This window comes from Arachis hypogaea, chromosome 18, assembly GCF_003086295.3.
Source record: "Arachis hypogaea cultivar Tifrunner chromosome 18, arahy.Tifrunner.gnm2.J5K5, whole genome shotgun sequence".
NCBI classification, from domain to species: domain Eukaryota; kingdom Viridiplantae; phylum Streptophyta; class Magnoliopsida; order Fabales; family Fabaceae; genus Arachis; species Arachis hypogaea.
Window position 1 is genome coordinate 14,810,364 of NC_092053.1, and position 72,089 is coordinate 14,882,452.

General features: G+C 35.0%; 4 protein-coding genes across 10 annotated transcripts in view; all 4 read left to right on the plus strand.

The window, feature by feature from the left end:
- The first annotated feature begins 20,043 nt into the window (after window positions 1-20,043).
- LOC112769623 (TMV resistance protein N-like) lies at window positions 20,044-27,354 on the plus strand. 2 transcript variants are annotated; one of them, XM_029294879.2, is made up of 6 exons: window positions 20,044-20,592; window positions 20,778-21,876; window positions 22,433-22,816; window positions 25,146-26,063; window positions 26,244-26,985; window positions 27,095-27,354. In XM_029294879.2, exons 1-5 carry the CDS (start codon window positions 20,114-20,116, stop codon window positions 26,940-26,942), a joined length of 3,579 nt encoding a protein of 1,192 aa, XP_029150712.2. In that variant the 5' UTR covers window positions 20,044-20,113; the 3' UTR covers window positions 26,943-26,985; window positions 27,095-27,354. The 2 variants fall into 2 exon arrangements, with proteins under 2 accessions (XP_029150712.2, XP_072081710.1); XM_072225609.1 differs by having other exon boundaries at window positions 26,244-27,354.
- A 16,008-nt stretch (window positions 27,355-43,362) lies between these two features.
- Window positions 43,363-48,796, plus strand: LOC112770930 (disease resistance protein RPV1). Of its 2 annotated transcripts, XM_025815423.2 has the most exons (5): window positions 43,363-44,049; window positions 44,401-45,505; window positions 46,150-46,431; window positions 46,937-47,806; window positions 47,882-48,796. In XM_025815423.2, the coding sequence occupies exons 1-5, from the start codon at window positions 43,439-43,441 to the stop codon at window positions 48,542-48,544; spliced, it is 3,531 nt and encodes a 1,176-aa protein (XP_025671208.1). In that variant the 5' UTR covers window positions 43,363-43,438; the 3' UTR covers window positions 48,545-48,796. The 2 variants fall into 2 exon arrangements, with proteins under 2 accessions (XP_025671208.1, XP_029150902.1); XM_029295069.2 differs by having other exon boundaries at window positions 46,937-48,796.
- Window positions 48,797-61,968: 13,172 nt separating this feature from the next.
- On the plus strand, window positions 61,969-68,673 carry LOC112770931 (disease resistance protein Roq1). 4 transcript variants are annotated; one of them, XM_072225612.1, is made up of 7 exons: window positions 61,978-62,599; window positions 62,939-64,037; window positions 64,212-64,499; window positions 66,439-67,353; window positions 67,497-67,964; window positions 68,054-68,245; window positions 68,365-68,673. In XM_072225612.1, exons 1-6 carry the CDS (start codon window positions 62,082-62,084, stop codon window positions 68,063-68,065), a joined length of 3,300 nt encoding a protein of 1,099 aa, XP_072081713.1. In that variant the 5' UTR covers window positions 61,978-62,081; the 3' UTR covers window positions 68,066-68,245; window positions 68,365-68,673. The 4 variants fall into 4 exon arrangements, with proteins under 4 accessions (XP_025671209.1, XP_072081713.1, XP_072081712.1 ...); XM_072225611.1 differs by having other exon boundaries at window positions 61,979-62,599; window positions 67,497-68,245; window positions 68,365-68,434; window positions 68,577-68,673; XM_025815424.3 differs by having other exon boundaries at window positions 61,969-62,599; window positions 67,497-68,245.
- A 1,947-nt stretch (window positions 68,674-70,620) lies between these two features.
- Window positions 70,621-72,089, plus strand: part of LOC112770932 (disease resistance protein RPV1) — a 6,220-nt gene continuing 4,751 nt past the window's right edge. Inside the window, exons 1-2 of one of the 2 annotated variants that reach the window (XM_025815425.3) lie at window positions 70,621-71,507; window positions 71,823-72,089. The exon at window positions 71,823-72,089 is cut by the window's right edge and continues 838 nt beyond it. In XM_025815425.3, coding sequence (XP_025671210.1) covers window positions 70,897-71,507; window positions 71,823-72,089 — 878 coding nt within the window. In that variant the 5' untranslated portion in view covers window positions 70,621-70,896. The remainder of the gene's footprint in view (window positions 71,508-71,822) is intronic. The other variant, XM_072225613.1, reaches the window with a different exon arrangement.

Genomic DNA, 72,089 nt, shown 5'->3' on the forward strand with positions numbered 1-72,089 from the left:
CAGTTGGTTGTTTGACTAATTGTAGCTTGGAGGCAAAACACATGTCCATTATTAGAGGTGTTTATAACAAATCCATGTGATGAGGTGGTTACTTCAACAATTTTTTCTATACTCTATTTATTGAACTAACAATCTTTCTTCAAATGCCATTTCTTGCCATAATTGTAACAAGTAAGATTCTTCTTTTGAGACTTTGATCTACTATGACGTTGACTCTCACTAAAACTACGTTTCATTTATTTGCTTCTCATCATTGATAAAGCTTCTGCTTGCTTTGAGCTCTCTGTTCAATCAATTTTTATTTTTGCACTAGCTTTCTTCTTCAAGAATGACGACAACAACATGATTAAATCGGAATTGATAAGCAATTTTGTTATTTGTCATGTTAATGATGAGTTGATCATACAAGTCTGGTAAAATTTTTGGAGAAGAAGTTCAACATGTTTATTTTTTACAATCTTACACTCCATAGCTATCAGTTTTGAAAATACAGTATTAAAATTATTGATGTGATCCATCATCAGTGTGGATTCACTCATACAAAGATTATAAAGCCTCCTTTTTATAATATCTTGTTGTAAAGTAATTTTGCCTCGTACAACTTAGTGAGTGCCTCCCAAATCTCCTTTGCTATTTGATTCTCTAATAAGATGCTTGATAATATAGAATCTGCTATAGTCCAATGTAAATTAACGTTTCTATCCATCTCTTTCTACTTGTGATTAGAAATCCCGGTGGATATGCCTTTTATTACTTTTAAGCAATTCTCTTTTCACAAAATTGCTTTTATCTTCAGTTTTCAAAGAAAAAAATTATTCTCATTAAATTTTTCGATATTAAATTCTAATACTAACTTGTTCTTTTGCAGCAAAAGATTAAGAACCAGGCTCTGATATCATTGTTAATACGAGTATAAATAGAATAGAATAATACAACTAAAATCTATGGACAAAAAATGGATAGAAATAAACAAGAATTTAGACAATAATAAAAAAAATATGATTAAATCATGAAATTAAATTTTTTAAAAAATATAAAAAAAATCTATAATATTTTCTTATATATTAAGAAAATAATACTCGCAAAAAGGATTTTATACATTTTATAAAACCTTACCATTTTCTCTCTTAATTTTTATTGTACTATTTCTTACAAAACTTGACATACATAATATCACTACTAGGCCCTCCTATTTATCATGAGTACATGAAGGTTAACATAAAAAAAAAAATAAAAAAGTCTCTCCATAAGTTTCATCAAGTAGTTCTAGATTCCAACTTGAAGTTAGTTGGCAATCTTATCGAAATTTACTCATTTGTCAAGTTGTTTTTTGATTAATGAAATTTTGTATGTTTTTAATTTGTTTCCTTCTTCAGTTTTCTTTTAAATTTTTCTTTATCCTTGTTTTGACTTTGGTAAAAAATTATCATTAAATATTCTTGCGTGCGTGCACACAAACAGAGACGGATTTAGGGGAGACTAACATAGGCCATGGCCTCTCCTAAATTTTTAAAACTTAAAATACATTAGATATAATGTTTAAAAGTTTTAACAAATATACTTTCTAGTGGTTAAAGAGAAGCATTATATACTTTAAAGCGTGGGTTCAAGTCCCATGTCATGCATTTAAAATTTATTTTCTTTTGTTCTTTCAATTATTTTTTTATAATTTTTCTATCTATTATTATATAAAAATGTATTTAACATTTATTTTCTTTGGTTCTTTCAATTATTTTTTTTTATAATTTTTCTATCTATTATTATATAAAAATATTTTGGTTTTTATAATAATTTTTAATTGAATGTAATAAGAAAATATATACATAAAAATAAATTAGATTAAATTTTATTTTGTATAATATTAAAATCAAAATATATTAAATGAATTATTTATTAATATAAATATATCTTATATATTATATTTATTAATTTATTTTAAATACATATATTAAAAGTATTAGAAAAATAAATTTATATTATTTATGTTATATCTTTTATAATAAGAATAAAAATTCAATCTTTTTTTTTATTTTTTATCTATTATTATATAAAAATATTTTAGTTTTTATAATAATTTCTAATTGAATGTAATAAAAAAATATATACATAAAAATAAATTAGATTAAATTTTATTTTTTATAATATTAAAATCAAAATATATTAAGTGAATTATTTATTAATATGAATATATTTTATATATTATATTCATTAATTTATTTTAAATACATATATTAAAAGTATTAGAAAAACAAATTTATATTATTTATGTTATATCTTTTATAATAAGGATAAACATTAAAATTTTATGAAAAAATTTTTGATATAAATGATTTTTTAAAAATTAATTTTAGTTTAAAATAATATTAAAATATATAATTATTTTTTTATTAAAACTTTTAATTTTAATATGACATTTTTAATATTTTTATTTCCGGCCTCCTCTTTATAAGATTTATGGATCCGTCACTATACACAGAGATAGTGGCGGAGTTTGAAAAAAAATTTTAAAGGGGCCGAAAATCTTAATAAAAAATTATATAATAGTATTTATATTAAAATAAAATTTATAAATATAATTACTTTATTTTTAAATTTATTATTAATATGTAGGATTATATATGGTTAAAATTAATAAAAAAATTCTGATTTTGATTAAAAAAAATTTTGTTTAGGTTAATAAGCCAATTTGATTTTAAATAAAAAGTCAATTTAAAAAAATAAGTTTTTATATAAAAAAATTAGTTTTTGGACATAAAAGTCTATTTTTATTTAGAAAATTAATTTTTTATCTAAAAACTGATTTTTCTTTTTAAAAAATTGATTTTTTAATTAAATTATATAAAATCAATTATAACTTATAAATTATTTTTAACATTTTAAAAAATTATTTTTACTTTTGATAATATTTATCTCTCAAAAGTCTCAAGATTAATTATTTTTATTATTACTTTTATTACAAATTAAATAATATAATACAACAAAATAAAGTCTTAAATTTCTAATAAAATAAAAATATTAAAATTTATTAATGTAAACAGTGTTATACTATAATGGCATTAAATTTGTAAAGTTGATTTAAAATAAAATAATAACTTTTTATTAATAACTGATCTTACTACTAGTTATATTATAATTTTTATTATTCTAAAAATAAAATAATGCATGAAACTATATGAGAAGTTAAATATAATTTAGTGTTAATTCTATAAAGATATTTAATTTATAACGTTGATTTAAAGATATGCCTATTGTTGTTGATTTAAAGATATGCTATTTGTTATATCAAATAGGATAGGATAAAAAATTTGAAAGAATGATGAAGATAAACATAAAACTCAGATACATAAGTTAAAAGTATATCAATTTAATCAAATAAGCTAATTTTATTTTCTTTAAAGTAGAATTACTAATATTTTTACAAAAACTTTGTGGTATGTTAATATCATTTTTTCTCAATTTATAGAAAAAGTATAAAACGTTAATTAGAGAGACAATAAAATAAATCTTAGTTTATTCATAAATAATTGTATATCACACGTTGACTTTACTCTTTTTTTTTTTCTCCCTTTTAATTTCAGACGAGAGAATACCCAAATAAATGACATCACTCGAGTCTTAATTGATAAATTGGATCACGAGTTCTATCACTATATCAATGATTTAATAGGGATACAACCTCATATAGAAGAACTAGAAAGGCTTCTAAACTTGAATTCACACGAGGATAATGACCTTCGAGTTCTTGGAATTTGGGGTATGGGCGGAATAGGAAAGACAATTCATGCTATGGTATTGTACGATAAAATCTCTTATCAGTTTGATGCTTGCTGTTTCATCCAGGATGTAAGCACAATTTATAGAAATCATGGTTGGGATAAGGCTCCTACTGAAATACAAAAGGCCATTCTTTGTCAAACTGTTCAAGAAGAAAATCTGGAAACAAAAAGTCCTATGGGCATAGCTAGGATCCTACACAATAGGCTATGTAACCCAAAAATCCCTAAAAAGGTCCTTATAGTTCTTGACAATGTTGATGAACAAAGGCAATGGGATACTTTGCGCTTAAATCCAAGATCACTTGGGAGAGGAAGCAGAGTTATCATAACAACAAGGAATCAGCATGTTCTTAATGTGAGTGGAGCAGATACAATCTATGAGGTTCCACTATTGAATGATAATGAGGCTCTTGAGTTGTTCCTAAGAAAAGCCTTCAGAAATGGTCCCCCTAAGAAAATTATTAGTGACGTAATTCTTGAGATACTAGATTATGCTCAAAGTCTTCCATTGGCAATTGAGGCACTAGGTAATGACTTGTATAACATGGAAGAGAAATTATGGAAAAATGCATTGGAAGACTGGAGAGAATGTCCAAAAGAAAATGTTATGAGTGTGCTGCAGAAAAGTTATGACCAAGTAAATATAAATGAGAGAAGAATATTTTTGGACATAGCTTGTTTCTTCGCAGGAAAGAGGAAGAACTTTATAGAGCATATTCTAAGTAGCTGTTGTGGCGATGAATCATCACGTCATGACCTTGCAATTCAAAATATCAGGAGAAATTCACTCATAACTATTAGGAACCATGAAATTCATATGCATAATATGTTACAAGAATTAGGAAAGAAAATTGTTCGGGGAGAATATCCAAAAGAGCCAATGTATTGGACTAGATTGTGGCATGTCAAGGATCTCGAAGCAGTCCTAAAGTCAGATATGGTAACACTCAAGCTTCATCTTTGTAAAACATATTCTTTTTCTAACCAACCTTTTCATAAATAAATGATAAATTATCTTTTATGATTTATTGAATAATTGAAAAAATTCAATTGTGTTATCATAATTATAACAATAATAATATATTTAATTTGAATTTTGAAAACCAAATTATTTAACTATAATAAAACTATTTTTACAAATTACAAGATTTTTTAAATAAACCTTAATTTGTAATTTTTACCTTCTTCCAAATTCAAAGGAAAAACCAAACGGTGGACACAGAATAAGGGAATTAGGGATTTGTCAAAAAACTAATTGTAACTTATTCCATGTTCTATTGAAGTAGAAATTAAACAATTTCTCCACCAAATAAATTCGAAGAACATGTCATTATTTATTGTGATGTATCACAACACTACACAATATTTTCTCAGATTCTTCTCAAATGAATCCATATTAGTTTCAATTTGTTTTCCTCATTCCTCTGATGCATTCATATCTCTTTCTGGTTTCTGCCTAGTATTTGCTGGGGTCCAACTCCACTGCCAGCGTTGACGAACCTTAAACAGCAGTGCTACAATTAGTTAATAACACATGAACCGATACAAAATCTGAATAAATGTTCATCTTAAACCCTTAATCTAATATCTGTGGCTAGAATTAACTAATAAATTGGATGGATTGAGAACAAAGATAAAATTTGATAATTATAGTCCATTTAAAAAAAATTTATTTGCAAAAATAGTTGTACCATGGTTGAGTAATTTGATTTTCAAAATTAAAATTAAATAGATGGTTAATATTAATCATTATGATATAATTGAATTCTTTCAATAACCATTAAACAATTCATAGAGAATAATTTATTTTTTATTTATGAGAGAGTTACTTAAAAATTATTTTAGTTATTTTTTCACTTTTGTAATTTGTTTATCGGTATTTTTTCAGGAGTGGAACAATAATGAAGCCATAGTTTTAGATGAGGTAGACGTCACCAAATGCAGACATTTGCGGATTCAAAAATTGTTTGAAAAGAGAAATCTTACACTACTCATATTACATTTTCAGAATTTTCCAGAACTCAATTTTGTTCCTATATTTCAAACCGAAATGCGGTATCTTTTGTGGCACGGTTACCCTTTCCCTTCTTTGCAACTACTCATATGGCGTAACCTTGTTGAATTGAATCTACCGAACAGCAGAGTTCAACAACTATGGGATGAGATTCAGGTAGGCATATCAATAATGCAACTTATTAAAGAAAAAAATAAATAAGGTTTAACTGATTCCCTTTATTATGAAGTAATATTTTTAACTAAAATTATTCTAATTATCCTCACATGAATAACTATATATTTTAATAAAATATATATGCGCTAAATAGTTTTTAACCTAATGTTGATACATGATTAATTTTGAACTTTGAAACGTGCATATCATATCATAAGAAAGGTTCATAATTGCTATTTAAAAATAAAAAAGGATGATCTCTATCTCTTTTTATAAAAATATTAATCCTTACTGTGTTTGTTTTTCTTTTTTGTTTTCGAGAACTCATTCCTATTGTCTAATTGGTTTTGGCTTTGCTCAACTTATTAAAGTACCGAAACAAATGTTATGAATTTTAGTGAAAAATGTTTGGTAATTATTATAGTTTTCTTACATATGTCTTACTTTGAGTTAATATTGATCATTTTTATTTTTTAATTAAAAATTATTAGCTTATAGCATCTTCCAATTTTAATTAGTATGTATAAGAACCAGCCAACATGTTAGTAGCTAATTATCTAAAGTGTTCTACAGTTAATCCCAAATTTGAAAAGGATGGACTTGAGCAACTCAAGAAATCTTAGAACCACCCCAAACTTTGCAAGCTGTCCAGGACTTGTGCGGCTGGATCTTACAGGATGCATAAACCTAACTGAAGTCCATGATTCAATCGGACTTCTCAGAGAGCTTAATTACTTGAGTTTGCGAGAATGTAGCAGTCTATCCCTTCTTGATTTCGGCCCTAATTGCCAGTTAAGTTCCCTAAGAACTCTACTGCTCTCTGGCTGCACCAACCTCCAGAAAACACCAAATTTCAAAGCGCTTTCAAATCTTAGGTACCTTGATCTTGAGCGATGCACAAGTTTGTCCACAATGCATGAGTCTATTGGTACTCTTGTAACGCTTAAGTACTTGAGTCTGAGAGGCTGCAAAAATCTTGTTCATGCACCTTACATTCTCAATGGCAACTCATCCCTCCTAATTCTGGATTTGAGCGGTTGCATGATGATAACCAACCTTCCCCGCTGCAGACGAAAATTTGCGCCTTCCTCCTGCCTGGAATCTTTGATGGTTTTGAGTCCTGTCTTCCTTGAGCCACAAAGAATTCTTGATTTTGTTGGAGAGTTGATGTTTTTCGATGGGGAGTGGATTTGTTCTAAGCTAGCATATTTAAACTTGGCGCACTGTCATGAACTTAGAAGATTTCCCGAGGCTTCATTTCATGTTCTTCATGAGATGAAAGGTACTTTAGAACGGTATCCACAACTTTCAATCATTGGTCAAGATTATATATTTTCAGCTTCTACTGTGTGAGTGGCACTTGGTGTAAGAGGTAAAACACAATATTGTTAATGTTGCAAGTGTCAGAGTGTATGAAATTAGACACACATTGAAGAAGGAAGAAAGAGTGAGAAGTTTATAAAATGAAAAACTCATTAACTTATTATTTTAAAATTTTGAGTTAGATGCAGTGTCTTCTCATCTTATATTATCTCACTTGATTTCTCTTCGATGTATCCTGGATGGAAGAAAATAATTTACTGCTTATTAGCCGGTGACAGTTAACTTAGCTATACTTGGAAGTTAGTTACACTGATAGTTACTTTTCTATTTTTCGGTTTTGCTGAGTTGATGCAAGTTGCAACCACTCTCTTTGTATATATACGAGTTTTGTGATCAATTAAATTAATCATCATTTTCCCCTCGTTCTCTTTCACTATCATTGCTATCTCTCCAATAAGAGAATTTCTCATGAAGAAATCCAAACTTCAGAATCTTACATCAGCAACAAAGAAACATTCTCAATTTCTCATCCTGTGTTATATTTGATTTTAGTTTTAAAAAAAAATATTCACTAAAAAAATTGGTTGTTACTATACCATTTGGAGGGAGAAAAAGTGGTGTTATTGCATATCTAAGTAAGTTTAATAGAAATTGAATTCAATTTAAAGGGGTTTCATTGGATAAAAGATGAAGGAAAAGGTGTTTGGGAACTGAGGACAGAGGTAAGACCAGAACAAAAGTCATGGCCAAGGAGTGGTTCAGACTTCAGAGAGATAGATATGTCCCAAGAATCGAAGAACTGGAACAGGTATGGAATGAAGGAAGAATTATTTACTATTATTATGAACTGCCACTAAAATAGGAAAATTTGAAGAAAGAAATGAGAAGCGGAAGTGTGGAACATCTATGGGAAATGAATATAGAAGGAAAGAAATTATCAACTTGAGCTACTGAAGATTATTTGAGTTTTATGTAATTCGGGTGTACTTAAAAATTAGAATAACTATTTTGTTCTTATGATATATAGGTGCTTTGATTTGGATGGCATAATGCCTCTGGTGGGTTCTTTGAATTGTATTTATTTCGTCCAATTTGAGACTGTAGGTGAGTCTAGCCAAATCATTAAACTATTGAAACAAAAATACAATTCAATTTAAAGATAAAAAAATATCTAGATTAAAATAGAAATCATAAATTTGCTATAATTTTATTCAAGTGATGGTTCCAAAATAGATTCTAGAGCTTAAAAAAAAAACAAAGGAGGATTTCTTTTAAAAAAGTATATATAAGTATTCATATGTGAATAGAACTACAAATAAGATTATTTGGTCCAACAGTTAATAATAGAAATAAAATTTGCCAACAAAATGAATTCAAGTCAACTTTTGATATCCTAAATTTGACTTTTGAGAGAAAAACTTAAATGAAATAAAATTAATAATAGAAATACAACAAAAAGTAATAAGACTCATTTATCTATAACATAGAGAAAAAAAAACAACGATAATATGTATTTGGTACATACTCAAATAAAAATGTTAAAAATATTTTTTATAAAGATATTTATATTAAAAGTATGATTTGTTTGTTTAGTTATGTTCTGGCAAGAATATTGCGTTTGATCTATACGTCGGTTTGGTGATGCGATGAGTGCTTTTGAGCCGACGTTAGTCCTGAGCCGACGTTATCCTTGTGAACTCGAAATCCGAGCGTGGTACCTGCAAAAAGGACTCCGACGCTCAAGTCAGTGACAGAATAAAGCACAACTAAAAACGAGTATATGAGGTTAGGGATGAGAAGCATAGGGTAAGCAGAGCAATTCTATTGAGTGAGGGTATTTTCTTTGCCGTGTCCTGCTCAATTTTACCTCTTCGGATTTATAGGCTTAGCATGTAGTCTGATCGGCCAGCGTGTTCCGAGATTTTGGCGAGTGGATCAATCCAGATATGCTGGCATGCACGTTGGTTCCGTGATTCGAGTATGTAGGCAATTTTGAAAGGTGACCGTTGCATCCAGGTATATCCGGACGTGGCCGAGATTCTTGGGTGCAGTACACAGCCCCCAAGCTTGACTTGGTGTATGTAGCAAGTTGAGCTTTTTTGTTGAAGATATACCTCGACGCAGAGAGGTTGAATGGCTAAGCCCCCAAGCTCAACGAGCGCACAAGCTTGGGCTAAAAGCTCAGACGTTTTTTTTTTTTTTGAAAAAGTAAATTTTGTCGCTTTATTAACTGGGCCGTAATTAATTGTGCACATTCAGCGATGTTGGAGTGCAACCGTTTCCTTCTTGTAACTTATTGTTTTATTGTATTCCCACTAAAGTAGTGGGTTTGTAATTGAATGTGCATGTTTTCACACACGAGTCTTCAGTTATTTGCAAAAAAGGCTCTTTGTGAGTTAGGGACCATGTCTTCCAGAGGTTAGTCTTCTTGTCTTCTTTCTATGTTGTGTTTTTGTTTTCGGGCTTCGTTGTTTTTTCTGGGGAAAAAATGGTTAAAGAAAAAGAAAAAGAAAAGTTGAAGGTTGTTGAGGAGGATAAAGAGAATCCCTATCATTGGGTTCACGACGATGTGAAGACTCGGGCTTCTTCCTATTGTAATCAGGAGTCGGTTCAGGTTTTGGTGGCTGCTAGATTTGTTAGACCTGGTTCTGATGTGTGTTCCGAGTTCCTTCCTTGCTCCGGTCAAGATAGGGTTTGTGAGAAGAGGGGGATTGGGGTTACTTCTACATGTACATCCCCTGTTTATCTGAGCTACATGTGAAATTCCCGTTTTCAGATTTTGAGTGTAAAGTGTTGATTCAGTTTAACTGTGCTCCTTCACAGTTACACCCGAATTCGTGGGCATTTTTGCGTGCTTTTGAAGTTTTGATGAACTTTTTGAATGTCGCTCCTTCACTGAATGTTTTCTTTTCTCTCTTTCAGTCTAAAGGGGTTCGGAAGGGGCTTTGGGTATTTCTAAGTAGTTTCCCTGATCGCTCCCTTTTCTTACTTTACAAGTCCTCCTTTAAAAATTTCAAGTCTATGTTTGTGAAAATTTGTGCCTTGGAGGCCGTGTATCCCTTTTTCCTTGACGAAGAAATGATAGAAAAGTTCCCTTTGTATTGGTGTTCGGAGCCATTACAAATTCTCGAGGCTGATGGCATGAGTGAAGAAGAGGATTGTTTGTTGGAATTTCTGATTGAAAATTTCGCTGCTGGGGAGTGTTTGTTCATTCCTGATTTGTTGAAATATGATGCAGAAAATGATTTTGAAGGGCTGAAATTGTATATAGGTACTTTTGTTTTTGCTGGTCTTTGTATTGTGTTGCTATGTTTTTACTGACTTTGTTGATGTTTTCAGGTAGTAAGATGCCTAATCTGAATTCGGCCAAGTTTCAAGCTTATTTGAAGAAAAAAGGTGAGAGGGGTGGGAGTGTATCTGGGGTTATGAAGGAGGCTGCTGAGGATGCTGCTTTTTCTACTGCTCAGGCCCCTCCGTCTCCAAAGAAAAGGAAAACTGTCTCAGAAAATTCACTGGAGGTGATTTCCGAAGGTGATCAGAACATTGCTGTGAAATCTGTTTTTTACCGACAGCATCGGCTGCATGGTTTCCTGCCTGGTGCGAATCCTCACTCACTCTGGAGTGATCAATTCCCCCTGGCCGAGCTTGTTGATCGTGTTTCCCAGTTTTCTATGGATATGGCACTTACTCGTCGTGTGGGTTTGGAGGGGATGGGCAAATTTATCCAGGTATGTGTTTCTGTTTATGTCGTTTCTGTTTTTGTTTATTTGTAAGTGTGCTGAAAGTATTCTGCTTTGTGTAGATTGTTGCTTCTCGGCTTCTTTGTGTTGGCCGTACTACGGAGCTGTTAGGTTCGGAGCAGCAGGCTCTAATTGAAAGAGCTGCCTCCTCCGAGCGTTTGTTAAAAGAAAGGGAGAAAGCCGTAAGTGATGTCACCGCTAAGGTGAAAGAAAGGGAAGATGAAGTGGAAGACCTGAGGAAACAGATCAAGTTGTTAAAGAAAGAGAAGGAAGACGAAGTTGGACGTCTTCAGGAGCAAATCAGGATGCTCCAGGCTGATTTTAAGGAGAATGATAAAGTTAAAGGTGAGATGGCTGCTCGTCTGAACGAGCTTGAGGAGGAGAAGATGGACATGTTCTTGGGCGGATTTGATCGTGCTGTCAGCCAGGTTTTATTGTTCGCCCCCGATTTTGACGTCGGAAAGTTGAATGTTGCAAAGATTGTAGTTAATGGTCAGCTTGCCAACGATGAAGGTGTCGAAGACCAGGATGAGAGTGTTCCTCATCCTTGATGGAAGTTTATTGCTATTTATGTTAGAATATTTTGAACTTCTGCTTCCGACTTTGTTTTGTCGGTGTTTGTATGTTTTGTGAACAATTGTTTAGTTCTTATGCTGTTACTTTTGTGAATATTGAATATTTCATCGACGTTTCCGGCCCTAAGAGGTCGATTTTTTTTAATTTGATATGCATGGAAGCTTTGTATGGATTGCAAAATTGAACTGCTTGGTATATGAGATGGTCGGCCTCGTTAAAACCTGTCCGAGTAAACCCTCCTTAGAGAAAAACCTCGTGATCAGGAAAAAAGTACCTGGCCAACTCACATTTGCAAAGAGAATTTAACTGTAATACATTTTCAGGGACGAAATGTTCCAAGTGTTGGGGAGGGGTGTCCCTTCTATCGTTTCCAGGCAATACACTCCCTTGCCGATGACTTTAGAAATTCGAAAGGGACCCTCCCAATTCGCGGCTAACTTTCCATGACCTGGCGGTTTCCGTATTTCAGCCCACCGCCCTTTAGCATCTGTTAATTTCTTTTTTAATGCCTGCAAGATAACTTTGTTAGCAGCTTCTGCGAGCCCGTTGGTTTGCGGGTGCTCGACAGAGGAAAAATGATGTTTAATATGTAAATCTGTTAGATCTGATACAATTTTCCTATCAGTGAATTGCATGCCATTATCTGATATGATTTCCCTAGGTAAACCGAATCTGCATATTATCGACTTCCAAATGAAATTTTGTACCTTTTCGGCTGTGATCTTTGCAAGGGGCTGTGCTTCAACCCACTTTGTAAAGTAGTCGATGGCTACAAGTAAAAATTTTACCTGTCCCGTCGCGGTAGGGAATGAGCCGAGTATATCCTTCACCCACTTATGGAATGGCCAGCTGATGTTTGATGCATGCAGTAGCTCGGTCGGGTTGTGGATGAGTGGTGCGCACCGTTGGCATGCATCGCAGCGTTGTACTTTGTTGTTGCAATCCTTTTTCATTGTTGGCCAGTAGTAACCGGCCCGTAGGGTTCTTGTGACTAAGCTTCTACTTCCTGTGTGATTTCCGCAGATTCCGTCGTGTAGTTCGTTTAAGATAGTTTCTGCTTCTGCTGGCCCGAGACATTTCAGAAGGGGTCTGGAAATTCCTCGTTTGTATAGCTCGGCTCCCAGCAGAGTATACTGAGCTGCTTTGTGTCTGAATGACCTCGGTTCCTCACCTTCTGGTATGTCTCCGTCTTTTATGTAGTTGACGAATACATTTCTCCAGTCTTCTTCCTCCTGTGATATGCTAAGAACAGATTTTGTATCTAGGCTAGCTTCCGTTAGCATAATATGGTGGAGCTTTTCTGTTTGTTCGGTTAATCTATATGTGGCTAGTTTTGATAGAATATCGGCTCTGTAGTTTTGATCTCTAGGTATGTGCAATATTTCAAATTTTTGAAAAGACTTTATTAAGGTTTTGACCGAGGTTAAGTATCTCTCTAAGAGTGTATCTCGTACCTGAAATTGGCCACTTACCTGTTGTACCACTAGCAGTGAGTCACAGTGTACTGTTAGAAAAGAGATTCCCACTTCCTTAGCCAGTCGTAATCTGCCAGTAAAGCTTCGTATTCGGCTTGATTGTTTGTTGCTTGGAAGAGGAATTTGATTGATTGCTCGGTCTGGACTCCTTCATCGTCCTTTAAGAGGATCCCTGCTCCGCATCCGTTTTCATTTGACGCGCCGTCCACATATAATTCCCACTTTTTGTTCTGTTCGTCTTTGTATGTGAATTCGGCTACAAAATCGGCTAATGCCTGAGCTTTAGGCGATCCTCTTGACTGGTATGATATATCAAATTCAGAGAGCTCAATTGCCCATTTCGTCATCCGTCCTGCCAGGTCCGGTTTTGAATGTATTTGTCGCAGAGGGTGTCCTGTGCGTACTATGATTGGGTGTGTCTGAAAGTAATGTCTCAGACGTCGGGCCGTGACCACCAAATCGAGTGCTAGTTTCTCTATTGTTGGATATCTTAGCTCGGCGTCCTGTAGGACTCTACTCACGAAATATACTGGGTGTTGATCATTCCCTGTTTCTGTTATGAGCACAGAACTGATGGTGTTAGCTGAAATTGAAAGGAAAAGTAGTAGTGGTTTACCTTGTTCTGGCTTCTGTAATATGGGCGGCGATGCTAGTATTTGCTTGAATTCGGAAAATGCTTTCTTGCAGTCAGTCGTCCATGTGAATTTTTCCGATTTATTTATTGTTTTGAAGAAATGATAGGATCTTGTTACTGCAGCTGGTAAGAATCTTGATAAGGCGGCTAGGCGCCCTGTTAGTCGTTGCACCTCTTTGATTGTTGTTGGTGATTGCATGTTTAATATGGCTTGGCACTTATCTAGGTTAGCTTCTATACCTCGGTTTGTTAACAGAAACCCAAGGAACTTTCCTTGTTTTACTCCAAACGCGCATTTCTCGGGGTTGAGCCTCATGTTATGTGTTCGTATCTGGTGGAAAACTTCTTTTAGGTCAGCTTCGTGCTGTTCTTCAGAGCTGGATTTGACGACCATGTCATCGACATATATCTCAATATTTTTTCCGATTTGGTCTTTGAATACCTTGTCCATTAGTCTTTGATAAGTGGCACCTGCATTTTCAGTCCAAAGGGCATTACTTTATAACAGAAATTACCTTGGTTGGTTATGAATGTTGTTTTATCCTCGTCGTCCGGGTGCATTTGGATCTGATTATATCCTGAATAGGCGTCCATAAAGTTTAGTACTTTGTATCCTGAGGTATCATCTACAAGTCTGTCGATGTTCGGCAGAGGGTACGAGTCCTTTGGGCAGGCTTTGCTCAGATCTGTGAAATCCACACACATTCGCCAGCTTCGTGTATTCTTCTTCACCATAACTACATTGGCCAGCCATGAAGAGAATCGAACTTCTCTGATGAAACCTGTGGTGTGCAGAAATTGTGATTACACTTTGATTATGTAAAATTCATTGCTCTTTCTTTCCCTGGTGATGGCGCCAAAAACATGATGCCAATACCATGGTTCACAACTTCGCACAACTGACCAGCAAGTGCACTGGGTCGTCCAAGTAATACCTTACGTGAGTAAGGGTCGAATCCCACGGAGATTGTTGGTATGAAGCAAGCTATGGTCACCTTGTAAATCTCAGTCAGGCAGATATAAGATAGTAATGGGGTTTTCGAAATTAATTAATAAAAGAAGGATAGAAATACTTATGTAAATCATTGGTGAGAATTTCAGATAAGCGTATGGAGATGCAATCGTTCCTCTGAACCTCTGCTTTCCTGGTGTCTTCATCCAATCAGTCTTACTCCTCTCTATGGCTGGCTTTATGTAAGGATGTCACCGGTGCCAATGGCTACTTTCGATCTCTCTCGGGAAAATGGTCCAAATGCTCTATCACAGCACGGCTAATCGTCTGGAGGCATCACCCTTGTCGTTGGTTACATCATATTCCTCTCTGTGAAAAATGGTCCGATGCGCTGTCACTGCATGGCTAATCATCTTGGAGGTTCTCGATCATACTGGAATAGGATTTACTATCCTTTTGCGTCTGTCACTACGCCCAGCACTCGTGAATTTGGAGTTCGTCACAGTCATTCAATCCCGGAGTCCTACTCGGGATACCACGGACAAGGTTTAGACTTTCCGGACTCTCATGAATGCCGCCATCAATCTAGCTTATACCACGAAGATTCTGATTAAGAGATCTAAGAGATACTCATTCAATCTAATGTAGAACGGAAGTGGTTGTCAGGCACACGTTCATAGGGAATGATGATGATTGTCACGCTCATCACATTCAGGTTGAAGTGCGAATGAATATCTTAGAAGCGAAATAAGATGAATTGAATAGAAAACAGTAGTACTTTGCATTAATCTTTGAGGAACAGCAGAGCTCCACACCTTAATCTATGGAGTGTAGAAACTCTACCGTTGAGAATACATAAGTGATAATGGAGTTCATTGGTCTCGGCCCCAGAGGGGAACCGTGGTAACCAAGACTGTCAAATACAATGATAAAAAGTTCTATTTATAATAAACTAGTCACTAGGGTTTACAGAAGTAAGTAATTAATGCATAAATCCACTTCCGGGGCCCACTTGGTGTGTGCTTGGGCTGAGCTTGAGTGTTGCACGTGTAGAGGTCCTTCTTGGAGTTGAACGCCATCTTTTGTGCCAGTTTGGGCGTTGAACTCCACTTTGTAACTTGTTTCTGGCACTGGACGCCAGAATTGGGCAGAGAGCTGGCGTTGAACGCCAGTTTGCGTCATCTAAACTTGAGCAAAGTATGGACTATTATATATTGCTGGAAAGCCCTGGATGTCTACTTTCCAATGCAATTGGAAGCGCGCTATTTTGAGTTCTGTAGCTCCAGAAAATCTATTTTGAGTGCAGGGAGGTCAGAATCCAACAGCATTAGCAGTCCTTCTTCAACCTCTGAATCTGATTTTTGCTCAAGTCCCTCAATTTCAGCCAAAAAATACCTGAAATCACAGAAAAATACACAAACTCATAGTAAAGTCCAGAAATGTGAATTTAACATAAAAACTAATGAAAACATCCCTAAAAGTAACTAGATTCTACTAAAAACATACTAAAAACAATGCCAAAAAGCGTATAAATTATCCGCTCATCAACCTGCATCGAGAAGTTTTTGTGTTTCTATTGCTGCTGTGCTTCTTCTTTCGGTTCCCAAATTTCTTTTTTTTTTTTGACGTATGGGTCGGGCACTTGGGTTGATTGCCAGCTTGTGGCAGATGAAGTTCGGGTCGATCCCAGGCATGTCGGCCGGCGTCCAGGTGAAAAGGTCAGTATTGTCTTTCAGGATGTTCTCCAAATGTTGCTTTCTCCCTGCAGAAAAGCTGATCCAACGTTAGTATATTGATTATCTGTATGTAATTATACCTTTTCCAGATTGTCTGTTGGGAAAGGTCGGTCGTGGTTGTCTTTTGGATCCATGTCAGTTAGTCTTGGGATATGTTCCGAGTTATATACCGAGTTTATCCTCGGGATTGTCTCTTTTGCGGTCTTCAGCAAACTCGCATTGTAGCACTGCCTGGCCTCCCTGTGATCAGCATGAACCGTTGATACTGTGTTATCCTGCAAAGAAAATTTGACGCACAAGTGGATGGTAGAGACGATGGCTCCGAAGGAGTTTAGGGAGGGGCGACCTAAGATGATGTTGTAAGGGCTGGCGCAGTCGACCACTAGAAATTGGATGTCCAGGGTCTTAGAGTTTGGTGGTTCTCCTAATGTTGTTCTCATCCAGATGTAGCCGGATATAGGGACTCTCTCGCCCGAAAAGCCTGCCAGCTCGCCTCCTGATGGTTGTAGTGAATTGTCGCTCAGTTGCATCTTCTTGAATGTGGAATAGAACAGGACATCGGCGCTGCTTCCTGGATCGAGCAGCACCTTTTTCACGGTTAATGGTCCCATGCTCACCGAAATTACGACTGGGTCATCTAGGTTTGGCGCTCTTGATTTGAAGTCACTAGAACTGAAGTTGATGGCGGCTGAGGAGGTTGGTGCTGGGGAGTTTTGTTGAGTTCCTTCCATCGCCATCATGGTTCTGTAACTCCGTTTCCTTGCTGTTCTCGTCATTCCTCCCCCTGCAAATCCTCCTGAGATGTAGTTTATGACTCCTTTGGTGGTTGGGGTTTCGACTGGGTCTCGCCACGATCCCTTGTCTCTGCGGTCCGAATTATGCTTCGGTTTACTTGTATCTACGTCCTTCTGACCCCTGGAGCCGATGTACTTGTCTAATAGTCCCTGTCGTGCCAGTCTTTCCAGCAAATCCTTAGCAGCTACGCACTCGTCTGTAGTGTGATCGAACTTCTGGTGGAAAGCGCAATGCTTCCCTTTGTCCACATACTTCTGGTCCTGGTACGTTCCAGCCTTGACTAGCGGCCTGATCAGTCTGTGTTAAAGTATGTCCTTTATAATGTCTTCCCTCCTTGTGTTGAACCTGGTATATGAATCAAACTTTGGGGTTAGTTTAAAAGATTTTCTATGTTATTTGGCATTGGATCTGTTCGACTTTTCCTCGTCTTTTCGCGAAGTCGGCCTCTCGTTTCTTCGCGTTTCACGGAGTTCTTCTATTTCAGTTTGTCCCGTAGCTTTGTCTCAGAACTCTTCCAGGGTCTTCTGCTTGGCCATAGTTATGGCTTCTTGGAACTTCCCTGGTTGGAGCTCACTTTTGATAGCATGCAGTTGTACTTCTGGGTTTAAATCGGGAATTTCTATGGCTGCCGTAGTGAAACGCGTCAGGTATTCTTTGAGGCTTTCATGAGGGCCCTGCTTGATTGTACTGAGGTAGTCCGAGTCTCTGACGTATATTTTTGATGCTGCGAAGTGATTGATAAATATCTTGGCGAACTCGTCGAAGCTAGTTATGGATCCTGCAGGCAAATTAGAGAACCATAGTAGGGCGGCTCCATCCAAGAAAGTAGGGAATGAGCGGCATAAGATGGGGTCGCAATCGCTGTTGAGTCAGGGTCATCGGGAGTGTGAAATTCAGGGGCATTTTGTAGTTCATTATCTCTTCGGAGAATGGATTAGCTCGTCTCCTCCCATTCTTGGGGGGAGTTTCTGCTGTTTTAGCATTGGATTCTGACTGATGCTCTTTGTTCTGCTCGGAATTCGTCTTTTTGCTATGCTCCTTTCGATCTCCGTTTGTTTGTACTGCCGCCAATAGTTCGGCCATTCGTTGGTTTTCTGCTAGTAGCGCGGCATTCGCGGCAAGGAGATCGGCATTTGCTTGGGGAGAGTGATGAGTTTCGGAATGATCCATCATCGTCCTATTCCTGTGAAGAAAGAGAAATGTGCAGATATGGGTAAGCTTAAAAATAGATATATTCTCGGGGGAGAAGTGTAACGTCGGCCCCACGGTGGGCGCCAAATGTTCTGGCAAGGATATTGCGCTTGATCTATACGTCGATCTAGTGATGCGATGAGTGCTCCTGAGCCGACGTTAGTCCTGAGCCGACGTTATCCTTATGAACTCGAAACCCGAGCGTGGTACCTGCAAAAAGGACTCCGACACTCAAGTCAGTGACAGAATAAAGCACAACTAAAAACGAGTATATGAGGTTAGGGATGAGAAGCATAGGGTAAGCAGAGCAGTTCTATTGAGTGAGGGTATTTTCTTTGCCGTGTCCTGCTCAATTTTACCTCTTCGGAATTATAGGCTTAGCATGTAGTCTGATCAGCCAGCGTGTTCCGAGATTTTGGCGAGTGGATCAATCCGGATATGCTGGCATGCACGTTAGTTCCGTGATTCGAGTATGTAGGCGGTTTTGAAAGGTGACTGTTGCGTCGAGGTATATCTCGGACGTGGCCGAGATTCTTGGGTGCAGTACAAGTTACATTTTAAATAAATATAATCTTTTTATAATATATAAAATCAAATCTTATAATTAAAGGTGTTCATGATCCGATCCGGTCCAAAGATTCGGCCCGACCCGAATATTTTAGAGATTAATTTGATGTGATTTCACCGGGTTTAGGGTTGGATAAGAATCTCAAAAATAGACCCAATCATTATTTCAGGTCGGGTCCTGGTCAAGGCGAACCCGGCTTCTCCCGATTCATGTGCACCCTAAAGAAACTAAAAAAGATATATATGTTTTGAATTAATTTCAATATTATGTTATATTAATTATAAGCTTATTGTTTTATTTTTAATCACATTAGTTGAATTAGAAAATAGATCAAAGAAGCATCAAATTAGAATTTATGGACAAATTCAAGTTCAAATATGGATATCAACCTTTTGATAACAAATTTCTTCTTTATAAATAAGTGGATCATAAATAAATTTCTTTATAAATAAGTTTTTTTTATAAATTATTGTTAAAACTTTTTTTTTGGTTGCCCACGGTATCCCCTAACCCAACAGGTCAAAAACTAATCCGTCACGGATCTAAGCTCCATTTAAGGGTCTGCTTTAAGCGGAAGAGTGAGCTGACCACTCGACCAACTCAAGTTGGTTAATTATTGTTAAAACTTTGAAGACCTGGTTTTCATCCGGTTTGGTCCTAATATAGTTGTGACCCGAAAATATTTAAGTTTCATCGGTCTCGAGACGGATTAGAGTTTAAAAAATAAACTCAATGTATATTTAGGATCGAATTTGAATCAAGACAAATTCAATTTTACTCGACGCATAAACACCCTCTTATAATTCACATCTACCAATAAAAAAAAGTATTTTGTTTTCCTATAAAATTCTTGTTCGTACACTGTATTGTTTTGTATTGATTTGCATATTCGATTTGTTCAAGGAGTGGTCATTAAGAACGCTTAATGCATGGTGCATGCGTTCCAATTTTCAATCCAAGAAGGCAAGAGCTGGCCAAGGGCCTTTCCCCAATTCTTGTGTTGTTTACATTTCAATGTTTAGGCGACATTCACAAAGTCAACCCAATTGACTTGCTCAAAAGTAACCTGTCGCTATTTTCATTCATTTGCATTGTTTTTTACATCTCTTGCTCTAATCTAAAGCGCTATCATTTCTCCATCACTGCTTGCTTCATTGCCCAGTGAACCTCACATCCGATGGAAAGAATCAGCACCAAACCACCTCGGCGAATTTGCAAATACGATGTGTTCATCAGTTTCAGAGGTGCCGACACCCGCAATACCTTCGTTGATCATCTCTACAATCACCTCATCCGAAAAGGCATCTTCACCTTCAAGGATGACAAGACGCTGGAGCAAGGTCAACCCATTTCATCTCAGCTCATGCAGGCAATTAGGGATTCACGGGTTTCCATTGTTGTCTTCTCAAAGGAGTACCCCACCTCCACTTGGTGTTTAGACGAAATGGCTGCTATTGTTGACTGCCAGAGAGAGTTCAATCAAGCTATCTTGCCCGTTTTCTATGATGTGGATCCTTCTCATGTGCGCAAACAGAACGGTGTGTACCACGATGCTTTTATTTCCCATTCACGGAGACAACAGCTAGCTAAGGTCCGTCGCTGGAAGAGTGCTATGACGACTTTGGCAAATTCTGTTGGTTGGGATGTTAGAAATAAGTACGTATACTACCACACAATCCATTCTTATTAATTTTTCTTTTCCATGGTTGTGCACGTACTTATTAATCGATCAAGTTTGGATAGGCTAGAAATCTAATTTGCCAATAAAAGTTCCACTAAATTTAAATTAGTTCCGTTCGTTCTTACTTCTCATCAGTATTATATTCTTGTTTCTCTTTCAGGCCAGAGTTCAAAGAGGTTGAAAATATTGTTCAGAAAATAGTGAAAACATTGAATCATAAATTCTCTGGGTTTGCTGATGACTTGATTGGGATGCAACCTCGTGTGGAAGAATTGGAAAAGCTTCTCAAGTTAAGATCAGAAGATGATGGCTTTCGAGTTTTAGGATTATGGGGGATGGGCGGTGTAGGAAAGACAACTCATGCTACAGCCTTATATGATAGAATCTCTTATCAATTTGATGCTTCTTGTTTTGTTGAGAATGTGAGCAAACTTTACAAGGATGGTGGTGCTATGGCCATACAAAAACAAATTCTTCACGAAGCTTTGGAGGTAAAAAGATTAGATACTTACAGTCCTTCTGAGATATCTGGGATTATAATAAATAGGCTACACAGTATAAAGATCCTTGTTGTGTTGGACAATGTTGATCACCTAAAGCAATTAGAAGAGTTGGCTATCAATCCTAAATTACTTTGTGAAGGGAGTAGAATGATAATAACCACCAGGGATGAGCATATTTTAAAAGCGTATGGAGCCGATGAAGTTCACAATGTTCCCCTGTTGAGTGATAAAGAAGCTCATGAGCTGTTTAGTAGAAAAGCCTTCAAGAGAGAGGGTCCAAGTAACAATTGTGAGGAGCTGATTCCTGAAGTACTTAAATACGCTCAAAGACATCCACTGACAATTAGAGTGCTGGGTTCTTTCTTGTGTTCCCGCAATGCTACCCAATGGAAAGATGCTTTGGATAGATTAAGGAATAATCTAGAAGACGAAATTGCAAATGTGCTTCGGATAAGTTATGAGGGGTTAAAATTTGAGGAGAAAGAAATATTTCTGCACATTGCTTGTTTTTTCAGAGGGGAGAGGGAGGATTATGTAAAGCGAATACTAGATTCTCTTGGATTATATCCTCATATTGGAATTTCAGTTATTGCGGAGAAATCACTCATAACCATTAGAAACCAAGAAATTCATATGCACGAAATGCTGCAAGAGTTGGGAAAGAAAATTGTTCGGGAGAAATATCCTCAAGAACCTGGATCATGGAGTAGATTATGGAGTTACAAGGATTTCCATCATGTCTTGATGTCAGAAACGGTAATGAGTCACCTTTAGTTTCATGAGAAAATTTTAATTTTCACGTTTCTAAGTGATTGAACACATATATATGCCGATGATCCGGTTTTTTTTTTTTTTTCCTGTTTAATTACTTTGAAACTTTTTATACTTTTGTTAAATTTTCAATTAAATTCTTGCTGTTTTGCAATTAGACTTTTATATCATAAATTTATTTTTAATTAAGTACTTACTTGTTAATTAAAAAAAAACTATAGAAAAACAACTCCTAACCAGTCAATTTTAAATAACTAGAGTGCAGTTTAAAAATATTTGTTAGTTACAGAGTGGGATTGTTTAAAAAATTAATATTTTTAGAATATTTATTTTTTGAATCTTGAAATAAAATATTCTAAAGATATTAATCATCTTAATACAATTGTAAAGAGGAACCAAATTAAATCTTTTTATTATATATAGAAATGCCATTTCAAATTTTAAAGTACAGAGATACTTGTGTGCAAATTTGTCAAAACTACAAAATTAAACATTTTTATAGTACTTCCGTTGTTGTTTACTAAAAATTCATGTTTGTCAGGGAACAAATGAGATTAAAGCCGTAGTGGTTGATATAAAAGAGGATATCAGCGATTGCAATCAGATGGTTGAAGGGTTGTCCAAAATGAAGGATCTCAAGCTGCTCATTGTACATCAAAAGAACTACCATTCAGAAAGTAGACTCAAATCTCTTTCTAGTTGTATTTTGCATTATCTTTCATCGCATGGTTACCCTTTCCCTTCTTTGCCATCACTGTTTCACCCTTCAGAAAGTAAACTCAAATGTCTTTCTAGTTGTCTGAAGTATCTTTCATGGCATGGTTACCCTTTTCCTTCTTTGCCATCAGTGTTTCACCCTTCAGAAAGTCTCGTTGAAATGAATTTGTCTGGTAGCAGTATCCAAAGCCTATGGGAAGGCCGCAAGGTATTAAACTATTAATTACTACAATGATTTTCTTGTCTTTTTCTTTCTTTCTCTTTTTTCCTGCATAAGACACAATTGCAGAATTAAAGTATTATTAATTAACGAAAGAAAATAATAATAAAACGTAGATTCAAATTTTATTTTTCGAATTTTAAAAATTCAGTTTTATATGTAAGTCCCTAAACATGTACAATGCAAATTATTTATAATTTTATATTAGGCAATTATTTAATTTAATAGGATTTAGGAAATAAATATATTGTTATTTTCTAATTGATAATGTCACTTTTATATTGAGTTTGTTTGAATACTATTAAATTATTAGAAAAATATTTTTTTTAATAAAAAGATATTTTTTATTTTATATTTGACAATATTTTAGTAGTAAAAGTAAAAATACTAAAAAAATAAAAATATATTTTTTTATAAGTTACAATTTATATTTATTTTTAAAATAATTTTTACTTAAAAAATATTTTAACATAATAAAAAAATAAAAAATATTTTTATATTATTGTACCCAAATATAATTATCAGATATAAAGATACCTTTATTTACATAAGATATCTAAACATAAAATTACTTTTATTCTTTTAAATTTTTTTTAAAAAGGATCATTTGAAAAATTAAAAAAATCTTTTAATAGAAATTCACCCAAATAAACTCATATGATATTCTCATAATAAAATTTTTTTTATCACTATAAAAAATAAAATAATAAATATAAAGAATAATTTAAAGAATTCTAAAAAATTGATAATATCGCTCTCCTAATATTTAAACTTATAGAAAAATGACCAAGTATTCTAGAAATATTAATGTTTTAATAAATTTAATCGTTAAATAATTATATATATTATATTTTAATAAAATTAATGATTCAAATTATGAAATAACAATATTTCTAAAATATCTAATAACCGTTAAAACTTATATCAAAATTTACTTTAGGTCATGAGGTGGCATGATTATAAAATGCTAACAAAAAAAATGGAATAGGCTTTTTATAGGTGGGATTTAATTGCCCAAAAGGACTCATCTTTCCTTTTAATCAAAGGTTGAAACTTTTGAATTTTATTTTAGATGGGAAGAAATTTTAAATTTTGGACCAGTTATTTGACTTATTTCACCTTTACAAGTCAATGACAAATTAAATACTATATTTAATGGTTGATACTTTGGTTGAAAAAAAAAAAAAAAAAAAAAAAAAAAAAAAAAAAAAAAAAAAAAAAAAAACTTATCGTTCTATTTTCTTATGCTAAGGGCAGGATTGATAAAAGTATTATTTTTTGAAGGTAGCTTATTAAAGTTAGATTTTAAAAGATAATTTTTTTAAAAAATTGTAATATGTATGTTTAATAAATTAAACTAAAAAATATTTTTAATAAGTATAAATAATAATGATTAAATTTAGTAAAATAATTATTAAAATTTTAAAAAAATCATAATAGATATAAATATTAAAATAAATTTAAATCTTTATTAATACATAAGATTATACTATATTTTTTAATTTTAATAAAAAAATTAACTTTAAAAAATATTTTTTTAATTTCTTTTTAAAGTACTCAATTTTTAAAAAAATATTAATATAAGTACATGATATATTTTATTTACTGAATACAAAACGAATTATTTGTTATAGATTAAAAAACCCGTGTGTCAGTGTGTGATCTATTTTTCAGTTTAAAACTAATCCTTTCTTTTGAAATGGTAGTAAATCGTTATATTTGAAACGTAAGAATATTTTTTATTCCAATCAGGTTTATGAACAATGTCAAAAGCATTTTTCAACGTCTTGTTTTCCAAAAATATTTTCTGAATATTAGAAATCCACTATCATGTAGTTGTGTATATTTATATATGTTTTCCACATGTTTATTAGAATAATAAACTACAAAATAATTAAAATTTTACAGCAGAATAATTAAACTTTCGCACTAGAATAATTAAAATATTAATATTAAATTACTCTAGATTTTTAGAAGTTCAAATTTCATTGTCCTAAGTGGGTAAATGTAACCAAGTTTCATTGTCCTACATGACTAAATGTAACCAAATTTTATTTTCAAAATATATTTTAATTTGTAAAAAATACTTCCTTATAAGCAATTTTTTTCTAATCACCCACCAAAGTTTCATTTAAACTAATGCGATTATGACAAGAAAATAGTATAGTATTTTAAGCCTTATTGTATATTGATGGTCGAAAGTTTTTCTTTCTCCCTTAGAAAAATCAAAATTTTTGGTAGAAAACTGACTCGCTGGTGGAGATTTTAAAGCTTTGATTTAACAAACTGACTTGCTGATCGTTGTTCTATTTCACAGACATTTTTTCGCCTGACAATATTAGATTTGAGCAACTCGAAAAAGCTTATGGAAACGCCAAATTTTGAATGGTGCACAAGTCTTAAGCGATTAAATTTTTCAGGATGCACAAACCTACAACATGTTCACCCTTCAATTGGCCTTCTTGCACGACTTGTCTACTTGAATTTGCGGGATTGTAGTAGTTTGGTTACCCTCTACTTTGGCGGTGATGAATGCAAGTTAAGTTCTCTCATAGTTCTACATCTCTCAGGCTGTACAAAATTGAAAACTACGCCAGATTTTTCAGGGCTCTTAAATCTAGAATATCTTGATCTTGAACAATGTACAAGTTTGGCTAAGGTGCATGAATCTCTCTGGGCCCTTGGAAAACTTAGATCTTTGAGTTTGAGAAGTTGTCTAGGGCTGAAGGAGGGACCCAATGATATCAGTTGGATGACATCTCTTCAAACTCTAGATTTTCAGGGGTGCTCAAACCTTTGGAAACTTCAGTTTATTTTGAACAAATATGAAAGATCCAAACTTCATCAAACTCTTGGCAGGTCCATCATTTCTCCTCGGATTTCGAAAGCTTTGACATTTTTAGATCTTGGCTTTTGCAATCTAGGGAAAGTCCCTGTTGATATCGGAGAATTAAAGGGGTTAGAAAGACTGAATTTACAGGGTAACAAATTCAATAGTTTACCCAGTACCATTGAGAGTCTTTCCAGCCTAGCATATTTGAACTTGGAGCATTGCTTTAATCTTTCTTCATTGCCTACACTCCCATTTGTCGATAACTCATCAGGAGGACGATATTTTAAAACAATATCTGGATCAAGGAATCAGGGTTCAGGACTATATATGCTTTATTCTCCCATAGTTGATATACAGTGTTGTCTAAATTGGGCATTTGTCTGGCTAACAAGATTAATTAAGGTGCGAAATTATATGCTATGCTAAGTCTATTAATACTTCCGAAATTATATATTATGCCTAAGTTTATCTCATCTCCAAACAATATCTATCTCATTGATACGTTCTTTTTGGAAAAGGAAAAAGAAAAAATCTTTTGTTGAGAGATCTCACTGATATATCTGTGTATTTCTCTGGTACCAGCAACCTTGTCATTTCAGGTGTGGCTTTGACATTGTTATACCCGAGAGTAGTTTTCCATGGTGGTTCAATCGTTTATTTGTGGGTGGATTAACAATAAGGATAGTGGACTCTAATAATATAGATGACAATTGGATAGGCTTTACCTTTTGTGTAGCATTTTGTGTAACCGATCCTTCAGCGATTACTGGTTCTTCTCATAACCGGTTGTCCACATCATTGGCGAGTCCATTTTATCTTTCTTTTGAAAGTGAACAGGCAGAAGAAACCTTCTGTATGCCATGTCGTTTAGACTTCAAAGGTGGGTCCCAACCTCCTAAGACCCAAAACTTAGAACATGTCTGGATTATCTATATTTCTCGGCCACACTGCCATTTTGTGAAAACAGGAGCCAATATCACATTTAAAGCCTGCCCAGGCATTGAGATGAGGAAATGGGGACTGCGCATGGTATTCAAGCAAGATATAGAAATAATTCAAAGAAAATCACAATATCAGCTGGAATCCTCCATGTTTGTGTATCCGTCTGAAATCCTACTTCAAGATCATGGGTTGGTTATTGAGGAAGTGCCTGAAAGCAACAACAGTAGCATTGGGCCTAAAATCCAGCTTCCTTACAATTGGTATGTAACTGATGAGGAGGAAAAGGAGAATCTAGAAGCCAAAAGCAAAGAAATTAATCTCGCAAATATTGGCCTTTAAGTGAGGCCAACCAGACACACTTTACAGAACCATCTTCCTTGAGGTAATTATCCTTCTTTTACTCATTTTTCATATGTTTGTTATTTTTTATTCTTTAATAGAAAGAGGTTTCTTCAACAATCACTTATTCTTTTGCTTTGCCACTCTCCAAGCACATATGAAGATTGAAGAAGCAAAACATAGCGGGAACAATGGAAACTCTGTTGTTTTATTATAAATTTGATGAGTCGTTCTTCGTATTACTGTTAGGTTTGTGGCTAACCCTAGCTAGTCCAATCATAAAAAAAATTGTATGAGAAGTTGAGAACTCTGAAAACTTGAGTGTTCTTCTTATTGTATATTTTGATTGTGAAAATTACCGATTTGTTATTAACTTATATCCCAATGCAACCATGACTCTCGTCATATTCATCTTGCTATATATATTGATGGTTGGATCAAATACTGAGTAAAATTAACCTCTTTTTGGTTCGACCTTATGTACTCTGTTTTCGTTATTTCATAGCTAATAGAAGTTGCCACATTTTGAGAGAAAGTGTACCTGCAAAAGTTATTTCTTTGTTGCTATTTTTGTATCAAATATTTGCAACAAAAAATGCTAAAGAACAATAAGAATTTTTTATTTTGTGTTATTAATTAACGATTAATGTTTAAAAATATAAAAATATGTGATAAAATATGCTATTAGATTATTAGATAAAAAAAAAAAACTAAACTAAACGAGTTAAGTTAATGGTTAAATGATAGTCAAAAATAATAAAAATAATACTACACATTTAAGTTTTTTTGTTAATCAAGTCTAACTAAATTAGTTTAACATAATAAAAAATAGTTATGACTAGTATTATTTTAAATCTTATTGTTTAATTTGATTAGACTTGATTCATAAAAAGACTTAGATATGTAGTATTATTTAAATAATAAATTCTGATAATCCTAATATTTCTCATTTGCACATTGCATCTCTCACTTTTTGACACATAAATTTATACTCTTAATTTACAAAAATGTTTAAAAAAATTATTTATTATTCTTTGTTTTTAATTTAAGAATATTGTCTTTAGATTAATTTTTAATTTTAAAAGTGATACTCCTATTTTATATTAATTTCTATCTCATAATAAAAAAAAGTCATATTAATAATAAAAGATTACATAAAGAGATAAATTGTAATTATTTTCGTATGAAAACTTAATTAATACGATTAATAATTATTATTATGTTTCTATGTTGAGACAAAAAGTAATAGGAACTAATACTGTTGCTTAAATATTTGATAAATAAGAAAGAAAGAATCAAATACTATTACTATGAATTAATTTAAGTTGGTTAAGTTGATTAATTTACTCATCTACTTAAATAGATATCTTGTGTATATAATAATTCATTGACCAATTGTAAATTTTTAAATAAAGTTTAGATTTATAATAAATTAATTTTTAACCTATTGAATTAGAGATATCTTGAACAATAAAAAAAATACTCCTATTATAAAAGTAGTAATCACTTAATTTTGATCTCAAAAAAATTCAAATGAAACATTTTACTTCGTAATAAATTTTTATTCAAAAAATAAAGAAACTGATTTTTTTAAATCAAATTTTTAATAAATTTTAGTATAAGATAATAAGAAAACCAATATATCCTATAGAAGCATTCATTCTCAAAAACTTTAGAAAACAAAATGATGGTTTTAGTGGCTAAGAGAAAGGGGGTTGAATCTTAGCCCCTTTTTGCTTGCTAACACTTGCTGGACTTAGAGGAGACTTCTCTGTTTTTAGCTCGTCCCTAGCCACGAGACTTTTTCATTTTGTCTCGTCACTTGGCACGAGACATTTTTAGTTTTTACTCCTGTGCAGTAGAAAACAGAAATGGAGTAGGAGAGAAAGAAGATTACACCCATATATATCCTGGTTCAGCTGCTAAGTGCAGTGCAGCCTACATCCAGTCTCCATCACAAACATGATGGAATTTCACTATAATCTTCCAGATTACAAACTGTAAAGTGCTAACCCAACTTACAAGGGATTCCCACAGAATCATGAAACACAACATAGATGAACAAAGGAACTCTAAGACATCTATGGCTTTTTCTTTTAATTTTGCACTCTCTGCCTTTTTTCGCTCTATGGCTTTTTCATACAAACCTCACTGTTTGCCTTTTTTCCATGAGACTCAAGACATGACAAAATTAAACAGAAAAATACTAAACATAATACGTTGAAGGAGAAGAAAATCTGTAAGCTTAGGTAGCTTTGAAAATCCTGTGCCTTGCACTCTCACTGCTTACTTCTAACTCCTTGCTCCAACCAGTGGCTGTTCCCCATTTTTTATATAAGAGAGAAGCCTCCACACTTGAAGCCAAAAACCCAAGCCAACTTCTTCTTCCTTCAAGAAACCGGTTCGGCCACACAGAGAGAGAAGAGATAACCATGCAATAACCAACATGCAATTACCTCTAGTCCTTCCTTGGTCATCACTCTTCATCAATCCGAGCTCTCCATCCTTGGCTTGCTCTCCAAGATGGATTTCTGGCCCTTGATGCTTCATGATGATGATGACTTCATCTGCTTCAATCTCTGCCTCAACCATCACTTCGCCACTCTAGCTACTTCCTGTGGTGGTTGAGCAGAATCAAAGACAAGCCATGCTTCAAGAATCTCCCTTGTTGGCCGAATCTTCTTCTTCCTTTTTGAGCATGGAGAGCTCGAGTTTATCTCACCAAATCTAACCATATTTGGTGAAGATCTCAGTCACAGCTCATTTTTTATTTTAGTATATTTTTTTGCCATCATTGTGATGGTCTTTAGGCTTGCTTTCTCTTCCTTTCGGTAGCTCATTTTTGCTTCCATGACTATCAATGTTTCTTGTGTAATAACCGAAGAGAGAAAGGGATGAGAGAGAAGAAAGAATCTGAAGAAAAGCAATTTCAAAGTGGTTAAACTAATTAATTGAAAATAGCTTGCTTTTACTTCCCTTAGTTGGCGTGTAGCAATGATGCCCTTAGTCAAATCAATCTTCTCTCACTTGCTTATATTCCCAATGCTTAAATTAGCTTTGAAATCCTTTCAGGAAGTGTAATGGAATCCGTTGGAAGCATTTGAGGATTTGTTTTTTCTTTGCTTCATGGATTCGGACAAATCATGAGGAATTCTCATGGAATTGGGCTTGGTTGCAATAATCAATAAATTTCTAGCCCAATAATAACATTTGCTTTCCTGATAAAATTTGGAACGGATCAAGCATAGGAAACTTTCATCAAAATTAAATATGGGCTTGGTTGCAATAACATTGAGCTTGGCCCATTAATACAACAATTCAGCTACATAATAGGAAACATGTAGCAAGGCTGATTGTTGGTTTTAGTTTGGGCTAGCAACATATTTATTTTCCAGCCCAAGTAAATCTGCATAGCAAAAATAAATATTAGCATATGTGAATTAATATTTTTGCTATTTATCAAAGTAATAATGTTTGGTCATCACAAATATTAGTCTTAGAGTTTTCCAAACTCATCAATCTCCCCTTTGATGACAAACATTATTAAAATTGAAATGGAAAGAAATTTAAAAAAATTGAGTATGAGAACTCCCTTTGAAGATTGAATTTCTCCCCCTTTCTAAATGTCACATGGCTCCCCCTTGATGTATGCTTATTTTACCAAGGGAAGCACTAACCTGTAACATTTTAATCAAGCTTCAAGCAATAATGTTATTTAGCATGTTATATGATGCTAAATGCTTGATTTATGAGCAGTTTTAATTGATAATCAAAACTCATTTGATATCATAAACTGATTTACTGCTCAAACATTACCACAAAACAAAGTTGTTCAAAAATTTCAAATATTTTCCAGTCAAGATATCAGAGCCATATTATTCAAGTAAGGAAAATATTTTGAATCACATACGATCATATCAAAACATGGCAACTGTTAGATATCACAATTTAAAGGAACTGCCAAAAATAAATTTTCAAACCAGCATGTTTACCAAGATGAATAAGAATATTCCTATTTCAATACAAGCATGTTCATCAAGATAAATCAACAATCAGGCATTCATATGATCAATACAAACATATTGTCAAACATCATCATAAACCAAATGCCAAGTGCATTTCCAACAGCAGTAACCATAGTAAAACAAATGCAATAACAACATGCATTCTTTAAACAAGGGAGATCATGAATTTTCAATTTGAAAATTTCATCCCCTGTTTCAGCAAATCCTCCCCTGTTTTCATTAGTTTCAATTTCAATTTTGGAAACTAATTTTCCTCCCCCTTTTGTCATCAAGGGGCACCTGCACAAAATATGAACAACACAACAAAATATCCATAATAAAGTAACAAGAGTGTAGCAAAGTATCACAGAGCAATGAGTATCAAGTCATGCTCCTACAAAAAACAGATTGAGTCTAATGGAGCCAATATCAAATAAAGTAAAGAAACAGTCATTAATCATCAGAAAGATTGATCTCTGAACCAGAATCATCTTCATAATCTCCTGTTCCCATGTCATCATCAAAGCTTTTAATCATGAAACCAACTCTTTCGTGACATTTCTTCCAAGCCCTTTCCTGATCATATTCTAATTTCCGGGCAGCCTTGTGAGATTTACGCATTAACTTAGCCATATTGCGAAACTCTTTGAGAACCTCCTGGATTGATTGAGTGACATCTGAGGATTCAGGACGGCTCTCCAGATCACTGAGAGATGGTTCAGAGGGAACAGACCGCTTGCCTTTCTTGCCCGAAACTCCTCCTCCTTTAATCATGGAAACCTTGTTCTCAACAGATTCATTAGACAAATCAACCTTAAAGTACTCAAATATACATGTAAGGAACATGCCATATGGAAGATTAGTCTTTTTAGTACTCTTTACTGCTTCCCACATATGACGTATCATAATATAAGCAAATGAAATTGGGGTAGAAGTAATGAGAGCAAATAGGATAATAGAGTCAGAAACTGTTACTCTATGGTGAGAATCACTTTGAGGAGTGAGGATATGAGTGATGATACGGTGCAATAGAGAGTTCTCCGAGCCGAGGACTTTGTGAGTTGGGATTAATCCATCTAGTCCAGAAAGGTTTGCACAGATGTGTTGCAAGACAGCTTGTTGTGTGATTCCTACTTGATCATCCCATTTATCAATCATGTAAACTTTTGGTCCTTCATCTTCATACCCAAGAGTAGTACCTATGGTTTGTGGATTGAGAGTTATGTAAACACGCTTGACGTAAGAATGGATTGAGCCATCAATCAAACGCATGTTTGCATAGAATTCCCGGACCAGCTTCGGGTAAACCAGTTTCTGAATGTGAACCAGAGGGGTCCATTTCAGAGCATCAAACAGAGAAGAAAAGTTGATTCCTTTGGTGGCCAGATTTTCAAGATTCACCAAGTAAGAGGGGCAGAGATGTCGTTTTAGCAAGACCTCTTTGTGAAATTCATAGAACGCACACGAGTAGAACCTAGAGAGATCAAAATGGGAATGAGGTTTGTGAAACTTGTTCTTGAATTCGAGTGACTCCAAATTCGCAGGTTCCTTAGTATCATGCAACACAAAGTTTTTCTGCCTCTTTTGAGAGCTCCTTGCATGTGGAGTGGATCTTTTCGGTGATGATTAAGGAGGCGAGGTATGTGACTCGTCTTCATCCTCTTCAACACTAGGTTCCTTGGCCTTTCCAGATTTGCCTCTCCCTGACGTTTTCTTAGCAACGACCTTACGGCGCATGGTTTCGGTCCTTTTGGATGGAGGGGAATGAGTAGAAGATGAGGGAGAATGGAGATGGATTTGTGTATGGGTTGGAGGTGATGAAAAAGGTGGGTTTTTTGGAATGGGGGTTCGGCTACTTCTCCTAAGAGCAGTTTTCTTTTTCATGGTAGGAGAAATGAGGAGGTTGAATATGAAGGGGTGAGTGCCGAAAGAGAGTGAGGGTGGAAGGAGGTTAGTGGTGCAATAAATGAGGATTGGAGAGAGATGATGGGGAAGTTAATGACCATAATGGCACGGTTATTAACCAAATGGGAGTTTCAAAAAGTGATAAAAAGGGAGTTTTCCTTGAATCAAGGGATTAGTTGGAAGGAAAAGATATGATTTGACAACATGCTTCTTCCAACAAGATTTGAAAAGACAATCCAAGGGATTTTGTGATTTTATTTTCAAAGAAAGAATAACTAACTAAACTGCCATGGTGGGGTCAGGAATTATTAGGTGGGGCCCATGAAAATTTAAATCTGCGTTGCCTCCCCTTTGATCATAGCTCCTCCATCAAGCTTGCATTTTTATCTCGTCCAAACCTACGAGACAAAACTGAACAGAGTTAAAAATTCACAAATTTTCAATGAAACTTAAATCAAACATTCCCAAACTCTTTCTCAAGGTACAGAATCTGTCTTCACAGAGGGGTTTTGTAAAAATATCAGCAATTTAGTCTTCAGATTTTACAAATTGAATATCAATAGTTCCCTTTTGCACATGTTCTCTAATGAAATGATATTTAATTTCAATGTGCTTTGTTCTTGAGTGCAAAACAGGATTTTTTGAGATGTTTATAGCACTCATATTATCACAAAATAAGGGTATACTATTGATTTTTAATTTGTAATCTTCTAATTGTGTTTTTAACCAAATTAATTGAGTGCAACATGCAGATGCGGAAATGTATTTTGCTTCAGCTGTGGATAAAGCCACTGTGGCTTACTTTTTGCTTGACCACATATTGAGTGAGCTTCCAAGGAAGTAACACATGCCGGATGTGCTTTGTCTATCCACTCTATCTCCCACAAAATCTGCATTACAAAACCCTACTGCACAAAAGTCATCAGATTTAGGATACCATAATCCATAATCACAAGTTCCCTTAATATATCTAATGATGCGCTTAACAGCCGTGAGATGGGGTTCTTTTGGGTGAGATTGGAACCTTGAACATACACCCACACTTTGGACAATGTCCGGTCTAGGGGAGGTAAGGTACATGAGTGAACCTATCATTCCCCTATACTTTGTTTCATCTACATCTTGACCATCATCATCCTTTTCAAGTTTTGTATTGGGATGCATTGGTGTACCCATTGCTTTGGAATTTTCTAGGCCAAACTTTTTAATAAGTTCTTTTGCATACTTTCCTTGGTAAATAAAAGTGCCACTAGGAGTTTGTTTAATTTGGAGGCCAAGAAAGAAGGTAAGCTCTCCCATTAAACTCATTTCAAACTCACTAGTCATGAGTTTTCCAAACTCTTCACACAAGGAAATGTTGGCCGATCCAAAAATAATATCATCAACATAAACTTGAACAAGGAGTATATCATCATTAGATGCTTTAATAAATAAAGTAGTGTCGGTGGTACCCCTTTGAAATTGATTTTCCAACAAGAAGGCACTAAGCCTTTCATACCAAGCTCTTGGAGCTTGTCTAAGACCATAAAGAGCCTTAGTTAATTTGAAAACATGATTTGGAAACTCTTTTTGTTCAAAATCGGGGGGTTGTGCCACATACACTTCTCTATCAATAAAGCCATTAAGGAAAGCACATTTAACATCCATTTGAAATATTTTGAAACCTTTATGAGCGGCATAGGCAAGAAGCAATCTAATTGCTTCCATTCTAGCTACCGGAGCAAAAGACTCATCAAAATCTATTCCCTCTTCTTGATCATAACCTTGGGCCACTAATCTAGCCTTGTTACGAACAACTTGTCCATCCTCACCAAGCTTATTTTTAAATACCCACTTAGTACCCGTTACCTTCTTACCATCCGGATGAGGTACCAATGTCCAAACCTCATTCTTGTCAAATTGAGCAAGCTCCTCTTGCATGGCCTTGACCCAAGATGGATCTTCAAGAGCTTGTTTGACATTGTTGGGCTCTATTTGTGACAAGAGAGCAACATTGCTAGGTTCGGCTTGCCTTTTGGTGGATGATCTTGTTGTTACACCATGAGAGGGATCACCAATGATGAAGTCATGAGGATAACCCCTCATAGACTTCTATTCTCTAGGCTTTCGGACAGGTGTAGAGCTTTGATGATCTTCTGGTGGTCTCACTGTTTTAGTTGCTCGTGCCTGCTCAGGAGACAAAATGGAAATGTCTCCTCCAATCTGACGAGACAAAACCGAGCTGACAGATTCTTTATTTTGCACAGATTTGGGATTTTCTTTATTTGGTTCCAGCCTCTTCACAATCTGAATCAATATCCTTCACAATACTAGGAATTAAGTTAGAATCACAAAAAGTAACATGTATGGATTCCTCTATGGTTCTATGCTCTTTGAGATAAACTCTATAGGCCTTGCTTGTGGTGGAATATCCAACAAACATTCCTTCATAGGACTTTGGATCAAACTTTTCAAGATTTTCTTTATTATTAAGCACAAAACATTTGCATCCAAAAACATGAAAGTACTTAAGATTTGGAGGGGTTCTTTTCCATAGCTCATAAGGGGTTTTCTTTAACCCTTTTCTAATGATTGTTCTATTCAAAATATAACATGCTGTGTTCACAGCTTCAGCCCACAAAAATTTAGGAATCTCATTCTCACATAGCATAGCCCTAGTCATCTCTTGAAGGCTTCTATTCCTTCTTTCAACCACCCCATTTTGTTGGGGGGTTCTAGGACATGAAAAATTATGAGAAATTCCTAAGTCATCACAGAATTTTTCAAAATCTTGATTTTCAAATTCTCTTCCATGATCACTTCTCACATGAGCAATTTTCAAATCCTTTTCGTTTTGTATTTTCTTGCAAAGAGTGGAAAAGGCATGAAAAGCATCATTCTTATGAGCAAGGAAAAGTACCCCCAACCAAATCTAGAGTAATCATCTACCACCACAAGGCCATAGTGTTTACCTCCTAAACTTTGGGTTCTAGTAGGACCAAAAAGATCAATATATAACATCTCCAATGGCCTTTTGGTTGAGATTCCATCTTTTGATTTAAAAGAGGATTTTACTTGTTTGCCCAATTGGCAAGCATCACAAGTAAGATCCTTATCAAACTTGATGTTTGGAATTCCTCTAACCAAATTCCTTTTGACTAGCTTAGAAATTTGATACATGCTAGCATGACCCAACTTTCTATGCCAAAGCCATTTTTCAGATTCAAGAGATGTAAAGCATGTTACATTTTGTTCCTTTAAATCCTCAAGAGTTAATCCATACACATTGTTACACCTTTTAGCTTCAAATAAAATATCCCCAGTTTTCTCACAAACAACCAAACAAACAAACTTCTAAAAAACAACTTCAAAACCCAAATCACACAATTGACTAACACTAAGCAAATTATGTTTCAAACCATGTACAAGGAGAACATCATTTATACAAGAAGAAAATTTTTTACCAACTTTCCCAACAGCCACTATTTTTCCTTTTGCATCATCACCAAAAGTGACAAGACCTCCATCATATTCATCAAGCTTTATGAAGAAGGTTGTCTTTCCGGTCATATGCCTAGAGCATCCGCTGTCCATATACCACATATTTTCTTTCTGTTTGGATGCTAGGCACACCTACAAAACAAGCTTAAGTGACCTTAGGTATCCAAATTTTCTTGGATCCTTTGACGTTAAACCATCTCCTATGTCCTAAGCCATTGTAGTCAAAAACAATTTTATAGACCTTATCACCAACCATTCTTTCACCAAAAAAACATTGAATAGGAAAGTGTCCATTCGATTGCATAGCCTACAAAATCTTGGGGTTGCTGTTTTGTTAAAGTAGGTGGGGTCTTGATACCTTGTATCATTTGAAGATGAAGCAATGTTTTCAAAATGAAATTTTTTAGATTTATAAAACCCAACCCAGCCTTATCATAAAGAGGTTTTTGACTAGCCAGAATTTGATTCAGATTTTCAGAACTTTGGGTGAACTGGGCTAGGTCTTCCTTAAGTCTTTTAACCTCTTTAAGAAACTCTTCATTTTGTTTAAAACAACCCACATATGCAAGAACGAAATGATTACTTTCACAGCTCTTAATTTGGGCTCTTAACTACTTATTTTCTTCAACAAGATCACAAGCAGTTTCGGCCTCTCTCACTTTCTCTTTAAGAAAACTGTTTTCAGCTTTAAGAATGGTAATTTGTTGTTCAAGTTCTTGATTTTCCAACAGGAAGCATCTTATTTTTTCAGAAAGGTGGTCTATCATAAGATGAAGATCCTCAGTGTTAGGGTTATGAAAGACTACCTGATCTATGTGATCTGCCATGAGACATGGTTGTGACTTGGTCTCGGTTTCTTCATCATCATCATCTGAGTCATTCTCCAAGTCTTTCCATGAGGCCATCAGTCCCTTCTTCTTTCCTCTTTTCGGCTTTTCCTCCTTCTTTAACTTGGGACAATCAGATTTGAAGTGCCCCATTTCCTTGCAATTGTAACAGGTTACTTTGCTAAGGTCTTTCTTCATCTTCTTTGAGTTGCTGCCTTTGCCTTTGAGCTTCATCATTTTCCTGAATTTTTTTACAAACAACACAAACTCATTTTCAAGAGAGTTGTTACTGGATTCATCATCTAGAGGGTTAGTCACAGAAGAAAAAACAATTCCTTTCTTTTTTGAATCTTTTTTCAAATAGGTGTTTTCAAAAGCAAGAAGATTTCCTCTCAAATCATCAAGTGTCATGGAATCTAAGCTACCGCTCTCAGAAATAATTAAAGCTTTTGTTTCCCACTCTTTTGTAAGACATCTCAACACTCTTCTCACTAGCACAGATTCAGAATGTGTAATTCCCAGAGCATCTAAGCCAACAATGATGGAGTTGAACCGTTCGAACAGTTCATCAATGGATTCTCCTTCCTTCATTGCAAACATTTCATACTCTCTATTCAACATGTCTGTCCGAGTCTTCTTTACAATGGTGGTTCCTTCATGGGTGATTTGTAATTTGTCCCAGATTTCCTTTGCCGTTGTGCATCTTGATACCTGTTGGTACTCCTCAAAGCTGATAGCACAGTTGAGCAGGTTTACTGCCTTGGCATTTAATTCTACTTTCTTCCTATCTTCCTCGGTCCATCTTGCTTCTGGTTTGAGAGAGACTACTCCTTCAGCACTTGTGGTTGTTGGAAATTGAGGCCCTTCCAGGATAATCTTCCAAAGTCTATAATCCACTGCTTGTACAAATATCTTCATCCTCTCCTTCCAATAGGTATAATTTTTTCCATTGAAAAGAGGAGGTCTGTTGCTTGATTGACCTTCAGTCAGATTATAGGACACCACATTTACGCCACTGTTTTCTGCCATGAGGATCTTTACTCCAAGCTGCAAAGCTTGATCTCTTTGAGACCAAGCTCTGATACCAATTGATGGTTTCAGTGGCTAAGAGAAGGGGGGTTGAATCTTAGCCCCTTTTTGCTTGCTAACACTTGCTGGACTTAGAGGAGACTTCTCTGTTTTTAGCTCGTCCCTAGCCACGAGACTTTTTCATTTTGTCTCGTCACTTGGCACGAGACATTTTTAGTTTTTGCTCCTGTGCAGTAGAAAACAGAAATGGAGTAGGAGAGAAAGAAGATTACACCCAGATATATCCTGGTTCAGCTGCTAAGTGCAGTGCAGCCTACATCCAGTCTCCATCACAAACATGATGGAATTTCACTATAATCTTCCAGATTACAAACTGTAAAGTGCTAACCCAACTTACAAGGGGATTTCCACAGAATCATGAAATACAACATAGATGAACAAAGGAACTCTAAGACATCTATGGCTTTTTCTTTTAATTTTGCACTCTCTGCCTTTTTTCGCTCTATGGATTTTTCATACAAACCTCACTGTTTGCCTTTTTTCCATGAGACTCAAGACATGACAAAATTAAACAGAAAAATACTAAACATAATACATTGAAGGAGAAGAAAATCTGTAAGCTTAGGTAGCTTTGAGAATCCTGTGCCTTGCACTCTCACTGCTTACTTCTAACTCCTTGCTCCAACCAGTGGCTGTTCCCCCTTTTTTATATAAGAGAGAAGCCTCCACACTTGAAGCCAAAAACCCAAGCCAACTTCTTCTTCCTTCAAGAAACCGGTTCGGCCACACAGAGAGAGAAGAGATAACCATGTAATAACCAACATGCAATTATCTCTAGTCCTTCCTTGGTCATCACTCTTCATCAATCCGAGCTCTCCATCCTTGGCTTGCTCTCCAAGATGGATTTCTGGCCCTTGATGCTTCATGATGATGATGACTTCATCTGCTTCAATCTCTGCCTCAACCATCACTTCGCCACTCTAGCTACTTCCTGTGGTGGTTGAGCAGAATCAAAGACAAGCCATGCTTTAAGAATCTCCCTTGTTGGCCGAATCTTCTTCTTCCTTTTTGAGCATGGAGAGCTCGAGTTTATCTCACCAAATCTAACCATATTTGGTGAAGATCTCAGCCACAGCTCATTTTTATTTTAGTATGTTTTCTTGCCATCATTGTGATGGTCTTTAGGCTTGCTTTCTCTTCCTTTCGGTAGCTCATTTTTGCTTCCATGGCTATCAATGTTTCCTGTGTAATAACCGAAGAGAGAAAGGGATGAGAGAGAAGAAAGAATCTGAAGAAAAGCAATTTCAAAGTGGTTAAACTAATTAATTGAAAATAGCTTGCTTTTACTTCCCTTAGTTGGCGTGTAGCAATGATGCCCTTAGTCAAATCAATCTTCTCTCACTTGCTTATATTCCCAATGCTTAAATTAGCTTTGAAATCCTTTCAGGAAGTGTAATAGAATCCGTTGGAAGCATTTGAGGATTTGTTTTTTCTTTGCTTCATGGATTCGGACAAATCATGAGGAATTCTCATGGAATTGGGCTTGGTTGCAATAATCAATAAATTTCTAGCCCAATAATAACATTTGCTTTCCTGATAAAATTTGGAACAGATCAAGCATAGGAAACTTTCATCAAAATTAAATATGGGCTTGGTTGCAATAACATTGAGCTTGGCCCATTAATACAACAATTCAGCCACATAATAGGAAACATGTAGCAAGGCTGATTGTTGGTTTTAGTTTGGGCTAGCAACATATTTATTTTCCGGCCCAAGTAAATCTGCATAGCAAAAATCAATATTAACATATGTGAATTAATATTTTTTCTATTTATCAAAGTAATAATATTTGGTCATCACAAATATTAGTCTTAGAATTTTCTAAACTCCTCACAAAATTTTATTAGAAAGTAAAATATCCTATCAAAATTTTGGGATCAATTTAAATTTAAAAAATATAAAAAAGAGGTTAGGATGAGTAATTATTCTATTTAGCTTTTAAAATTTGAAGTCAGACTACAAATCGTAATTCAAATCAATCTCTAGGTAGCGTTTGGTGGAGAGACAGAGACAGAAAGACTGAGACTGAGAGACAGAGACTAAGAGACAGAGATTGAAATAAATCTTAGTATTCTGTTTGGTGTAAAGTAGGAGACAGAAATTGATACAATAATGAAACTCTAATTTAATTTGTACAAAGGGTAAAATTGAAATTAATTAATTGAAATGAGGATATTTTAGGTATAAAATATTATTAAAGTTTCAATCTCCATCTCTAAAAATTTTAGTCCCCTGTATCCCTACTTTTTAGAGGTACTGAAATACTGAAATTTTAGGAACAGAGACAGAAATTTTAGTACCAGTCTCTGAACTAACAAACATGATACTGAGTCTCAGTCTCTCAGTCTCTGTCTCAGTACCTCAAAACAAACGCTATATAAATTTATGGCAAGTTAACTTGTTATGTTAGATAAAACAAAATGAAGTCATTTTATATTGACATCTAATTTTTAATGAATTGATGTCATTTCACATAAATGTGATTAAAATGTATTTCATTCTCACTACTGATGATAATAAAGTAATATATATATATATATATATATATATATATATATATATATATATATATATATATATATATATATATATATACTGTAAATGACATCATTTATTTGAAAATTAAGTGTTAATATAAAGAGTAAATACCAAATCGACACTTGAAAGATTTTGACGTTGATAAAATAGTACTTGATCTTTGTTATTGACAAAATGATTTCCGAAAGATTTTAAAATTTGACAAAAGCGACCAACCATAAATAGAGTTACCTGGAGTCAAAGTTTAGAGATGACGTGTCAGTTAACAATTATAATAATTACAAAATTTACTCACTTTTAATTTTTATAATTTTAAAACATTCCAATTTCAATTTTTTAAAAATCCTAATTCCCTTTCTTCTGAAACCCTCATCTCTTCCCCTTCCTCATCATCATCTACCAATTTTCTTCTTCTTTCCCAATAAATTCCTCTTCATTTTCATTCGTTGCCGCCTCTACCTTCCTCCTTCTTACCCTTCTAACCAAAGATGCTTCTCTGATGTTAACTCCTTCTTCTCAAGACTCCACCCGTTTTTCATTTCTCATTTTTTTTCCACTTCGTAGCAACCAGACCCATACTCAAAATTCTCATCAACACAACTCACAAATGGATCTGCGTTGATGGCACCACCAACACCAATGGCTCCTACATGATTCAGATCGTAACCAAACTCCAAGTTGAGGTTCAGAGTCCTTTCCTGGTTGTTCATGTTGTTGTTGTTGTTGTTGTTGGCATCACCATATTGATACAGAGGAGGAAGGTTTGGAATAATGTTGTGAGATTGTTGAATAGAGTGTTTGTCATCCTTGTTGGGGAAGTTCAATTTAACTTTCTTTCCGCAAATCTTACGACCTTCTATCTCTGTCATAGGCCCTGGCGGCTTCTTTGGTGGTGTTGAAGGTTTCAAGCCAAACGCGAACACCTTTTCTTGGATCGCGAATCTCCGCCAATATTTTTCCTCTTCACACGCCTTCTCAATCGCAAACTGAACCATTATCTCAAGAATAAAGGGTCTTCCATTAGATGCCTTTGCAGCAGATCTCACTCTCTCTATCGTTATCACCACCACCACCAACACCACAACCACAACTACAACCACAGAGTCTCGTTAACCACCACCTAATTCCCAAAAATGACATCGTTGAGAGGAAAAAGAAGAAAAAAAGAGATTAGAGTTTTAAAAAATGATAATAATTTAGTAAAAGAGACGAGAGTTTTAGAAAAAAAAAGAGGATTAGGGTTTTTTTAAAAACTAAAATCTGAACTTTTTTAAATTATAAAAATTAAAAGTGAGTAAATTTTAACTGACACATTACCTCTATACCTGAATTCCAGGTTATTCAATTAACAGTTGGTCACTTTTGTCAAATTTTAAAATTTTTCTAGGATTATAATCAAATACCATTTTGTCAGCGTCAGAATCCACTAATTTAGTATTTACCTCTAATATAAAAGAGGTCATTTTATTTTATCTAATGTGACAAATTAATGTATAAGTGTGCACATCATTTATTAAGAAAAACTGATAGAAGTGAATAACGCAACTTAAAATCATAAATTTAAAAAGAGCATATATTTAAATACATTTCTAAAAAAATTTGCCTCACACGTTTTTGTTTTTAAGAAAATTTTATTGTATCGATATTTTTTAAATTTTATAAAAATAAGACATATAAATTCATACTTTAGTGAGATTTTATAAATTTTATTTAGATTAATAAATTTTTAAAAGTGTAATAAAAGAACTTATTATTTTATTTTTATAAAATTTAAAAATTTTAATGTAATATTTTTTGTTGAGATTAAAATATTGACACAAATTTTTTAAAAATATATTTAAATATATACTTATTTAAAAATTAAATTCGGGTCAATTAAAATTTTGGAATTTGAGTTGGAATTCAAATATTAACTCCAGGACAGTCATTGCGTCTAGCAAGATCGATGACTGAGTCAATTAGTGTGAGTTTTCAATTTGATTCTTCTTCCCTTATAACTTAGGCCAATTCTACTATGACCTGTCTAACTAAGTTTTGATTTTTTTTAAAATTATTTATTTTTATATATTTTAAATTAAATAATAACTTTTAATCTTTTTTAGTAAATAGTCACCACTTTTTAGGTACCATAGCATTTACCTAGAACTTATTTGACAACCTACAAATTAAAATTCATTCAAACTTTTTTTTTTTCATTTTGAAACAAATAAAAAATAACTTAAATTCGTTTGAAAATTTTAATTCTCACCTTTTTTTTTTCATTTACAAATCAAACAAAAAATAATCTGATTTTAAAATTAATTCTCACACTAAATCAATTTAATATGTCAAGTATAAAAAATATTTTTATTTGTATATTTTAATAATAAGTAAATATTTAATAAAATAATTTTGTCAAAGAACAAAATTATAAAAAAAATTAACTCTTATAAAAATTATTTTAAATAAAAAAATTAAATTCTATTTTATTAATATAATAAAATTATTGTAAATTATAGAATTAAATCTCAAATAAAAATAAATTCTAATTAAAAAAAATAAAATTTTTTCATAACCTTCAAATAATTTCCAGTCGAGCTCTTATGCTGTCAACTGTTTTTCTTCGGAAAGTTGGAGCTGACAACATTTGCAATTTACAAAAGAGCAGTAAAGAATGGGGTCGAAAGATCCAAGCGAGAAGGCGCGGGTTTGGAGACCCAAGTTTAAGTCCCTACTCTGTTGCTTGCAATCTCCTTCTCCCATGGATTCCAAGCTGCAAGATTCAGCTTCCAGTTGCACTCATCAGTCAACGGATCCCAACAGGAACAGGCGGTTATACAAGCACGATGTGTTTCTGAGTTTCAGAGGCACCGACACTCGCAACAATTTCATCGATCATCTTTATCATAATCTCATCAGGAAAGGAGTTTTTGCCTTCAAGGACAACGAGAGGCTTCAGAAAGGGGAATCTATCTCTTCTCAGCTTCTGCAAGCCATCAGAGATTCCCGCGTTTCTATCATTGTCTTCTCACGTGATTATGCTGCCTCCACATGGTGCCTCGATGAAATGGCTACCATAGCTCAATGCAAGAAAGAGTTCGGACAGAAGGTTTTCTCCGTTTTCTATGATGTGGATCCTTCTGATGTTCGGAAGCAGAGTGGGGTGTACGGGGATGCTTTTGCTTCACATACAAAGAGGTTCCAAAAGGATCTTAGCAAGGTTAAACGCTGGAAGAGAGCTATGACGGATTTGGCCAATTCTGCAGGATGGGATGTTAGAGATAAGTATGTATCATGCTTTAATTTATTATAGATGTTTGAATACTACATTGGTAAATTAGATAATTAAACTCAATTACTGCATAGAACAAGTAAATTGACCAAATCATGAATTGAAAATTAATTGGGACTTGATTTCTTTTTGTTGTAGCGGTTGAGAGTTGATTTGAGTTGAAGTCCGTCAAGAATTAATTTGAAAAGCATGTATATTTTGTTCTGATTTTTCTGGAAAGAATTGGATTTTATACTATTAAGTCGCTTGAAATCAAAGAATTGAAGTCTAATTCTTGAATGAATAACATACCGTAGTACATGTGATGATTTAGGGATTTTATTTTATTTTTTTTCTTCTTTCAGGCCACAATTCACAGAGATTGATAAAATCATTCAAAAGGTAATAAAAGAATTGGATCATAGATTTTCCGGGTTTGCTGATGATCTAGTAGGGATACAACCATGTGTAAAAGAATTAGAACAAGTTCTAAAGATAAACCCAAAGGATGAAGATGTTCGAGTTCTTGGAATCTGGGGAATGGGTGGAATAGGAAAGACAACTCTTGCCAGTGTCTTGTATGACAAAATCTCTTATATGTTTGACGCACATTGCTTTATCGAGAATGTGAGCAAAAGTTATAGAGAGGGCAGTGCTATTTCCGTTCAAAGACAAATTCTTCGTCGAACTCTAGAGGAACAAGATCTAGATAAATATAGTCCTTCTGAAATAGCTGGGATAATCAGAAATAGGCTATCTTCCAGAAAGCTCCTTATAGTTCTTGATAATGTTGATGAAAGAGAACAATTAGATCAATTGGCTATAAATACTAAATTACTTGGAAGAGGAAGCAGAATAATCATAACCACCAGGGATAAACATATTCTTGAAAGTTATGGAATAGATGCAATTCACAATGTTTCCTTAATGAATTCTCAAGATGCTTCAGAACTTTTGTTTAGAAAGGCCTTCAAAAGTGATCGTCCTAGTAGCAGCACTTGTATGGAGCTAACTCCCATCATACTGGAATATGCTCAAGGTCTTCCATTAGCAATCAAAGTAGTGGGTTCTTTCTTGGACAAACGGAATGCTTCCCAATGGAGGGCTTATTTAGAAAGATTGAAGAAATATCCGGACAAAAAACTTACAGATGTGCTTCAAGTAAGTTTTGAAGACCTGCAAAATGATGATAAAGAAATATTTTTGCACATTGCTTGCTTTTTTAGAGGAGACAGGGAAGATTATGTAAAGCGAATTCTAGCTACTTGCGGACTACAACCTAACATTGGAATTCCAGTTCTAGAGGAGAGATCACTCATAACCATTAAGAACCAAGAGATTCATATGCATGACATGTTACAAGAATTGGGGAAGAAACTTGTTCGGGAAAGATATCCAGAAGAGCCAGCATTATGGAGCAGATTATGGCGGTGTAGCGATTTTGAAAATGCTCTGATGTCAGCTGAGACGGTAATGTTCTCAAATTTAATATTGTGAGTTTTTCCCATTTCCGTTAGAAATTTTTAGAATAATACCCATATTTGTTTCTAAAGAATTTTTGCTAAGATATTTTAGTCTCCACAGAATTTTTGTTAGACTTTAGGTCTCACAATTGTAAGACAACTGACTCTTTTTCTTATTCTTCTCCGTGAGGGTTGCACAAGAGTGATCCTAAATTTCGTCTGGACCCAAACCGATTGGATCTGGTCCATCTGCACCTTTAATCTCTGTTCTTAATTAAGTTGGTGATGTTGTAGGATAGGTCCGTTGTGGATTGAGATCACCTGTTCCACTACCGTGTTTTTATTCATGTCCCCCCAATAAAAATTAAACATGTCTCTATCAAAATTTTACTCATTATTAATTTAGTTAACAAGTGTTTAATTTTTATTAAGTAGGACATGAGTGAAAATATGGTACTGGTCTAGTGGGTCAGGTAATATCAATCCATCGGTTGCTATCCATGCCACAAAAGCGACATGCTTTCCTCCTTCTATTCGAAATCTCTTTTCTATTTCTTATCGCCCCATATGTGTTTAGGGGAGGTCTAATGGAGGATATTCATCATATTATCAACTTAATAATCCACTGAAAGTTCCATTGTTATTTTTCAGGGAACAAATCATGTCAAAGCCATAGTCTTAGATCAGAGAGAGGAGATGCCCGGGTGCAGTCAGTTGAGGATCAGAGGATTGTCAAAATTGAGGGATCTTAAATTGCTTATATTATACCATAAAAACTTTTTAGGAAGCCTTGATTTTCTTTCTCCTAATCTGCAGTATCTTGCTTGGCATGGCTATCCTTTCCCTTCTTTACCATCGTTTCAGCCTTACAGCAGGCTTGTTGAACTGAGCCTGCCTTATAGCAACGTTAAACGACTATGGGAAGGCAACAAGGTAGTTATGACTTTTTCATCTGATTTTTAGTGTTTGGTTTAAGGAAACAATTTGATTAACTAATAATGATCTCAATTCTTTCTCAGAAAATATTGTTCTACAAGAAATCAAACTTCTTTCTTAAAAAATAGAAAAAGAAAAAGAAAAAAAGGTACCTCTTAAATATGTTTAAAAAATGTGGCTCTGTTTTGAAATTTTTTGTAATTTAAGATATTTTTTTTACTCTATGATGTCATAGGAAACATAAATATTAAAATCAAATCAATCTACTAGAAAAGATCTTATTATGCTTAAAATGTTTAAGAAACTCTTAAAAAGAATTTGATATAATGATAGGTTGATAGTGTAGAATATTTGTTCTTGTAAATAATAGTTCATGCGGTGGGCATTAATTTTACTTATATATGTATATGTAAAACATGTTTACCATGATGTAGAAATTATATCCAAAACTTTTCTTTTATAGCAAGCTAACCTCCATTTATTGATATATTATCCTTCACAGAATATCCCACACTTGGAAAAGGTGGACTTGAGCTACTCAATGGATCTCATAGAGACACCAAATTTTGAATGGAATGCAAAACTTAAGCGACTAGATTTTACAGGATGCACAAACCTGATCCACATCCATCCCTCAATTGGACTTCTTAACCAGCTTGCATACTTGAGTTTGCAAAACTGTAGCAGTTTGTCAAACCTCAATCTTGGCGATGATTGTAATTTAAGTTCTCTTAGAGTTCTATGCCTTTCTGGCTGCACAAACCTTAATAAGAGTCCAGATTTCACAGGGCTTTCAAATCTTGAGTACCTCGATCTTGAAAATTGTACAAGTTTATCGACAGTTCATGAATCTATTGGTGCTCTTGTAATGTTAAAGTTCTTGAGTTTGAGAGGCTGTATAATTATTTCTATGCCCAAAGAAGTCAACAATTTGATATCTCTTCAAACCCTAGATTTAAGCCGCTGTCTACGACTGAGGTATCCCCTCGGACAGATTTATTCATCTTACCTAGAATCTTTGATATCTCTGGACCTTGGCACATGCCATTTTATAGACAATATTCCTGATTCCATTGGAGTGTTGACTTGTTTAGAAAGATTAAACTTGAAGGAATGTCAGTGTAGTCATTTACCTGATACCATCAAGAAGCTTTCCAGACTGGCATATTTGAATTTGGCGGATTGCTCATATCTTGAAAGATTGCCTGAGCTCCCATTTGATAGTGCACCGTCAGGGGGAAGGTATTTTCAAACAGTATCTGCATCTCGTAACCATAGGTCGGGATTGTATGTTACAACCTACAATAAGGTTATGAAAAAAACCTTTAACTATATGCCGGCTGCGCTTTCATGGTTTGCTAGACTTGTTGAGGTAAGTACTCTCCATGCTTTCCTATTCGCTTTTTCACTAATATATCTCAGTTTCCTTTGTTTTATGTGGAAGCAGCAACCCTGTCATTTCCGATGTGGGTTTGACATCATAATTCCTGAAAATGAGAGTAGTGGAATTCCAGGATGGTATTTCAATCATCAGTTTCAAGGTGGATCAACTGTAAGGGTAGTGGACTATGCTGATGCAGATGACAACTGGCTTGGGTTTTCATTTTGTGTTACATTTGAGCATGTTAAAAATGATTGTGATTCATCTGAGCTGCTGCGTCATTTTTATCTTTCTTTTGAAAGTGAGCACACGGAAGAATATTTTGATATGCCTTCTTCAGTCGAAACCGATCGGGATATCGATGGAACACATGCTTGGATAATCTACATCTCTCGGGTGCATTGCCATTTTGTGAAAACAGGAGCCCGTATAAGATTTAAAGCCTGCAAGGGAATGAAGTTGCACAAATGGGGGTTTCGCATGGTGTTCAAACAAGATATAGAGAAACTGAAGAGGAGGTTACAAAGAGTGGATAATAAAAAGCAGAGTCCTATCTTTGATTCTTCCAGATTGGTCATTGAGACTGAGTATGTTGATGAAGACCTAAGTAGCAGCTCGGAGTCCAAGATCATGCTTCCTTATAATTGGTTGGTTACCGACGAAGAAGAAAATGAGAAGATGGAAGCAAAGGCCAAAGAAGATAATCTCTCTAATTTGGGCTTTATATAGATACACAGGCAATCTTAAAAATATACATCGTCGTCTTCCCCAAGGTAAATTATTCCTTCTCATTCAAATTTTGGTCTTTTTATACCAAAGCTTTGCTCATATGGAGAGATAAAATAGGATCTGACATTGGAGATTGCTTAGCTTGCTGCTTCCATCATTTGATCTGCCTAATGTATTGGCAAAAGTAATAGATGTCTATAATGTATTGTAACATTTTGATATATATACACTGCATACACATTGTTTGTTGAATAGTTCCCCCAATGCAACCAATGTCCTCATTAAGCTCAACCCTCTAACTACAGTAGCAAATCTGCAAATGAATATGTTGTCAGCCCATTTACAACAATTACTTCATTTGTTCATCACTTCATCAACCCTTATTACTCCATTTACATTATATCACAGCCATTGGAAATGATCCCATTTAAACACTCTTGCGTAGATACAATCTTTGTTGTGTGTCCGAATTTTACCGATCCAAAAGAAATTTTAACTTGAGTGGACATGATGCCTCTGATCTGATGTAATCTGGTTCTTGTATTTATGGAATTCCAAGTTAACTGGAGTGTGATTCTCTGGCTGTTGTCGCAATCCTTAGAAAAAGAAACGAGTTTAAAAACCACTCTAATTCACCCATCAAGCAGATATATTACTTTACTGGAAAAGAAAGTCTTGGAGACTGGAAGTTTTAGATATCTACCAGGAAGCTAATAGAAGTGCTGATTTAATGGCAAAAATGGACGCAACTCTTCATCAAAGATTACAATTCTGGAATGACCCTCCTTGAGAGATCAAAGTTATTGCTGTAGACAACATCGGGGCCTACATTATTACTAAAAAAATCCAGGTGGCAAGGCGTTGGTTTGTGACTGCTATTCATGCAACTTTAATTAGTTTATTGAATCCAGATTACTTACATTAAAGAAATGTTTGTTTTAAAAAAAATCGTTATATAGCTTACAAAGTATATTAATATGAATATATGATTGTGGTTTGTGGATAAATGAAATAAATATATTAAATATTGATGTTCGATAATTACTATATTTGACATTAACTTTCGATGCGTAAAAATTAAAACAAGAAGAAAACACGGACGAGACAGCATATATAGCACAACCAAATGAATCTATTATATGAAAAGTGAAAATAATGTTAAAATTCGTCAAATTGGTCCGAAAAAAATAAACCATTCATCAAATTCATCCTCAAATGATTTTTTTGATCAAATTAATTCTTAAAAAATTTAAAATCAATCACGTTTGTTCTTCTATCGTTGTGTTAATAGTTTCTGTCTATAATTGTTCAGGTGGAACGTTAAGTGAGAGATCAGCTGACAACTAGTAACAAATAGAAGCTAACAAGATATAATCTTAGATCAAATTAGTCTCTATTCCCATTTATATAAACTCTAACCCCTAAAATACCCAGAAACATTCATTCATCTTGTTGAGTGTTATTATAGTTGTGCAGTGTCATTATTGGTGGAAGCAAGTAGAAATGCAATGAATAAACATGAAAATAATTAAAAAAAAAAAAAAAGACGAGACCAGCAGAAAGAATTTGGAGGAACTAAAAAATAAAACAAGTTGTAAGAAAGAAAAGAAATTAATTGTAGTTTAAATATCATGTTAGGATCTAAATCAGCTAAAATCATGTTTCTTGATAAATTAGTATTATCCACATGCACTGTTTATGATAATTGATTTGTTTGAGGTTTTCGAGCTATAGCCTGTTAGTGCTTGAACTTGCTTTTCTTGAGAGTGAGAGGAAGGAACATCGTCTTCTTATAAGAACGGTGGCGGTGAGCACCTGCAAAGGCAATCCAACGCTTAAGTTAGTAAAAGTAAAAGATAAAGAGGTGCAAAGGCACTCCAACACTCAAGTTAGTAAGAGTAAAAGATAAAGATGAAGTTATTCGGAATGAATAACGTACCTCCTTCATGTCATCAGTGAATATATTTATAGAATTGTTATGCTATAGGTGGTTACTTAGTGAGTCTAATATTGTGGAGCTGTTACTGAATGGGTGATAACTGCTCTTTAGTGCTCTTCTTTAAAGAGATTTGCAGAGAGATTCTGTGTCCGTCTGGGTTGGGATGTAGTTATTTTATTTTATAGGATAAATCCGTTAGAAGAGTAAAACATGTACTCTCCACGTACTCTTAATATAGTACGTGTGTATTTAGTTTTAATAGAATTCCGATTTATAATTACTGAGCCGAATTATAACCAACGGACGGATCAATACCTGATGAGCATAGTTAAATTAGTCAAATTACTCTACGCATATCTATAGATTAAAACTAATGAGCATAGCCAATTAACCGAATAATAAAGCACAAAAAATAAAAAACAAAGCACACAAATTTTTATCAACTTATAATAAATTAACCAAATAATAAAGAGAATCAATCAAAACTCTAACATTGCGACCAGGCACCAGCACAAAAAATCCTGACACCCCATTGAAGGAAACAGTGATTATCTCTCACGCAGATGACAGTGTCTTCCACGACGACCTATCACACACAACCAATGCAATCACACTATTCATTGCGTCGTCGATGATAGCATCATCTTCTTCTCTTTGACCGAGTGAATCTGTAAATGGAAAGAGATGAAGCTCTAATAAAGCTAACGACGTCGTATTTGAACTAGGCCTTATAATAATTAAAACGACGTCATTTTAATGTCATTGTTAGTAATGTAATGATCCATGTGGCTTATGTTAACAGAATCTGTTAAACCGTTGACAGAAGGACAAAGGTCATTGATTTTAAATTTTTTAAAGACTAATTTGATTAAAAAATTATTTAAGAACAATTTTAAAGAATTCTTTATTTTTTAGGAATCAATTTAACTATGAATTAATCTCTATATACAAGTGTTTTACATTTACAAGTTTTACAAGTCTGAATGAAACCCACCCATTAAACGCGCTGTTTGTTACGTGCCTTTCTAACAGAATTTTAAATCAATTCAAATCAATCAACGCACAAATATATAACTTCCATTTTTCAAAAGATTTCGTTTCTTTTTTCGAGTTTCTTGCCAAATTTGTTGGATCTCCTTCATGCGTTCTCTCTTTGCTTCGTTTTTTTCGATTTTCATGGTTTTTGAAATCAAGCTTTGAAATCGTTTTGAAGATAATGGAACTTCAGAAATACACCCAAACGATTACAGAAATACACCCAAACGGTTACAGAAATACACCCAAACGATTACAGAAAGGATTACAGAAATATACCCAAAAGATTACAGAAATACACCCAAAGGATTTAAGAAATACACCCAAAAGATTTAAGAAATACACCCAAAACAGGAGAAGACAGTATATTTCTTCTTGAAATCTTTTAATGTTTTGCTGGTTAAGGATGAGGCACATGGCAGAGACAATCTAGAAGAAAAACCTAGAAGAACAGTAAAACAGTACCTTGAATAATGTTTCTTCCTTTTTTCTGGTGATTTTTGATGGAGATTTGTATCTTTTTTTCTTGATTTTTTCTACTCTTCGCGAGGAGTTGGAATGTTTCTGCAGAATCGTAGTAATTTGTTTTGAATGTCCCTTGAATCTTGATGGTTTGCGTTTTGATTGAGAAAGAAGAGGAAGAGTGAACGTGTTGTGGAAGGGGCGCGTGTTTTTTTCTTGATGGTTTGCGTTTTGATTGAGGAAGAAGACGAAGAGTGAATGTTGAAGGAGCGCGTGTTTTTTTTTTGGACTTAGAGCAACTTGTATAACTTGTAAGCCAAAAAGATTTGTATGTGTAGCAGGCCTCTTTAACTATTAACCGTGAAAATAAAAACCTGGCCGACACGCATCCAATCCCAAAAAGAACCAATAATCCGGCATCTTTATCACATATATAAGTTGGTTCAAAACGGAGCTTTCTTCAGTGGAAAAAGTATCTTTTGGTCCTTGATGGACCAGGTAATAAATAAAATTAATAAAAAATATAGGGGTTGGTTCACAATAATAAAAAAGTTCATAAATAAACTTCCATTTAACACATGGGGGCAAATTTAAATATAGGGTTAAATTGGGTTGGGGTGAGGGCGAAGCCTGGGTTGAACATCTAAGTGACAGACGGCACTGCAAGACGGAGCAGAGGGAGTGGTAGAGCGCTGCCGAAGTAGAGGCGTAGATCAGAACCTGGCCAAGTTCAGGTACACCAGACGGAAGGCAATGGGCGACATGGGAAAACCGTTGACGCAGGCACTGCGGTGGAGAAGTCGGAGGAGCAGCTCCGCAATGAGATCGATGAGCTTCTCCGCCAACAGCGCGAGGTCACTCATTACTCTCTCGCCAATTACCACACCACTCTACTTCCACTCTCCAATTCATTCATCGATTCTGCTAATTTTTTGTTCAATTTTCTCAGATTACGGAACGGCTTCGTGATCCTCGAGGCCTTCGAAGGGGTCCCTTCTCAGCTCCTCGCCGACAACCCTTTCCTTCCCATGTCAGTCTCACTCCCTCTTCTTTTCTAGAGCAGAAAATATTATCTTTCTTGTAATCTGAGTTTAGGGATTTGGTTAAATAGTGTAATTTGACATACAGAGAGACAGGAATGAACCGGAAGGTCAACCTCCTGCTAAACGCCGACTTTCTTCTGCGGTTGTCAGGGTAATAACATTATAATCTTCTCATTTTCATGTAATTTGGTTCTTTTTGCACATTAGAGGATTAGAATAGATCATAGGAGGAAGCATATGATATAGTTTAAGTTGATTCTGGCTTATTAATTGATAAAGGTAGAGGAGGAGGGAGAATTGATTCAGGATGATCCTGCTCATGCACCGAAGAGTGTTAACACTAATAGGACCAGTGCTACTAATCGAATATCCCGCTTTCTGGTAACTAGAGTTTCACATCAATATTTTGTTGATAAAGGAATAGTTTTGGTAGAATTTCTGAATCCATTGGTAGAATTTCTGAATCCATTCTTTTTAGCTGTTTAATCGGACTACAATATTTATCTAAATGTAACTTAATTGTATTATACACAGTTCATTGATGCTAGAATGATGGTTTCTCCTACAGTCTATGCATGACGCAGTCTGTGTTATCTTATTAGCGACATGTATCAAGAAGCGCTGAACAATGCAATATAGACAAGAATGATTTTCCCTGTATGGCACATTGCATTTTATCTTGAATCTGTTGCACTTGGAGGACTTGGAATGAAGAATGAAGCACAAGTAGCAATTAAAGAAGCTACAACACTTGAATCTAAGAGGAGTTCAAATGCTAAACAAAAGTGAATAAGGCTTTGTACAGATACAAACCTTTCTTGCTGATTTATGTTCTGCATGATGATGATGACAACCACCACCCCCCACAAGATTAATTATTACAAAGATTTCATCTTTGAATTACACCATAGATCCACAACAACAAAGTTGAATGTGTTTTTTAAGACTATTACTTCAAGGAACAGTGATTGGATTAGATGAGTGTTGGTTATGACACACCCCTTCCCCTTTTTTGTTGGGCTGGTTAGGATGTTCAATTTAGTTTATGATTTGATTCATTGAAGCATGGCTCCTTTCTTCTGGCAAAATTTTTCATTTTTTTTTCATTTTATAAAAGGTTGAAAGTGTGAAAGGTGAATAGCTTTGTTGATCATGACCTTGTATTTTCACTATTTTTTGTTGGAATGCAAAGATATTGTGTTCATTTGTTGGTGTCTTGAATCTTGTGACATCGACGCTTTTGATTGAATGAAAAAAAAAAGGTTGGATGAGAAGTAAAAAATGGAAGAAAAATATCTATAATCTTGTTACTTGGATGAAGAAAGTAAAAATATTTTTTTCTTTTTATCTTTTATTTGACGAAAGGAATTGGAGAGAAAATTATAATATGTTGGTTGTAGAGAAAAAGTAAGAGTAGAGAGCATAAAACATAAATGATATTTCAACAACTATTATAGGTGAAGAGTACATATCTAATTTTTTTTTTTTGCAATATTTTTGTTTTTCCTTTCTTCATCATACTTAAGGTGTCATAATGTTGGATATGTCGTTCATTCAATAATGATGAGAGCTATTTGCTCACTTTACACAATATGAAGGTTGGTTCATAACGAAAATATACACTTTGTGAATAAACGAAATATTTATGCCATTTATGTCATTAGTACTGAACTTGAGTCGGCACACTTTCTCATGTAAAATGAGTATAACGAACATTTTTTTGTCATTAAATCATTCTATTAGACAATATTAATTCACAGATACAAATGGCTAAAAAGAAAACATTCACTCAACAAGATGAATCAAATGTTTATGATCATAGTATGAAGATAAGTTCATGGATTCTCCTTGCTGTTGTCCAATTTCCTCAGGTGATTTTTTTGAGACTCTCTTTGATCCGAAAATGTAGCTAAAAGTATTTGCTTCTTAACCTGCCATTAACATAACATAAACTTAAATAATAAGACTAACAGATTGTCACGGCCTTGGACACACTCCAACGCTACCGTGATGGCACTCGGACTTACTCAACCTCTTGAGCTAAGACCAAGTCAACCTAACCCTCAATACTTAGCAAGAAAGCTAAGAATACAAGAGAACACAAGAGAAAGGAAGCTTTGGTAGAAGAACACTTTATTGCTCAAGTGTGGTTACAAATGATTCACACACACCCAAACTCTAACTCTCACCCCCTATTTATAGCCATCCACTTCCTCAATGGATGGTTATGATTAAATCTAATCAATGGTCCAGATTAATCATCCAGAACCTTCTTTACAAATATCTATCCTACCACAACTCTCTAAATGTTTCTAGATTATTCCATACCACTCTTTATACTTCTATATACATCTACACTCTTCTAGAATACTCTATGACCTTCCAGAGTCTTCTAGAATCTTCTAGGGTATTCCGGGACCTTCTAGGACATTCTAGAACGTTCCGAAACCATCTAGAGTATTCTCAAACACTCCAGAAAACTATACAAATACTGTTAAATCTAACCCTCTAAAATTTACCGTGACATTCTCCCCCACCTAATGCGCAGACGTCCTCGTCGCGTTCTGTTCATGATAGCGCTCTAGGTGTTCTTGGAATTGCCACAGATCTTCGCGAGTTTCCCAGCTAGCTTCGGTTATCGGGAGTCCTTTCCACTTGATCAAGTATTGAATACTTGGTGGTACTCCTCTTCGTCACACGACGCGATTAGCTAGGATCTCTTCGATTTCTTTGTCAAAGGATCTAGTCACCACATGCGGAGCACGACTCGAGTTACCTCTACTCGGTTCGTCTTGGTCCTCATGATATGGTTTAAGCATACTCACATGGAAGACTGGGTGGATCTTCATAGAGGGAGGGAGTTGTACTTTGTAAGCAACCTCCCCAACACGTCCAATGATCTCAAATGGTCCTTCGTATTTGCAGATTAAACCCTTATGAACCTTGGGAAAGGCTTTGAATTGTTGTGGCAGAAGTTTAATCATTACCTTATCTCCCACTTGATAGCTTGCATGCCTCCTCTTCTTATCTGCCCATTTCTTCATCCTCTTTGCAGCTTTGTCGAGGTAAGAACGAGTAACATCTGCTTGTTCTTCCCAAGACTTAATCATATGATAGGCTCCAGGGCTCTTTCCTGAGTAAGAGGAAGAAAGAGAGTGAGGTGTAAGCGGCTGTTGTCCAGTCACAATCTCAAATGGGCTCTTCCCTGTAGACTCGCTCCTTTGCAGATTGTATGAGAATTGAGCAATGTCTAGGAGTTTTGTCCAATCCTTCTGATTAGCGCTTACAAAATGCCTTAAGTAACACTCAAGTAAGGCATTCACTCTCTCAGTCTGCCCATCAGTTTGAGGATGGAAGCTTGTTGAGAAATGAAGCTCCGACCCAAGGAGTTTGAACAACTCTGTCCATAGTCGTCCTGTGAACCGTGGATCTCGATCACTAATGATGCTCTTAGGCAATACCCAATATTTCACCACATTCTTGAAGAATAGTCGTGCTGCCTCCTCTGCAGTGCAGTCAGTAGGGGCGGGTATAAAGGTAGCATATTTCGAAAATCGATCCACTACCACGAGAATAGATCCAAACCCATCGGATTTCGGTAAGGCAGAGATGAAATCTAGAGAGACACTTTCCCACGGTCGCTCTGATAGAGGCAGAGGTTCCAACAACCCACTTGGTGTCTTGTTTTCAATCTTATCTTGTTGGCACACAAGACAAGTCTTCACATAGCTCTCCACTTCATCTCTCATTTGAGGCCAATAATAAGAAGATTCAATGAGTGCTAAGGTCCTTCGCTGACCTTGGTGACCAGCCCACTTGGTGTCGTGGCATTCTCTTACCAACTTCCTTCTCAGATTTTCCCATTTAGGAACGTATAGTCTTCTCCCTTTTGTGTAGAGAAGGTCGTTTTCTAACCAAAATCTTTTGGTCTTACCTTCTCTAGCCAACTCCACCAACTTCTTGGCTAATGGATCGTGATGCAACCCTTCCTTGATGGTATGCATAATATCTCCTTCCACCATAGAAATGGCCGCCAACTCAGCCTTGCGACTCAACGCATCTGCTACCACATTAGTCTTGCCTGACTTGTATTCGAATTCGAAATCAAACTCAGCCAAGAAGTCTTGCCACCTAGCTTGTTTGGGGCTTAACTTCTTTTGAGTTTGGAAGTAGCTTGTAGCCACATTATCTGTCTTGACGATGAAGTGTGAACCAAGCAAGTAGTGACGCCAAGTTCTCAGACAATGCACCACCGCGGTCATCTCCTTCTCTTGGACAGTGTATCGCCTCTCTGTATCATTCAACTTGCGACTCTCAAAGGCAATAGGATGTCCTTCTTGCATCAGAACTCCTCCAATAGCGTAGTCAGAAGCATCAGTGTGGACTTCAAATACCTTTGAGTAGTCGGGTAGTGCTAGTACTGGTCCTTCTGTGATAGCAGCCTTCAACTCATCAAAGGCCTTTTGACACTCCTTTGACCATTCCCAAGAGTGATTCTTCTTGAGAAGATCAGTTAATGGTACAGTCTTAGCGGAGTATCCCTTGATAAACCTCCGATAGTAATTAGCCAACCCAAGGAATGACCTCAATTCAGATACCTTGTTTGGCGGCTCCCACTCTTTGATAGCCTTCACCTTTCCTTGATCCATGCAGAGAGTTCCACCTTTAATGATGTGTCCCAAGAAGTGGACTTCGTCCCTTGCAAAGGAACACTTTTCCTTCTTCACATATAGGTTATTCTCTCGCAAGATCTTGAACACGGTTCGTAAGTGTTCTACATGTTCCTCCAAAGTATTGCTATAGACAACAATGTCATCCAAGTAGACCACTACAAACCGATCAAGGTAAGGTCGAAAGATCTCATTCATCAAGGTACAGAAGGTCGCAGGAGCATTGGTCAAGCCAAAAGGCATCACCAACCACTCATACGATCCATACCTCGTGACACACGTGGTCTTAGGCTCATCACCATCGGCAATTCTCACTTGGTGATATCCTGACCTCAAATCTAGCTTTGAGAACCACTTGGCTCTACCAAGTTGATCAAACAAATTGGCTATCAAAGGAATGGGGTATTTGTTCTTGATGGTTACCTTGTTAAGTGCTCGATAGTCGATGCATAGTCTCAATGAACCATCATGCTTCTTTTGGAACAAGACTGGTGCGCCATAAGGTGCCTTCGATGGACGGATGAACCCAGCATCTAGCAAATCCTTGAGTTGCTTCTTCAACTCCTCGAGTTCTGGCAGTGCCATCCTATAAGGTGTTGAGGCGGGCGGCTTTGCGCCTAACTCCAATTCAATCTTGTGGTCCACCTTCCTCCTAGGTGGTAGTTGTTTTGGCAACTCGGAAGGCATCACATCCTTATTTTCTTCAAGGACTTCCTTGATTTCGGGAGGAACGTCTTCTCTTTCAAGTGTTGACTCCTCTTGTAGTAGAGCCAAATATGTAATCTCTCCCTTCTTGAACCCTTTCTTGAGTTGCATAGCGGAGAGTATCGGTAGTCCTCCAACTTTAGAGACTATAGGGACCATGCATGGAGACCCTTTCTCCATGACGCATACTACGTCGTAGTATGGCATAGGTATTATATTTGCCTTCCTTTGCAAATCGAGCCCGATGACTATTTTAAAATCGTCCATGGGTGCTACTGAGAAATCCACAAGGCCCTTCCAAGAACCAAGAGTCATCTCAACCCCTTTTGCTACTCCCTTAAGGGGTTCACCCTTGGTATTCACGGGTTTGAACCAACCATTCTTTTCGGTGATCTTCAACCCAAGCCTCCTTGCTTCATCAGGCGTGATGAAGTTGTGTGTAGCACCAGTGTCGATCATAGCCATGACGGGTTTTTCATTGATAAAGGCTTTGACATACATCAAGCCTTTCTTTTCTTTAGTGCTTGCCTCTTTGCCCTTCACAGCATTCATGTGTTGGATAGATCCAACACACTCAGTTACTTGAGTTTGAGCTTCTCGTTCCTCGGTGATAGATGCCAAAGTCCCTAGCTTGGGGCAATCCTTCATTTGGTGTGGTCCCTTGCACACGAAGCATCCTCCTTTGGGCATGAAAGCCTTTTTCTTTTCTTCGTACTCTTTCTTTGAAGAGTATTTTCCTTCCTTTTTGGTTGAGAAACTCTTTCCCTTGTCTCCCCCACCTTTAGTAGAACTAGGCTTGGAGGATGACTTGGGTTTAGAGTCTCCCCTATGATACTCAATGAGTGATTCGGCCACCATGATGGCCTCATCGACATCCTTAACATTCCTTCTTTGTAGTTCTTGCTTTGCCCAAGGTTGGAGTCCATCAATGAAGAAGAACAATGCATCCTCTGATGCTAAGTTGGGGATTTGAAGCGTAAGAGTAGTGAACTCCTTTACGTAGTCGCTGATCGTACTCTTGTGCTTCAACTCCCTCAACTTCTTCCTTGCTTCATAAACCACATTCTCAGGGAAGAATTGTCTTTTCAACTCCCTTTTGAAATCTTCCCATGTGGCTATGTTTCAAGTACCCTTTTCCATATCTACGCACTTTCTTCTCCACCACAAAGTAGCATTATCAGAAAGGTAGAGAGCTGCAGTGCGTACCTTTATTGCTTCTTCGACCACCCCTTGGCCTTCGAAGTACCTCTCCATTTGCCATAGGAAGTTCTCCACCTCGCGAGCGTCCCTTACGCCCTTGAACTCCTTTGGCTTGGAAAGATCAATCTTTGTCGTCTCCCTTATAATGGTTGGTCGAGATTTTGCCTCCTCGAACCAAACTCGAACTTCCTCAAATAGCTTTAAGGAATTCTCAAGCTTCTCTTCGATTTGGAGCATGCTTTCTTTAAAAGCATCTAGTTCTCCTAACACGTGAGCCTCGAGGGTCTCCTTATCATGTTCTATCCTTTGGAAACGCTCATCCATAGAGGATAGAACATTCTCCAACACAGAAACTCTCTCTTCTAGGAATTTAGAGTCCTTACCTCTAGGCTCACTTGAAGAACGGACCTTCTTGCCTCCCCATTGAGAAGGAATAGCATTCCTTCCCCTTTGAGCTCAATATGCTCCATGGTGATACTAGAAGCCATACCCACAAATCACTTGTGCTCCCTCTCGAACCTTGCTCTGATACCAAATTGTCACGACCTTAGACACACTCCAACGCTACCGTGATGGCACTCGGACTTACTCAACCTCTTGAGCTAAGACCAAGTCAGCCTAACCCTCAATACTTAGCAAGAAAGCTAAGAATACAAGAGAACACAAGAGAAAGGAAGCTTTGGTGGAAGAACACTTTATTGCTCAAATGTGGTTACAAATGATTCACACACACCCAAACTCTAACTCTCACCCCCTATTTATAGCCATCCACCTCCTCAATGGATGGTTATGATTAAATCTAATCAATGGTCCAGATTAATCATCCAGAACCTTCTTTACAAATATCTATCCTACCACAACTCTCTAAATGTTTCTAGATTATTCCATACCACTCTTTATACTTCTATATACATCTACACTCTTCTAGAATACTCTATGACCTTCCAGAGTCTTCTAGAACCTTCTAGGGTATTCCGGGACCTTCTAGGACATTCTAGAACGTTCCGGAACCATCTAGAGTATTCTCAAACACTCCAGAAAACTATACAAATACTGTTAAATCTAACCCTCTAAAATTTACCGTGACAAGATGCTCTTAATAAAAACTGTAAATCAAACATTTTCTGAAATTTTTGGGTTTTGAGAAGCCAATTGTAGTAGATTGATGTATTGACATTCAGGCACTCTTGCCAGTGAAGCACATAAGCATCAAGGGCTCAAACTATGCACTCTGTTAACAAGATTTATTCAGTGATACTTAAAAAAGTTCTAGAAATAGCATTCTAACTACAAAAGACACATACTTATCTCTATTGCAAGGCCATAGTTCCTAATATACAAAGTTAGTTATTAGTGCAACATTTTACAGCTCATCCACAAGCAATTGCATGTACTTGCAAAAATGAAAGTATTGATATTTGATTATTTGAATAGTTTTTGAGAAGGAAACCATGCACCAGTAGAATAATCATGGTGGTCCAACCCCCAATTCACCAGTAGATTCTGAATGAAGTTTTAAATTGAAACCAGCATTCATCCAATAGGTATCAATTTGAATACCTCAGAAACACCCTTTTGCTCAAAGTTTTCCGAATAGAATATGATAATAACTAATACCAAATTAGATGAGCTAACTTGAGCTTTGTTTGAGACAAAAAAATTCCAAATTGCAGCCATAAAACTTGCAACTAATAAGTAAATATGTAATAGACCCTAAACCAGAAAATCAACTCAGAAGTTTGGGAAAAACTAGAACATCTATCCAATAATAATAACAATAATATAGAAAAAGAACCAGATGAAGAAAAGGGCAAAGATTAAAGCTTTTGAATGACAGAAAAAGAAAGATTACAGACAGAGTCGAGAGCGTTGGGCTGAGGGCCATAATCAGCAGTCAAGAGGAAATAGGAACGGTGACGGTTGCAGCAATGGTTACCCTTTTCACCAGCTTTTCAGTTCTTGGACTCAACAAACTCATTTTTATTCAATTTGCTCAGATCCAATGCGATTATCTTCTTCGCTTCTCTCTAACTTCAAGCTTCAAGCTTCAAACTTCAAACTCTGTGTACGAGCTTAATTATTGAATTTTATTTGCCGTTTATTTATATTACAAGAAAAAAGGTAATCTATTTCGTCAAAAAAAAAATTAATAAACCGGATCTTATCATTTCAATTGAACCAGATCAAACTGAATCGGTTTGCAATTTGATCAGGCTTTGGGTCAAATACATAATTTTCAAAAATTTTCGTACCGACGCCATCTTCACCATTGAAATGGCATCTTTTTACCTGACCCACCAAGATCCGAAAAATACTTTCCCCACCAAAGACAGCCTCAAAACTATATGGCCATTTTGTATTGTAAAACATGACTTTTTCTTTAGTCGTGACATGTGAAACTTTTCCTATTTGTATATATCCGCCTGGTGCTTCATTGATTGACTAAAAAGCCAACCCGAGCAGCTAAGTCAAATCAACCTCACATGACCTCTCGCCCGATGGATTCCAGCAACCGCATCGAAAGCAGCAGCGCCACCGCACCTCGGCGGATCTGCAAATGCGACGTGTTCATCAGTTTCAGGGGTCCCGACACCCGCAACACTTTGGTTGATCATCTCTACAATCACCTCATCCGAAAAGGCATCTTCACCTTCAAGGATGACAAGACGCTGGAGCAAGGTCAACCCATTTCATCACAGCTCCTGCAAGCAATTAGGGATTCAAGGATTTCCATTGTTGTCTTCTCACCAGATTATGCAGCCTCCACTTGGTGCTTAGATGAAATGGCTGCTATTGTTGACTGCCAAAGAGAGTTCAATCAAGCTGTCTTCCCGGTTTTCTATGATGTGGATCCCTCTCATGTGCGCAAACAGAACGGTGTGTACCAGGAAGCTTTTATCTCCCATTCACAGAAATTCACACAAGACCCAGCAAAGGTCCAACGCTGGAAGAGTGCTATGACCACTTTGGCCAATTCTGTTGGCTGGGATGTTAGAAATAAGTACGTACAACACTAACCATTATTAATTCTTCGCTTATGTTGTTTCTGTATTTATATGCACATCAACATCTGGTGTTTTCCATGCTTGGGCATAGGAATTATCCATCAATAAAATTTGATTAGGACAGATTGCTAGAAATCTAAAGGTGCGTTTGCCTTTTCATTTAGTGTTTTTTATTTTCGCAATTTTGTGAAGAAAAAAGTAAAAACAGTGAAAACAGAAAACAGAAAATAAAAACAGAAAATGAAGACACAAATCAAAAGCACCCTACTTTGTCAACAAAATGACTCCGCGATATGTTCTTACTTTTTAGTATCATATGTTTGTCTTTCTTTCAGGCCAGAGTTTGGAGAGATTGAAAAAATTGTTCAAAAAATAGTGAAAACATTGAATCATAAATTCTCTGGGTTTGTTGATGACTTAATTGGGATGCAACCTCGTGTGGAAGGATTGGAAAAGCTTCTCAAGTTAAGATCAGAGGATGATGGCTTTCGAGTTTTAGGATTATGGGGGATGGGCGGTATAGGAAAGACAACTCATGCTACTGCCTTATATGATAGAATCTCTTATCAATTTGATGCTTCTTGTTTTGTTGAGAACGTGAGCAAACTTTACAATGATGGTGGTGCTATGGCCATACAAAAACAAATTCTTCGTCAAGCTCTGGATGAAAAAAATTTAGATACTTACAGTCCTTCCGAGATATCTGGAATTATAACAAATAGGCTACACAGTATAAAGGTTCTTGTTGTGTTGGACAATGTTGATCACCTAAAGCAATTAGAAGAGTTGGCTATCAATCCTAAATTGCTTTGTGAAGGGAGTAGAATAATCATAACCACCAGGGATGAGCATATTTTAAAAGCGTATGGAGCCGATGATGTTCACAATGTTCCCCTATTGAGTGATAAAGAAGCTCATGAGCTGTTTAGTAGAAAAGCCTTCAAGAGAGAGGGTCCAAGCAACCATTGTGAGGAGCTGATTCCTGAAGTACTTAAATACGCTCAAAGACATCCACTGACAATTAGAGTGGTGGGTTCTTTCTTGTGTTCCCGCAATGCTGCCCAATGGAGAGATGCCTTGGATAGATTAAGGAATAATCAAGAAGACGAAATTACAAACGTGCTTCGGATAAGTTATGACGGGCTAAAATATGAGGAGCAAGAAATATTTCTACACATTGCTTGTTTTTTCAGAGGGGAGAGGGAGGATTATGTAAAGAGAATATTAGATGTTTGTGGATTACATCCTATTATTGGAATTTCAGTTATTGCGGAGAAATCACTCATAACCATTAGAAACCAGGAAATTCATATGCATGAGATGTTGCAAGAATTGGGAAAGAAAATCGTTCGGGAGAAATATCCTCAAGAACCTGGATCATGGAGTAGAATATGGAGTTACAAGGATTTTCATCGTGTCTTGATGTCAGAAACGGTAATGAGTCACCCCTAGTTTCATTAGAAAGTTTTAATTTTACGTTTTTAAATGATTGAACATATATATGCTGATGATCCCTTTTTTTTTTTTTCTGTTTAATTACTTTGAAACCTTTTATACTTTTATATATGCTGATGATTCCCTTTTTACTATTTGATTCATATTTGTCAGGGAAAAAATAAGATTAAAGCCATAGTTCTTGATGTGAAAGAGGATATCACCGAATGCAATGAGTTGACTGAAGGTTTGTCCAAAATGAAGTATCTTGAGCTGCTGATTATACATCAAAAGGAGTACTATTCAGGAGGACCCATCAGATCACTTTCTAATTATCTGAAGTATCTTTCATGGCATGATTACCCTTTCCCTTCTTTGCCATCAGTGTTTCACCCTTCACAAAGTCTCGTTGAAATGAATTTGCCTGGTAGCAGTATCAAACGCCTATGGGAAGGCCGTAAGGTACTAATAGTTACTACAAATATTTCTTCTTTGTCTTTCTTTGTTCTAGCTTAAGGGCTTATTTGAGTGAATTTTTAATAAAAGATTTTTTGAGTTTTTTTTTTTTAAATCTAAAAAAATAAAAATAATTTTATGTTTAGATATCTCATATAAAAAAAAATTTTTATTTATTAGTTATATTTAGTATAACAATATAAAAATATTTTTTTTATTTATTCAGTATGTAAAAAACATTTTTTTTTTAAAAATGTAAATTTTAGCTTCTAAAAAAAATTATTTTTTTAGTACTTTTATTTTCACTACTAAAAATTTATCAAATATGCTAAAAAAATAAAAACGACATTTTTTATTAAAATTTTTTTTATCAACTTAATAGCATTCAAACAAGCACTAAGAAACAATTTGCAGAGTAATTTTTGACTTTTTGTCAATTACTGCTACAGTTCCATAGAAATTAGTAAGAATCATTTTTCCCTTTTTTATCTTGCACGTAAAAATGTTTTTTTTTTTTAATTTAAAATCAGGTTTACCAACAATGTCAAAAGCATTTTGTAAACGGCTTATTTTTTAAAAAATCAACTATCATGTAGTTGTATAAATTTGTGTATGGTTTATACATTTTTTTAGTTAGAATAATTAAATTTTTTGCATTAAAATAATCAAAATTTTTGAAGTAGAATAGTAACTATTTCCCATTAAAAGAATAAATTTTTTTCATAATGTAATAATCAAATTTTATGAATATAAAAGAATCAATCATTACTGTGTTTTATACCTTTTGTTTGCATCTGATTATATGTGTGAATATGAGTTGATTATATTACTTATATAGTTAGACTAAAAATGTGAATCTATGCTATTATGATTTATATAAGAGAGACTATTACAGTGATTGATTTCTAGTGTTTTTGTAATATGACTGATATTTTTTTCAATGCATGAAAAGTAATTTTAGCAACTTAATATATTTGTAGAAGTCCGAATTTCATTTTGATAAATATAACCAATTTTTTTTTCAAAATATATTTTGTTTTCTAAATAAATATTTAAATTGTCCTCTGAAATTTATCTTAATTTTTAAATTTATTTTGGAAGTTTTAACCACCTCAATTTAAACTATAAATTTTCATTTTGTGACTCATATTACTCTTTTGAATGATTTTCGTTAATGCCGTATTAGCGTGGCATGTTGACATAAATAGGCAATAACATATGTCAGAACATAGTTCACCCACATATAATAAAGTGATGAAATGTCTGTTACTGACACATAGTATGTTAATGAGAACGATTGTGCCACATGTCAAAACACGATTTGTCTACATCGTGTCACAATATAATTTGTTAGTTATGTTACTTTATGTTATTATTGCAAGTGATTTAAATCAGTCCTATTTTTTTTTTCATGATTCATTTTAATCCTAAAAATTGATGAAAGTCAATCAAATTAGTTTATAAAATAATTCTCTTATTTTTTATTTTATATATATATATATATACCAAAAATAAGGAGATTCGAATCCGCGATTTCTTAGGTGAATATAGAGAGACTATGCCATTTGAGCTATAACTCATTGGCTTTTATTTTATATATTTAAAATTATTAATATTTTTAAATGCATGAATTTGAGGACTAATGACTTTACATTATAAGCAATATAATTTTTCTAAGCACACACTAAAGTTATATACAATTTCTTTAGAATTTAGATATCCTAAAGTGAGAAAATTGGTAAAGGAGTAAAGTACAACTTTCTCATTTTAGGAGATCTTGATTCATTTCTTTATATGATTTAAACTAATGCCTTATTACATAATAATGGTCGAAATTTTTTTTCCTTAAGAAAATGAAGATTTGGTAGAAAACTGACTTGCTGGTCGAGACTTTTTTGAAGTTTTAGTATAACTCACTCACAGATCGCTGAATTCTGTTTTATAGAATTTTGTCTACCTGACAAGAATTGATTTGAGCAACTCGAAAGAGCTTACGGAAATGCCAAATTTTGAATGTTGCACAAATCTTAAGCGATTAGATCTTTCAGGATGCACAAAACTACAGCAGATCCACCCTTCAATCGGATTTCTTACACGACTTGTCTACTTGAATTTGAGGGACTGCAGTAGTTTGGTTAGCCTCAACTTTGGTGATGATAAATGCAAGTTAAGTTCTCTGATAGTTCTACACCTCTCAGGCTGCACAAAATTGAAAAGTACGCCAGATTTTTCAGGGCTCTTAAATCTAGAATATCTTGATCTTGAACAATGTACAAGTTTGGTTTATATGCATAACTCTATTTGGGCCCTTGAAAAACTTAGATCTTTGAGTTTGAGAGATAATATAAACCTTAAGGGGGGACCTAATGGCATGGCTTGTATGACATCTCTTCATACTCTAGATTTTCAAGGCTGCTCAAACCTTTCAGAACTTCGGCTTGTTATTAGCAGACATGAAACAGTCAGACATTACTCAACTCTTCGCGAGGCTATCCATTCACAGGTTCTGGAAGCTTTAACATTTCTGGATCTTGGCTTTTGCAATCTATCAAAGGTTCCTGAGGATATTGGGGAATTAAAGGGGTTAGAAAGACTAAATTTACAGGGAAACAGATTCACTAGTTTACCCTATACGATTGGGAGGCTTTCCAGGCTAGCATATTTGAACTTAGAACAATGCTTTAATCTTCATTCACTGCCTCAACTCCCATTTTTTAATGACTCGTTAGGAGGACGATATTTTAAAACAGTGTCCGGATCAAGGAATCAGGGGTCAGGACTATATATGTTTTGTTGTCGCATATTTGACAATTGTCGCTGTCTAAATTGGGTATTGGTCTGGCTAACAAGAATGATTGAGGTGCGAAATTATCTTCTATGCCTAAATTTCGATGTCTTTCACACAATATCTCATTGATACTTTCTTTTTTGAAGAAGAAAAAGAAAAAATCTTTTGCTGAGAGATCTCACTGATATATCTTTGTGTGTTTCCTCTTGTACCAGCAACCTTGTCATTTTAGGTGTGGCTTTGACATTGTTATCCCCGGGAATGAAATTCCATCGTGGTATTTCAATCATCAATTTGAGGGCGGAACAGCAATAAGGATAGTGGACACAGATGTGGATGACAATTGCATTGGCTTTACCTTTTGTGTAGCATTTTGTGTAACCAATCCTTCGGCAGTTTCTAGTTCTTCACATAATCGGCTGTCCACATCGTTGCCAAGTCCATTATATCTTTCCTTTGAAAGTGAACAAGCAGAAGAAATCTTCTGTATGCCATGCCATTTAGACTGCAACCCTCAGTTTAAAACTGCGAGGAAGCAAAATTTTGATCATGTCTGGATTATCTATATTTCTCGGCCACACTGCCATTTTGTGAAAACAGGAGCCAATATCACATTTAAAGCCTGCCCAGGGATTGAAATGAAGAACTGGGGGCTGCAAATGGTATTCAAGCAACATATAGAGGCAATTAAAAGAAACTTGAAACGCCAAAGTAAGGTTGACCCTTTTTATTATCTTATGGATGACCCTGAAATCCAACTTCATGATTATAGGTTGGTTATTGAGGATGTGCATGAAAGCTACAACACTAGCATCGGGCCAAAAATCCAGCTTCCCTACAATTGGTATGTAACTGATGAAGAGGAAAGGGAAAATATGGAAGCCAAAGGCAAAGAAATTAATCTCGCTAATATTGGCCTTTAAGTGAGGCCAACCACACACACCACAGGACCATCTTCCTTGAGGTAATTATCCTTCTTTTACTCATTTTTCATATGTTATTTTTTATTCTTTAATAGAAAGAGGATTCTTCAACAATCACTTATTCTGTTTTTTTTTTTTTTTTTTTTTGCCACTCTCCAAGCACATATGAAGATTGAAGAAGCAAAACATAGCGGGAACAATGGAAATTCCGTTGTTCTATTGTAGATTTGGTGAGTCATTTATTGTGTTACTGTTAGGTTTGTGGCACCTAGCTAGCTCATTCATGTGAAAAAAGCTGTAATGAGCACTTGAGTGTTCTTAATTTTTGTTTTTATCGTGAAATTATCCGTTTGTTATTGAATTGTATCCCAGTGCACCACGACTCTCGTCATATTCATCCTGCTCTCTATATAATGATGGTTGGATCAAACATCGAGCAACATTAATATCATTTATCCGTTTGATCTTATTGCTCTGTTTTCGTTATTTCATAGCTACTGGAAGATTCCACATTTCAAGAGAAGTTGCAAAAGTGATTTCTTTGGTGCCATTTTTGTATCAAATATTTGCTCCCCTCAGTTTTTTACACAAAGTTTGTACTCTTTAATTTATAAAAATGTTAAAAAAAATTTTGTTAATCCCTTTTAATTAAGGGCAATTTACTTAAATAAATAGAATAGAGAAAACGTTTACCTAAATGTGCAAAACTGGTTCTTGTTACCTGCATGTGCAAAAAGCCATTTCTATGTAATCCGTGTATAAACCGTGGCAGGTCCCAGCGGATTATGGCCAAAAGATATAGAGTGTAAACCGTGGTAGGTCACCACGGTTTACTAAGGAGAGATGGCGTGCATAAACCGTGGAGAGTCACCACGGTTTATGAAGAAACTTGTTTGCACATAAAACCTTGTGGGTCACCACGGTTTATGTGTGGTAAATAATGGCCAGAAAACCTTGTTAATTTTATGTATTATTGACTAATATATACTATAAAATTTTTACATGTATTATCAATTATTTTTTCATTATGTTTATCACTATTTTTCATTTTACACTATATTTAAATATTTATTATACTATAAAAAATATTAATGAACATAATAAAATAATTACTTATTAATATTTTTTAGAGTACTCATTAATATTCTTATAATATAATAAATATTTTTTATTTTAAATTTAACAAATACTAATGTATCAATATACACTTATATGTGAATTTATTAAATCTATATAAAAGATTTAATCAATAAGCATGTTAATGAATATTAAGATACCAATATTAACAAGTAATTATTTTATTGTACTCATTAATATGTTATAGTGTAATGAATCTTTATTTTATAAATGAAAAAATAAAGATGAATATAACGAGAGAGGTCACCTTAAGCTTAAACGAACTTTTGAGTAGTTTTTATAAGTTTGCCTGAGATTTTGAAAACTTCATAAAAACTCAAAATAAAAAATAAAAACACAGATTCCAATCATTAATGTTAGTGTAATTTATTTTTAAAAATATTTTTTTATTTTATAATAGAAAAAAATCCAAAAATTTCATGGTGTTTATTATTGGAGTCTAATTTTTTTCTAATTTATTTTACATAACAAATTTTAAATATTTTAAATTTATTAAATTTGATCATTTTAAATTAAATATTAATTTTTTATTTTTTAGTAAATAGACATCAATTTTTTAAGCACTATAAAAATCATTTTCTTAGTATTATCTGATTTTTTTTCTATTGTACTCTTTCTATTATAAAAAGCTGTTGTTGATAAGACATAATTTAAGATTCTGCTCATAAATTTATTGTGCTAATAAATTCATTTTCTATTGGACATAAAATTAACAAGGTTTTTTGGCCATTATTTACCACACATAAACCGTGGTGACCCACAAAGTTTTATGTGCAAACAAGTTTTTTCATAAACCGTGGTGACTCTCCTTAGTAAACCGTGGTGACCTACCACGGTTTACACTCTATATCTTTTGGCCATAATCCGCTGGGACCTGCCACGGTTTATGCACGTTTTGAAACCGTTGTGGGTTGCCACGGATTACATAGAAATGACTTTTTGCACATGCAGGTAACAAGAACCAGTTTTGCACATTTGGGTAAATATTTTCTCTATTCTATTTATTTAAGTAACTTGCCCTTTAATTAAGTAATATCGTTTTTAAATTCATTTTAATTTTAATTTTTAAATAATTTTATATTTAGCTAAAGTGAGACTTCTATTGTATATTAATTACTATCTCAGAATAAAAATCATACTAATAATAGCAAATTACAAAAATTATATATAATTATAATTATTTTCATACGGCTAATACTGTTAAAATTATTACTATTAATACAATTAATACTATTATTGTTTTTTTTTGGTGACTAATACTATTATTGTTATGTTTCGTTAAATTTAGAGACAAAAATTAAAAGAAAGTAATACAGTAATACTACTTGAATATTATAAAGTAAGAAAGAGACAAATATCCTGCCAGAATTCTTTGCGGTTGTATTTATCCCTACGAAAATATTAGAAGATATAAAGAAGACACGATGACAGTTATTGCGCCTACCAAATTCGTTGACCTATGAGTCAACTAGTGTGGGTTTCAATTTCGATCGTTCTTCCCCTATGCTCTGAACTATTTTCTCTGGAGCAGTTGAGCGGAGCAAGAGAGTAAAGAATGGGATCAAAAGATCCAAGCGAGAAGGCGCGGGTTTGGAGACCCAAGTTTAAGTTTAAGGCCCTACTCTGTTGCCCAAGAAGTTCATCAGCTACAGCAACACCTCCTCCTCCTCCGCAAGATTCAGCTTGCAGTTCCACTCATCAGTCAAACAGGCGAGTATACAAGCATGATGTGTTTCTGAGTTTCAGGGGCACCGACACCCGCAACAATTTCACCGATCATCTCTATCATAATCTCATCAGGGAAGGAGTTTTGGCCTTCAAGGACAACGAGAGGCTTCAGAAAGGGGAACCTATCTCTGCTCAGCTTCTGCAAGCCATCAGAGATTCCCGTGTTTCTATCATTGTCTTCTCACGTGATTATGCTGCCTCCACATGGTGCCTCGATGAAATGGCTACCATAGCTCAATGCAAGAAAGAGTTCGGACAGACGGTTTTCTCCGTTTTCTATGACGTGGATCCTTCCGATGTTCGAAAGCAGCGCGGGGTGTATGAGGATGCTTTTCTTTTGCATACGGAGCGGTTTCAACAAGATCTTGGCAAGGTTGAACGCTGGAAGAGAGCTATGACGGATTTGGCCAATTCTGCTGGATGGGATGTTAGAGATAAGTATGTGTTATGCTTTAATTCATTATAGATGTTTTAGATACTAAATTGGTAAAAATTTGACTGCATGCCGAGAACAAGTAATTTGACCAAATCATGAATTGAAAATTAATTGGGAATCTTTTTGGTAGTGGTTCAGAATTGATTTGAGTGACCGTTTTTTATATTTTATTTTTTAAGTTGAATTAGTTTGAAAATCATACATATTTTGTTCTGATTTCTCATAAAAGAATTGAAGTCCTGATTCTTGAATGAATTACATACCATAGTACATGTGATGATTTAGGCTTTTTTTTTTTCTTTTTTCCCCTCTTTCAGACCAGAATTCACAGAGATTGATAAAATGATTCAAAAAGTAATAAAAAAATTGGATCATAGATTTTCTGGGTCTGCTGATGATCTTGTAGGGATACAACCATGTGTAAAAGAATTAGAACAAGTTCTAAAGATAAACCCAAAGGATGAAGATGTTAGAGTTCTTGGAATCTGGGGAATGGGCGGAATAGGAAAGACAACTCTTGCCAGTGTCTTGTATGACAAAATCTCTTATATGTTTGACGCACATTGCTTTATCGAGGATGTGCA

Excerpts from the sequence above, each read along its gene's own strand:
- LOC112770931 (XM_025815424.3), top strand. The coding sequence starts at position 62,082 with ATGACCTCTCGCCCGATGGATTCCAGCAACCGCATCGAAAGCAGCAGC. Across the intron at positions 64,500-66,438 it reads GCCTATGGGAAGGCCGTAAG|AATTTTGTCTACCTGACAAG; the intron begins GTACTAATAGTT and ends TCTGTTTTATAG. Across the intron at positions 67,354-67,496 it reads GGCTAACAAGAATGATTGAG|CAACCTTGTCATTTTAGGTG; the intron begins GTGCGAAATTAT and ends CTCTTGTACCAG.
- LOC112769623 (XM_072225609.1), top strand. The coding sequence starts at position 20,114 with ATGGAAAGAATCAGCACCAAACCACCTCGGCGAATTTGCAAATACGAT. Across the intron at positions 20,593-20,777 it reads GGTTGGGATGTTAGAAATAA|GCCAGAGTTCAAAGAGGTTG; the intron begins GTACGTATACTA and ends TTTCTCTTTCAG. Across the intron at positions 26,064-26,243 it reads GGCTAACAAGATTAATTAAG|CAACCTTGTCATTTCAGGTG; the intron begins GTGCGAAATTAT and ends CTCTGGTACCAG.
- LOC112770930 (XM_029295069.2), top strand. The coding sequence starts at position 43,439 with ATGGGGTCGAAAGATCCAAGCGAGAAGGCGCGGGTTTGGAGACCCAAG. Across the intron at positions 44,050-44,400 it reads GGATGGGATGTTAGAGATAA|GCCACAATTCACAGAGATTG; the intron begins GTATGTATCATG and ends TTCTTCTTTCAG. Across the intron at positions 45,506-46,149 it reads CTCTGATGTCAGCTGAGACG|GGAACAAATCATGTCAAAGC; the intron begins GTAATGTTCTCA and ends GTTATTTTTCAG.